Genomic DNA, 72,089 nt, shown 5'->3' on the forward strand with positions numbered 1-72,089 from the left:
TATTGGTGTTAACATTCTTATAACACAAGCTATTGCAGCTCATGGAGAGATTTGTGTTTGAAACATCCCTTGCTGGTGTAAAACCGATCTTACAATTGGTATCAGAGCCGGCTGTTCTAAGAAGAACATTTGAAAACTGATTTTTTTAAAATATTTTTAAAAATGATATTTAAAATGACATTCAAAATTAATTTAAAGATTTTGTCTAATATTTTTTTTGTCGAGGAAAGATAAAAGGCTTTTGGATCTACAACTAACATTATTGCCACTTCTCTCGAGTCCGTTTTTTGTTGTTTAAGTAGGCTTGCTGAGTTTTTTAGTCCAAACTGACACCAGACCAGAAAAATTGATCAGCAGATCAGATTTCAGTTTCCAGCCTACTAGTTCAACTTATCAACAGACGAAACCCAACTACCAACTGAACTGTTGGATGTTAAGAGCTTAATCATCAGCAGTACGTCGTCGCTTCATTGCCATATAAGATCAGATTAGATGATCAATGTAGTTTAGCATTAGTTGTGTTTAGTGTACATCAGCTTGACCAGTTTGCCAGCACAGAGGTCCGTTGTAGTAGCAATTTCTCTTACACTTGTTGGTGTGCTTAAATGTATGATACAAAGGATGATTATTTGATTAAATGAACATCATGTTTAACCAGTCTGTTTCTATGTAACTGAACTGCTATCTCCAGTTAATTTGATTCCTAAACTGCTTGAATGTTAAAGAATGTCTTTGTTCAGGTAATCGATTCAATTTTTAAGGGGGAGATTTGATTCAGTTTTTGATGGAGATTTTTAATTATTTAAATGTTTTAAAATTATTTGTTAATCTCATAAAGGGGGAGAGTTGTTATATGTCTTAAGTGTTCAAGTTTTGTGATCATCAAAAAGAGAGAGCTTGATGGAATATTTCATGTTCGCAATCTTGATTTTGATGTTAACAAAACTTGTTATTATGTTTCTAACAATTTACCTAAGTGCGAAGAAAGATGAAACTGATCAGTCTCCGAACTAATCAGTTCTCGAGCCAAAACAGAAGCTATCAAGACGCAAACTGGAAGTACCAACTGATTTCTCAAACTGAACTAGTGCAATTGATATCTCAAAGACTAGTTCTGAAACGTCTACTTATTCGTTTTGCTTAAAAAGTACTAGAATTTTTTTTTCTCTTACATATAAATACTTTGAAAATATCTTGCACCATTTTAAAATAAACAATCAACTAACATTTCAAAGTCAAAGGAAAATATTTTAAATCGTAAAATCGTCAACGTTTTTCCAAACCTAAAAAGCAATAAATATGAAAAGTATAGCCCATACTAAACCTCTCAAAAATCTCTCAAAACTATAAATAAATAGTCGTAAAATCTTTAATGTAATCCATAAACTTAAATGCGGAAAGTAGAAGCGCTGCTTCTCGGGTTGTGTGCACCTTCAGTCCAGTCAGGTCAACCATCAAGACCTCCCATATCATAATTATTAATATCACATGCATCAATCACACCTAGTGAGTCTAAAGACTCAACATATCATATTCTTGATAAAAAATAAAACGTAATACATACGACAGTGAAAAATACTTGTACTTAAAATAACATTTTCATAATAATTCACAAACTTTAAACATAATCATTTCCATAAATATTTTCATATCAACATATTCATATTCGTATTAACATATTCATATTCATATTCATGTTTGTTGAATTCAGATCGTGATTGTGACTCGTATTATTAATCGTATTGGGCGATGGATCCATCTAGAGAAAACCACAGTACTGGGCGGCGGGGACTCTAGCGACACTCTCACCGGTCAACTGGGCTTTGGCCAACGTATTAACATATTCATATTCGTATTCGTATCCGTATCCAAGGAAACACGATCGTCGGGCTCCCACTGGGACCATAACCTTCACGATATTTCCAACATATCATCGTATTTAGTCACAATCCCTTCACTTCCTTCAACATGTTGTATTTCCATCACTTAATAAAAACATGCATCATAACATCATTTTATTTTGAAATTAAGCATGCAACATGAATTTTAAATGTCTATAATTAAATCACAAAAATCACAAACATTTAAAAATCGTACTTTAACATATAAAAATTCATAAACATCCATAATCATTGAAAATAATCGTATTAGCATATAAAACAGGATTTAAGACACTGTCATGATGTTTACTAATTTCTAGGTGTAAAATGACCGTTTTACCCCTAGACGTAAAATTTCTCGATATTGAATTTTCTTAATTTCATTGACTCTAACATATCCCAAATAGTTATTTAAGCCTAAATTAAAATTCCCATAATTTTATTTAGCTTAAATACAAAATTTTTTAATTAATTCATGATTAGTCGTTTTGAAGGCGTTTTAATCCCGAAAAATTTCAAACTTTAACATAAAATTCCTAAATTCAAAACTTAGTATTTTTATATTATTTTAGCCCTTTTGAACAACGAATCGACCCCCGTGAGTCGTGTTTCGATTATTTTGCTCATTAAAACCCTAACTTGACCTAAATCTTTCACCCCCGAGCCATGGCTCGAATTTCTCGAGCCACCCTCGAGCCATGTTGAACCAAACCCTGACCAACCCCTTAAGGACACCCTCCTAGAACCCTAGGAACCCACAGACCAGACCCCAGCCACAGAACCGAAGCTAGCCACCCCAAGTACTGCAGCCGAGAAGTACTCCTACAATGCATGGACTCTTCGTTTTAGTAACTAGGACCCTACCAGCAAGCCCAACCCCTAAACCAACCACTCACGCACCTTCCTAGGACCCTTAAGACTCACCCCAGCCTAGCCCCTGAACTACAGACCGAGCCCCTTAACCCGTGGAAGCCTGCACACGTCTGCGCGTGGCTTGAAGATTCTCGGGTAGGAGTCCTTGTTGGCAATGACTCCTCGCAGCCCACTTAACTCGAGCCCTAGTGTGGCTAGAACCCCCTCTAAGACCCCTCACAAGACTCTAGTTCAGTCCTGGTCCAACCGAACCAAGCCAAGCCACCATGTCAAGGAAAACGAGCCCTACGATCAACCTACACCCAAGTTGGTTCCATCTTGTTAGTTCTGATTGTGTGCAGCGTTGATGATATTCTAAGGCTCTGAACTCATGTAAATCAATGCTTGATCATAACCTATATCATGGCAGCCTCCTTACCACAATTAAAACATGAATTTGGAATCAAAAATCCAAGTTTAGAACACATGCACATGTAGTTTCGAAAATAAATATCACGCCACTTTATTTTCATACAAAACATGCATAAAATCATAATATGTTGTGATGATGTGTGAAGGGAAGGATTATGCGTACCTTTGCGTATTAAATGCACGAATTCTTGTTGACGATTACGAAGAACGGGGCAAGAACCTCGGCTTGAACTCCTCCTGCCTTTCGAATTTTATTTCTTCAAATTTTTGTGTGTGTGAGCCATGTATTTTGAGGAGTTTGGGAGAGAATTCTGATGTGAGGCGTGTGTTGTGTAGGGGTTTGGGGTGATTTAACATATTTAAATACTAATTAATTCACTAATTAAGGCTTAGGCCTATTAAGCTAACAAATTAGGCCCTTAGTGCTTGATTAGAATTTAATTAAAATATTAAAATAGTTATGTCAAAATAAGATTGTGAATTTAATAGCCGGGTTGCCCAAAAAGCTCGTGTTTTTGTTGAAAAACCAACACCTATAAAATTACGTTCCGACGTATAAAATCACCTCAAAACTCATTATTTTCAAAAATATGAAAAAGCCTCTCATATTTGAAATAATTAAAATTAATTATTTAATAAAAACATTTTACGTTTTTCAGCCCACGGTCTCCGTTCCTCGATCGCAACTTGAATATCCCTTAAAAATACAGTTTTATGCATAATGACAAATAAATCCTATTTAACATATATTCATGCATGTCACATAATCAATTAAGCAATTAAATCAATTAATTACTCATTTTTCATATTCCCTAGATTTGCATGCAGTTGAATTACGTTGTCTTAATTTTTGAATATTTTAATTCCTCCCCTCCTCAAATAAAATTTCGTCCTCGAAATTAGAATTTACCAAATAGCTCTGGATAGCGACTCCTCAAGTCCCTCTCGGTTTCCCAAGTAGCTTCTTCTTCCGAGTGATTTAGCCACTTGACATTGACCATTGGAATGACTTTGTTTCGGAGTCTTCTTTCTTGCCTTCCCAAGATTTGGACAGGTCTTTCCTCATAAGTCATATTTGGAATTAATTGAAGTGGTTCATAATTTAGTACATGTGATGGATTCGACATGTACTTCCGCAGCATCGAAATATGGAACACATTGTGAACTCCAGAAAGCATTGGTGGCAACGCCACTCTATAAGCCAGTGTCCCAATCCTCTCCAATATCTCAAACGGACCAATAAATCTTGGACTAAGCTTGCCTTTCTTGCCAAAGCACATAACACCTTTCATAGGTGCTATTTTTACAAATATATGGTCGCCCACTGCAAACTCTAAGTCCCTTCGTCTCTTGTCGGCATAACTCTTTTGTCGGCTTTGTGCAGTCTTCATTCTTTCCCGAATTTTGACTACAAGCTCGGCAGTCTATTCAATCACATCCGGACCAATCTCTCTTCTTTCACCAACCTCGTCCCAATGAATAGGAGATCTACATTTTCTTCCATAAAGTGCCTCAAAAAGAGCCATCTCGATTGATGATTGATTGCTATTATTGTAGGTGAACTCCACAAGAGGTAATTTTGGTTCCCAACTGCCTTGGAAATCAATAACGCATGCTCGCAGTAGATCTTCCAAAATTTGAATAACTCTTTCGGACTGACCATCGGTTTGAGGATGGAATACTGTACTAAATAATAACTTGGTCCGCATTGCTGCATGAAGACTCTTCCAAAAAGATGACGTGAATCTCGGGTCTCTGTCAGATACAATAGATACAGGAATCCCATACAGCCGAACTATCTCTCGAATGTATAACTCTGCATATTGAATCATGGTGAAGGTCGTCTTGATAGGTAGAAAATGCGCTGATTTCATAAGACGATCAACTATAAACCATATAACATTGAATCACTTAATAGTCTTCCGCAATCCCACTACAAAATCCATCGTAATATTCTCTCACTTCCACTTGGGAATAGGGAGTGGCTTAAGCTTTCCTGCTGGTCTTTGATGCTCTGCTTTGACTTGCTGAAAAGTCAAACACTCGGATACAAACCTCAAAATGTCTCTCTTCATGCCTGGCCACCAATATAACAACTGCAGATTTTTATGCATCTTCGTGCTTCCTAGATGAATGGAATATGGTGAATCATGGGCTTCCTTCATAATAAGATCTCTTAATGAGTCGTCACTAGGAACCCATGATCTCGATAACGAACTAAACCATCCACCTCAGAATATAACTTTCGACCCTTGGCTTCATCTCTAGCTCTCCATTTTTGCAATTACTTATTGGTAGACTGTCCATCACGAATTCTATCTCTCAAGGTCGACTGTAATGATAATGTGGCAAGATTAGGGGCCTCGCCCCTAGCATACACTGGAAGCTCAAACCGTTGTATCTCGGATTGCAACGGTCTTTGGAGTGATAATTGAGTGATAACTGCTGCTTTTCGACTTAATGCATCTGCCACAACATTAGCTTTTCCCGGATGATAACTAATCTCACAGTCGTAGTCCTTTACTAACTCAAGCCATTTACGCTGTCTCATATTCAGTTCCTTTTGCGTGAAGAAGTATTTCAAACTTTTTTTATCGGTGAATATTTTGCACTTCTCCCCATATAGGTTGTGTCTTCAAATTTTCAATGCAAAATCTACTGCTACAAGTTCAAGATCATGAGTATGGTAGTTTTCTCGTGAATTTTCAGCTGTCTCGATGCCTAGGCTATAACTCGGTCATTTTACATTAGAACTGCGCCCAAACCAATATTAGAAGCGTCGGTATACAAAACATACTATCCTTGCCCAGACGGCATAGATAACACTGACGCTGAAATCAATGCTTGCTTTAACATATCAAAACTGTCTTGACACTCGGATCCCCAAATAAACTTTGTGTTCTTCTTTGTCAAGGATGTCAAAGGTATTGCAATAGATGAGAATCCCTTGATGAATTTGCGATAATAGCCAGCTAGTCCCAAGAAACTGCGAATCTCGATAACACTCTTCGGTACCGGTCACTCTTTCACTGCCTCAAATTTATTTGGATCAACTTCAACGCCATCACTAGAAATGATGTGGCCTAAGAATGCCACTCTATCAAGCCAAAACTCGCACTTGCTGAATTTTGCATATTACTTCCTATCTGCCACTCTATCAAGCCAAAACTCGCACTTGCTGAATTTTGCATATTACTTCCTATCTTGCAGAACTTGCAGTGCTGTCCTCAAATGACGACTATGCTCCTCCTTGCTCTTAGAATAGATCAAAATATCATCAATGAAGACTATGATGAATTGATCTAAATACGGCTGAAATACGCGATCATGAGATCCATGAAGATCGCTGGTGCATTGGTCAACCCAAATGGCATGACCATAAACTCATAATGCCCATATCTAGTACGAAACACTGTCTTGTAAACATCAGATTCTTTTACTTTCAATTGATGGTAACCAGAACGCAGATCAATCTTAGAAAATATCAATGCTCCTTGCAACTGATCAAATAAATCTTCAATTCTTGGCAATGGGTACTTATTCTTGATAGTGACCCTATTAAGCTCTCGATAATCAATGCAAAGTTGCATACTACCATCCTTCTTCTTCACAAATAATACCGGTGCGCCCCATGGTGAATAACTAGGGCGAATAAAACCCTTGTCTAGCAATTCTTCGATTTGATCTTTTAATTCCTTCATTTCAGCAGGTGCTAGACGATAAGGTGCTTTGGATATAGGAACAGTGCCCGGCATTAGATCAATAGATAATTCTACTTCACGATCGGGTGGAATACCAGAAACTTCCTCAGGAAATACGCTAGGAAAATCTCTGACAATATCATTATCTTCTATCTTCTGACTGATAGGAGCAGGTGCGACAGTGACACATGCTAGAAAACCTTGGCATCCACGTTTAATAATCTTCCTCGCACATAGAAAAGAGATAATGTGCGGCATTTGCTTGTTTCTTGCCGCCTCAAAGACAAAAGATTTGCCACTAGGCGGTCGAATATACACTGATCGCTGACGAAAATCAATCGAAGCTCCATTCGCTGATAACCAATCCATACCAAGTATAATATCAAATTCGGGCATAGGAAGCACAATAAGATCTGCCCGAACCAATAATCGAAGCTCCAGATTTTTGACAATTTTAGACGTGAGCATTTGATCACCGAAAGGAATAGAAACTTTGAAACCCAAACTCATATCTCGAGGAGTAATATTCAGTCTTTTGATGAAGGTTTCAGATATGAAAGAATGTATAGCTCCCGAATCTAGTGGTGCATAGGTCGCCACACCTTGAATGATAATCCTCTCTGCGGCGAAAACGTCTTTTAAATCTTTTCGTGTTGAAGCTTAATGATTTACTATCATTAATTTCCCAAAATTAAGTGTAGATTACGCGTTGAACTTAAGCATTTATTGAGAAATTGCATTTTAAGCCTTCAATTTTTCGAAATTTGCATTTAAGTCCCCAAATTTTCGAAAATATGATTTGTGGTCCTTAAGAATTCGGAAATTGCACTTAGGTCCCTTATCTTTTGGTTAATTACATTTTGGCCCCTTAATTATCGAAAATTATATTTTAGACCCTTATAATTTCGAAAATTGTATAATGACCCCTCATAAAATTCGAAACCCCTATCAACCCTTGATTATGATTTTCTTTAGATTTTTGGCCCTAAAACCTTTTATTTGGAATATTACATCCTTCACATAAACTAAGGCACAAAATTTCAATACCAATTTATATGATTTCTAGAATCATATCTTAATTTCCAACTAAGGTAGAGCATGCAACCTAATTTCCACTAGGTTAAATCTTGTTCTCAGTTCAATTATACTAATCAATTTAACATTTCATGCAATAATAAGCAATATAAAAAATGTTAAATAACTAGGTTACCCGTGATAAGTGTAGTTTCTGCCTCCTCTTCAGCTTTTTCAGCATTCGTAACATATGCTCGTCCCATAGTAGGTGCATTCTTCTTTGGGCAATCAATAGCTTTGTGCCCTTCCTCCTTGCATATGAAGCACTTAGTAGTACCCCACACACATGGTCCATACTGTAGTCGGTTGCACTTTTTGCATGGTTGTTCTTCTGCAGGTTTTGGTGTTGCAGGTGGTGGCTTTTGTGGTGCTTATTTCTTGACTTGACCTTGGGGCTTTTGAGGCCCTTGAGGTTTAGGACGACCCGCATATGGCTTCTTGTTTGGCTGATTATTATTTTGATGTTGTTGTCTTTTACGCTGTAACTCAAACTCGATGTCCTTCAAGGATTGCTTTATGCATAAGTAATGGCAGTAGCATAATCCAAAGGACGCATCATCATAACATTATTCCGTATGGTGGGTCGTAGACCATCCATGAAGTGTCTAAGCTTCTCTTAAGCATCTCTGGCAATAAGGGGTATAATGTGACAACCCCTATCAAATCTCTTAACAAATTCAGCAACAGTAGCGTCTCCCTGACGGAGAGTCATAAATTCCCTCTTTAATCGCCCTCTGACATCAGCAGTAAAATATTTCTCGTAGAATATCGTTTTGAATTGAGCCCAAGTAAGTGTAGCAAGGTTTGGCTCCTTCCCACCATAAAGAAGCGTCATCCCTAAACAAATAAGTGGTACACCTCACACGGTCAGCATCTCCCATATCCAGATAGTGAAAGTGTACCTCGAGTGAACGAATCCAACCCTCAGCAGCAAAAAGATCGGTATTGCCCGAAAATTCCTTCGGCCCTAGCTTCCGGAACTAATCATAAATATCATGTTGTGGTCTAGGTGCCTGCTGCATCTGCTGTAACTGCTGCTGTTGTAACTGTTGCTCGAAGAGACGAGCCATCCCCTCTAACGCACGAGTAGCAGCATCCCCCGGAGGAGGTGGTGGGGGTGCATTCCCTTGATGGTTCACACTGTTCTCGGCTTGGTTCTCATTAACAGGGGCAAGTGTAGGAGGTATTTTATCTGAAAATTTTCCAAATTCTAACGTAACCAACATGCACTTGCATGTTTTCTAATCATGTGACATATCTTGATCCATTAAGCAATTTTAAGCATACAAGGTATATATACTCAAAAAGCTAGTAAACATGTAACATAAAACATATTATTCATGTCATCAATCAGGTAACATCATAATAAATCATATAAAGCATGTAAAACTTACAAATTGAGGCTCGATGACTGATCTTCCCGGCACTGATGGTGGCACAACCCTTTACAGAACCATTGCTCTGATACCAACTGAAACGTCTACTTATTCGTTTTGCTAAAAAAGTACTAGAAATTTTTTTTCCTCTTATATATATATAAATACTTTGAAAATACCTTGTACCATTTTAAAATAAACAATCAACTAATATTTCAAAGTCAAAGGAAAATATTTTAAATCATAAAATCGTCAACATTTTTCCAAACCTAAAAAGCAATAAATATGAAAAATATAGCCCATACTAAATGTAAGGTCCAAAATTAAGACGACGTAATCCAACTGCACGCAAATCTAGCAATTTTGAAAATGAGTAATTAAACTATTTTAATTGCTTGATTAATTATGTGTCATGCATGACTTTATGTTAGTTATGATTTATTTGGCATTTTGCACAAAATTGTATTTTTAAGGAATATCCAAGTTGCGATCGAGGAACGGAGACCGATGGCTTAATAACATAAAATGTTTTTATTTAATAATTATTTTTAAGTGTTTAAAATAAGGTTGATGATTTTTCATTTTTTTGAAAATAAGGGGTTTTGAGGTGATTTTATACGTCGGGGCGTAAATTTAATCGATGTTGGTTTTTCAATAAAAATGCGAGCTTTTTGGCAACCCGGCTAATAAATTCACAAATTTATTTAAATAAAAACTTTGATAATATTTTATTTAATTCTAATTAAGACTAATGGGCTTAATTTAGAGGCTTAATAGGCCTAAAGCCTAGTTAGTAATTAATTAGTATTTAAAATGTTGAAAACCTATCCCTTGCATCACAACTCTCGGCCACCCACTTTTGAAATTCAGAAATTCTCTCCTCACAAGACACCACACACACGGCACCACATATCCAAGTTTTTTTGGAAGAGAAATTCGAAGGGTTCAAAGGAAAACAAGCCAAAGGTTTCGATCCGTTCTTCGTCGTCAACGTTATTTTGTGCGTATAAAACGCAAAGGCTTGCTATACATCTCCTTTTCTCATCCATCATATCATAATATTGTTTTAATTATTGTATGCCTGAAGAACACGATTTATTTTCCAGTATTTTCGGATTATTGCATGCACACTTGAGGAATCATGATATTTTGATGCAAATTCCTAAAGTTATTATGAAAAGGGGGCTGACATCAACTTAGGTTGGAACCAGTGGTGTCTCTACACGATTTAATGTCCTAACATACTCACCTTAAACACCAAAGTCGAAGCAAGAATAAGCAAACCAAGAGAACCGATTTCTGCTGTCAAGGTTAGGGTTGATCGGGTTCCATGAAAAAGGGGTTGACTTGGCCTTGGCTTGGGCCAAGGGCTGTCATGGGTCAGGGCGAGAGTCCTAGCCAAGCTAGGACTCGAGTTAAGGGCTGGGAAAGAGTCCTAGCATGCTAGGACTCTACCCGAGAATCATGGGCAGATTGCGTGCAGGGGCGCGCAGCTTGCTGGGAGGGAAGGGCTCGGTCCAAGGCTCCTGGGCAGGGTTAGGGCGAGTCCTAAGGCTCCTAGGGAAGTGCACAATGTGTTGGTTCAGGGTCTGGAGTGATGGCTTAATCCATAGGTTCACAATTTAGATTCCATGCATAACACAATTCTCGGCCAGCATAGGGGGAGGAGTAAGGGACTTGTTTTGGGTTTTGGGAAGGGTTCTATGTGATCTAAGGGTCTAGTAGAGTACTCTAGGATGTTGGTCAGGTTTTGGATCAACTTGGCTCGGGGGTGACTCGGGAAAATCGAAAGTTGGCTCGGGGTCGAAGTTTATGTGTCATATAGGGTTTCTAAAATGAAATTAATTGAAAAACGGCTCACGGGAGTCGAGTCATGGTTTACAAGGGCTAAAATAATATAAAAATACTAAATTTATAATTTAGAAATTTTATATTAAAGTTTGGGATTTTTCAGGATTAAAACATCGTCAAAACAATTAATTAAAGATAAAAGAAAAAGTCTAATATTTAAGCTAAATAAAATTATGGAAAAATTCATGTAAACTTAAATAATTATTTGGGACGTGTTAGAGTGAAGAAATCAAGAAAAAAGTCAAAAACGTAAAATGTCAAGTCCATGGGTAAAATGGTATTTTTACACCAAAAAATTAGTAAATGTCATGACAGTGCTCTAAATGCTGTTTTTATGATATTATGATTATTTTTAAATGTTTATGAAATATTCATGATTAAATTATGATTTTTAAATGTCCATGTGATTTTTATGATTTAAGGAAGACATTTAAAAGACATGTTGAATGCTTGGTTTCAAAAATAAAAAATATATGTTATGCACGATTTTATAAAGTGATGAGAATGTAAACGTTGAAGGAAGTGAAGTAATTATGACTAATTCGATAATGCTGGAGATATCGTGAGGGTGACGGTCCCAGTGAGAGCCCGACGATCGTATTTTTATCATTTCGAATATGAGGTAACGGTATGTGGTAATGGTAAGAATGGGAATATCGTGAGGGGAAAAGGCCCAAGAGGGAACCCCGACGATCGTATTTCTATTCGAAAGAGGATATGCCAGGGCCCAGCTGACCGGTGAGAGTGTTGTTGGTGTCCCCCGCCGCCCAGTACTGCGGTTTCATGTAGATGGATCCATCGACTTTTGAGGTTTAAGGAATGTCACAATTAACGATCTGAATTCAACAAAAGAAAAGGAAAATGAAAAGGAAAAATGTTTATGATCATGAAAAAGGTTTTATGTTATGTCATGTTGAGGAAAAAGAAAGGAAGATTTTAAGGTTTATGTGATGCATGTCATGAAAACGTTTATGCTTAAAGTTGATGCATCATTATGAAAATGTTTCTATTTAAAGTTCATGCATCATAAAAGGTTTACGAAAATGTTCATGTTTGAAATTTATGCATCTTCATGAAACGATATTTTAAGTACAAGTATTTTTCACTATTATATGTTGACTGTATTACGTATTACTTGATATAAAGATGATGGTGTGTTGAGTCTTTAGACTCACTAGGTGTGATGGATGCAGGTGAGGTTGAGGGAGGTCTTGACAAATGATCTGATTGGGCTAAAGGCGCACACAACCCGAGGACCAGCGCTTCTACTTTTTCCGCATTTACGATTTATGAATCATGATTTATGTTAAAGATTTTAAGACTATTTATTTATGATTTTGAGATATTTTTGAGAGATTTAGTATTGGCTATACTTGTCAAACTTATTGCTTTTTAGGTTGGGTAAAACAGTTGACGATTTCATTTTTATGACTATTTCACTTGATTTTTAAAATGCTAGTTGGATGATGTTTTATTTTAAAGGGGAAAATATTTTATATTTTCATTAGGTAAATGTACATGGCCGAAAATTGAGTGTTTAAAAAAAAAGAAAAAATTTCTAGTACTTTTAAAGCAATAAAAAGGGCAGACGTTTCAGTTGGTATCAGAGCAAAGGTCCTGCAAAGGGTTGTGCCACCATCAGCGCCGGAAAGATCAGTCGTCAAGCCTTAAAGTTGTAAGTTTTTACTTGCTTTATATGAATCAGTATGATGTTACCTGCATGACTTCATGGATATTATGCTTATTGTACATGTTTATGAACTTTTTAAGTATTTATGCTTTGCATGCTTAAATTGCTAAAATGAGTTAAGATATGCCACATGATTAGAGAACTTAGATTTAAATGCATGTTGGTTACGTTAGAATTTGGAAAACATTCAGATAAAAAACCTCCTACACGTGCCTCTGTTAATGAAAACCAAGCAGAAAACAGCGTGAATCACCAAGGAAACAATCAAGGAAATGCACCACCACCACGACCAGGGGATGCTGCTACTCGTGCTCTTGAGGGGATGGCTCGTCTCTTCGAGCAGCAGATACAACAGCAGCAGTTACAGCAGCAGCAGTTACAGCAGATGCAGCAACAGGCACCCAGGCAACAGCACGACATTTATGATCAGTTCCGGAGGCTAGGGCTGAAGGAATTTTCTGGCACCACCGACCCCTTTGCTGCTGAGAGTTGGATCCGTTCACTTGAGTTACACTTTCGTTATCTGGATATGGGGGATGCGGATCGAGTGAGGTGTACTACTTATCTATTCAGGGATGACGCTTCTTTATGGTGGGAGGGAGCCGAGCACGGTGTTAATCTTGCTACTATCACTTGGGCTCGTTTCAAGAAAATATTCTATGAAAAATACTTTACTGCCGATGTTAGAGGACGACTGATGAGGGAGTTTATGACCCTCCGCCAGGGGGACGCGATTGTTGCCGAGTTTGTAAAGAAGTTTGATAGGGTTTGCCATTTTGTACCCCTCATTTTCGGGGATCCTGCGATGAAGCTTAAGCATTTCATGGATGGCCTACAACCTACCCTTCGCAACAATGTTATGGTGATGCGACCTTTGGATTATGCTACTGTCGTCGCTTATGCTTTCCAGTCCTACCAGTCTTTGAGGAACATCGATTTTGAGAATCAGCGCAAGAGGCAGCAGCATCAGAATAATAATAATCAGCCTAACAAGAAGCCGTACACGGGTTCTCCTAGACCTCAAGGGCCTCAAAGGTCCCAAGGTAAAGTCAAGAAACAAGCACCTCAAAAGCCACAGAATCTTGGAGCACCAAAGCCTGCTGAAAGGAAACCATGCAAGGAGTGCAACCTTCTTCATTTTGGCAAATGTGAATGGGGATCATTTAAATGTTTCTACTGCAAGGAGGCTGGACACAAAGCTATTGATTGCCCAAAGAGGAAAACAGCTACTACGGCACGAGCTTATGTTATGAATGCCGAGGAAGCTGAGGAAGAGGCAGACACTACACTAATTAGGGGTAACCTAGTCATTTAACATTTTTATATTGCTTATTATTGCATTAAATGTTAAATTGGTTATTAAAGTTGATTTGGGAACAAGATTTAACCTAGTGGGAATTAGGTTGCACGTTCTAATTAGTTGGATTTAAGTTATGATTTTAGAAACCATAGAAAATGATGTTAATTTTGTGCCATATTTTATGGATGTATTGATTCCAAATAAAAATTCGAGGGACAAAATTTAAAGAAAATCATAACTAAGGGATTTTTAGGGGATTTCGAAATTATTGGGGTTAAATGTGCAATTTTCGAAAATATGAGGTCTAAAATGTAATTTTCGATAATTAAGGGACCAAAATGCAATTATCGAATTTTTAAAGGACCATGAATGTGATTTTCGAAATCTTCAAAGACTAAAATGAAAAATTTCGAAAACATAAAGGCCATAATGCAAATATCCAAAATTTTGGGGACTAGAATGCAATTTTTCAAGAATGCTTAAGTTCAACACGCAATCTACATATAACTTTGGGAATTAATGATAGTAAATCCTTAAGTTTCAACACGAAAAGATTTAAAAGACATCTTTCACTGCAGGGAGGATCATCATTCTAGGTGTAGCTACCTATGCATTGCTAGATTCAGGAGCTACACATTCTTTTATATCCGAAACCTTCATCAAAAGACTGAAAATTACTCCTCAAGATATGGGTTTGGGTTTCAAGGTTTCTATCCCTTCCGGTGATCAAATGCTCATATCTAAGATTGTCAAGAATCTGGAGCTTCGTTTATGCAAAGATATTGTGCGGGCAGATCTTATTGTGCTTCATATGCCCGAATTCGATATTATACTTGGGATGGATTGGCTATCAGTGAATGGAGCTTCGATTGATTTTCGTCAGCGATCAGTGTCTATTATGCCACCTAGTGGTAAATCTTTTGTCTTCGAGGCGACAAGAAATAAACAAATGCCGCACATTATCTCCTGTCTATGTGCGAGGAAGCTAATTAAGTGGGGATGCCAAGCTTTTCTAGCATGTGTCACCACCACACATGCATCTATCAGTCAGAAGTTAGAAAATGTTGATATTGTGAGAGATTTTCCTAGCGTCTTTTCCGAAGACATTTCTGGCATTCCGCCCGATCGTGAGGTGGAATTCTCTATTGATCTAATGCCGGCACAATTCCTATATCAAAAGCACCTTATCGTCTAGCATCTGCCGAAATGAAAGAGCTAAAAGATCAAATCCAAGAATTGCTAGACAAGGGTTTTATTCGCCCTAGTTATTCTCCATGGGGCGCACCAGTATTATTTGTGACGAAGAAGGATGGTAGTATGCGTCTTTGCATTGATTATCGAGAGCTCAATAGGGTCACCATCAATAATAAGTATCCATTGCCTAGAATTGAAGATTTATTTGATCAGTTGCAAGGAGCATCGATATTTTCTAAGATTGATCTGCGATCTGGTTACCATCAATTAAAAGTTAAAGAGTCTGATGTTCACAAGACAACATTTCTTACTAGATATGGGCACTACGAGTTTATGGTCATGCCGTTCGGGTTGACTAATGCGCCAGCGATCTTCATGGATATCATGAATCGCGTATTTCAGCCGTATCTGGATCAGTTTATTATTGTCTTCATTGATGACATATTGATCTATTCCAAGAGCAGAGAGGAGCATAGCCGTCACTTGAGGATCGCACTACAGGTACTGCAAGACAGGAAACTATATACAAAGCTCAGCAAGTGCGAATTTTGGCTTTATAGAGTGGCGTTCTTAGGCCACATCATATCTAGTGATGGCGTGGAAGTTGATCCGAGTAAAGTGGAAGCAATAAAAGATTGGCCAGTACCAAAGAGTGTTACCCAGATTCGCATTTTCTTGGGACTAGCTGGCTATTATCGTAAGTTTATTCAGGGGTTCTCATCTATAGCGGTACCTATGACCCCCTTGACAAAGAAGAATGCAAAGTTTGTTTGGGGACCCGAGTGTCAAGACAGTTTTGACAGTTGAAGCAAGCCTTGAAATCAGCACTAGTATTGTCTATGCCATCAGGGCAAGGGGAGTATGTACTTTATACCGACGCTTCTAAACTTGGTTTGGGCGCAGTTCTGATTCAAAACGACCGAGCTATCGCCTTTGCATCGAGGCAGCTGAAAATTCACGAAAAGAACTACCCTACTCATGATCTTGAGCTTGCGGCAATAGTCTTTGCACTAAAAATTTGAAGACACTACCTTTATGGGGAGAAGTGCAAGATATTCACTGATCATAAAGGTTTTAAATACTTCTTCACCCAAAAAGAGTTGAATATGAGGCAGCGCAGATGGCTGGAGTTAGTAAAGGACTATGACTGTGACATTAGCTACCATCCGGGAAAAGCTAATGTAGTGGCAGACGCGTTGAGCAGAAAAGCAGCAGTTATCACTCAATTATCACTCCAAAGACCATTGCAGTCCGAGATATAGCGGTTTGAGCTTACAGTGTATGCTAGGGGCGAGGCCCCTAATCTTGCCACATTATCAGTACAGTCGACATTGAGAGATAGAATCCGGGATAGACAGTCCAATGATGAGCAGTTGCAAAAGTGGAGAGCTAGAGATGAAGACAAGGGCCGGAATTTATATTCAGTGGTGGATGGTTATGTTCGCTATCGAGATCGTCTATGGGTTCCTAGTGACGATTCTTTGAGAGATCTTATTATGAAGGAAGCCCATGACACACCTTACTCCATCCATCCGGGAAGTACGAAGATGTACAGAGATTTGCAGTTGTTGTATTGGTGGCCAGGCATGAAGAGGGACATTCTGAGATTTGTATCCGAGTGCTTGACTTGTCAGCAAGTTAAAGCAGAGCATCAAAGACCAGCGGGAAAATTGAAGCCACTCCCTATTCCCGAGTGGAAATAGGAGAATATCACTATGGACTTTGTTGTGGGATTGCCAAAGACCGTTAAGGGATTGAATGCCATTTGGGTGATAGTGGATCGTCTTACGAAATCAGCACATTTTCTACCTATTAAGACGACATTCACCATGATTCAGTATGCAAAATTATATATTCGGGAGATAGTTTGTCTGCATGGGATTCCAGTGTCTATTGTTTCTGACAGGGATCCGAGATTCACGTCATCTTGTTAGAAAAGTCTGCATGCAGCGATGGGGACCAAGTTATTTTCACTACAGCGTTCCATCCTCAAACCGATGGTCAGTCAGAAAGAGTTATTCAGATTTTGGAAGATCTCCTGCGAGCATGTGTTATTGATTTCCAAGGCAGTTGGGAACCAAAGTTACCTCTAGTGGAGTTCACCTACAATAATAGCAATCAATCATCAATCGGGATGGCTCCTTTTGAGGCACTCTATGGAAGGAAATGTAGATCTCCTATTCATTGGGACAAGGTTGGGGAGAGAAGAGATATTGGTCCGGATGTGATTGAAGAGACTGCCGAGCTTGTAGTCAAAATTCGTGAGAGAATGAAGACTGCACAAAGCCGACAAAAGAGTTATGCGGACAAAAGACGTAGGGACTTAGAGTTTGCAGTGGGCGATCATGTATTTGTGAAAATAGCACCTTTGAAGGGTGTTATGCGCTTTGGCAAGAAAGGCAAGCTTAGTCCAAGATTTATAGGTCCGTTTGAGATTTTGGAGAAGATTGGGACACTGGCTTATAGAGTGGCATTTCCACCAGCGCTTGCAGGAGTTCACAATGTGTTCCACATTTCAAAGCTGCGGAAGTACATGTCTAATCCGTCACATGTGCTTAATTATGAACCTCTTCAATTAACTCCAAATTTGACATATGAAGAAAGATCTGTCCAGATTTTAGCAAGGCAAGAAAGAAGATTGCGAAACAAAGTCATTTCAATGGTCAATGTCAAGTGGCTGAATCAATCGGAAGAGGAAGCTACTTGGGAAACCGAGAGGAACTTGAAGGGTCGCTATCCAAATCTATTTGGTAAGTTCTAATTTCGAGGACGAAATTTTGTTTAAGGGGGGGAGGAATTGTAAGGTCCAAAATTAAGACGACGTAATCCAACTGCACGCAAATCTAGGAATTTTGAAAATGAGTAATTAAACTATTTTAATTGCTTGATTAATTATGTGTCATGCATGATTTTATGTTAGTTATAATTTAATTGGCATTTTGTATAAAATTATATTTTTTAGGAATATTCAAGTTGCGATCGAAGAACGGAGACCGACGGCTGAATAACGTAAAATGTTTTTATTAAATAATTATTTTTAAGTGTTTAAAATAAGGTTGATGATTTTTCATATTTTTGAAAATAAGGGGTTTTGAGGTGATTTTTTATACGCCGGGGCGTAAATTTTATCGGTGTTGGTTTTTCAATAAAAATGCGAGCTTTTCGGCAACTCGGCTAATAAATTCACAAATTTATTTAAACAAAAACTTTGCTAATATTTTATTTAATTCTAATTAAGACTAATGGGCTTAATTTAGAGGCTTAATAGGCCTAAAGCCTAGTTAGTAATTAATTAGTATTTAAAATGTTGAAAACCTACCCCTTGCATCACAACTCTCATCCACCCACTTTTTAAATTCAGAAATTCTCTCCTCACAAGACACCACACACACGGCACTACACATCCAATTTTTTTTGGAAGAGAAATTCGAAGGGTTCAAAGGAAAACAAGCCAAAGGTTTCGATCCGTTCTTCGTCGTCAACGTTATTTCGTGCGAATAAAATGCAAAGGCACGCCATACATCTGTTTTTCTCATCCATTATATCATAATATTGTTTTGATTATTTTATGCATGAAGAACATGATTTATTTTCCATTATTTTCGGATTATTGCATGCACACTTGAGGAATCATGATATTTTGATGCAAATTCCTAAAGTTATTATGAAAAGGGGGTTGCCATGAACTGGTAAAATACTCACCTTAAAAACCAAAGTCGAAGCAAGAATAAGCAAACCAAGAGAACCGATTTCTGCTGTCAAGATTAGGGTTGATCGGGTTCCATGAAAAAGGGGTTGACTTGGCCTTGGCTCGGGCCAGGGCTCGGCCAGGGGCTGTCATGGGTCAGAGCGAGAGTCCTAGCTTTAGGGGCTGGGAAAAGAGTCCTAGCCATGCTAGGACTCTACCCGAGAATCATGGGCAGATTGCGTGCAGGGGCACGCAGCTTGCTGGGAGGGAAGGGCTCGGTCCAAGGCTCCTGGGCAGGGTTAGGGCGAGTCCTAAGGCTCCTAGGGAAGTGCACAATGTGTTGGTTCAGGGTCTGGAGCGATGGCTTGGTCCATATGTTCACAATTTAGATTCCAAGCATAACACAATTCTCGGCCAGCATAGGGGGAGGAGTAAGGGACTTATTTTGGGTTTTGGGAAGGGTTCTATGTGATCTAATGGTCCAGTAGAGTACTCTAGGATCCTGGTCAGGCTTTGGATCAACTTGGCTCGGGGGTGACTCGGGAAAATCGAAAGTTGGCTTGTGGTCGAAGTTTATGTGTCATATAGGGTTTCTAAAATGAAATTAATTGAAAAACGGCTCACGGGGGTTGAGTTGTGGTTCACAAGAGCTAAAATAATATAAAAAGATTAAATTTAGAATTTTGGAATTTTATATTAAAGTTTGAGATTTTTCGGGATTAAAACACCGTCAAAACAATTAATTAAAGATAAAAGAAAAAGTCTAATATTTAGGCTAAAAAAATTATGGAAAAATTCATGTAAGCTTAAATAATTATTTGGGACGTGTTAGAGTCAAGAAGTCAAGAAAAAAAAGTCAAAAACGTAAAATGTCAAGTCCATGGGTAAAACGGTCTTTTTACACCAAAAAATTAGTAAACGTCATGGCAGTGCTCTAAATGCTGTTTTTATGATATTATGATTATTTTTAAATGTTTATGAAATGTTCATGATTAAATTATGATTTTTAAATGTCCATGGGATTTTTATGATTTAAGGAAGACATTTAAAAGACATGTTGAATGCTTGGTTTAAAAAATAAAAATATATGTTATGCACGATTTTATAAAGTGATGAGAATGTAAACGTTGAAGGAAGTGAAGTAATTGTGACTAATTTGATAATATTGGAGATATCGTGAGGGTGACGGTCCGAGTGGGAGCCCGACGATCGTATTTTCATCATTTCGAATATGAGGTAACGGTATGTGGTAACGGTAAGAATGGGAATATCGTGAGGGGAAAAGGCCCAGAGGGAACCCATTTATGGGAAAAAGCCCCAGAGGGAACCCCGACAAGCATATTTCTATTCGAAAGAGGATAGGCCAGGGACCAATTGACCGGTGAGAGTGTTGCTGGTGTCCCCCGCCGCCCAGTACTGCGGTTTCATGTAGATGGATCCATCGACTTTCGAGGTTTAGGGAATGTCACAATTAACGATCTGAATTCAACAAAAGAAAAGGAAAATGAAAAGGATAAATGTTTATGATCATGAAAAAGGTTTTATGTTATGTCATGTTGAGGAAAAAGAAAGGAAGATTTTAAGGTTTATGTGATGCATGTCATGAAAACGTTTATGCTTAAAGTTGATGCATCATTATGAAAATGTTTCTATTTAAAGTTCATGCATCATAAAAGGTTTACGAAAATGTTCATGTTTGAAGTTTATGCATCTTCATGAAACGATATTTTAAGTACAAGTATTTTTCACTGTTATATGTTGACTTTATTACGTATTACTTGCTACAAAAATGATGGTGTGTTGAGTCTTTAGACTCACTAGGTGTGATGGATGCAGGTGAGGTTGAGGGAGGTCTTGACGGATGATTTGACTGGGCTGAAGGCGCACACAACCCGAGGACCAGCGCTTCTACTTTTTTCGCATTTACGATTTATGAATCGTGATTTATGTTAAAGATTTTAAGACTATTTATTTAAGCTTTTGAGAGATTTTTGAAAGGTTTAGTATGGGCTATACTTTTCAAACTTATTGCTTTTTAGGTTGTGTAAAACAGTTGACGATTTCATTTTTATGACTATTTCACTTGATTTGTAAAATGCTAGTTGTATGATGTTTTATTTTAAAGGAGAAAATATTTTATTTTCATGAGGTAAATATACATGGCCGAAAATTGAGTGTTCAATTTCTAGTACTTTTAAAGCAATAAAAAAGGCTGACGTTTCACTAAACCTCTCGAAAATCTCTCAAAATCATAAATAAATAGTCGTAAAATCTTTAATGTAATTCATAAACTTAAATGCGGAAAGTAGAAGCGCTGGTCCTCGGGTTGTGTGCACCTTCGGTCCAGTCAGGTCAACCATTAAGACCTTCCATATCATAATTATTAATATCACATCCATCAATCACACCTAATGAGTCTAAAAACTTAACACATCATATTCTTGATAACAAATAATACATAATACATACAACAGTGAAAAATACTTGTAGTTAAAATAATATTTTCATAATAATGCATAAACTTTAAACATTATCATTTCCATAAACATTTTATATCAACATATTCATATTCGCCTTAACATATTCATATTCATATTCTTATTCGTGTTTGTTGAATTCAGATCGTGATTGTGACTCGTATTCTTAATCGTATTGGACGATGGATCCATCTAGAGAAAACCACAGTATTTGGCGGCGGAGACGCCAGCGACACTCTCACCGGTCAACTGGGCCTTGGACAACGTATCAACATATTTGTATTCGTATCCGTATCCAAGGAAACACGATCGTCGGGCTCCCACTGGGACCATAACCCTCACGATATTTTCAACATATCATCGTATTTAGTCACAATCCCTTCACATCCTTCAACATGTCGTATTTTCATCACTTAATAAAAGCATGCATCATAATATCGTTTTATTTTGAAAACAAGCATGCAACATGTCTTTTAAATTTCTATAATTAAATCACAAAAATCATAAACATTTAAAAATCATAATTTAACATATAAAAATTCATAAACATCCATAATAATTAAAAATAATCATATTAGCATATAAAACAGCATTTAGGACACTGCCATGACGTTTACTAATTTCTAGGTGTAAAATGACCGTTTTCCCCTAGACGTAAAATTTCCCGATTTTGACTTTTTCTTAATTTCATTGACTTTGACATATCCCAAATAATTATTTAAGCCTAAATTAAAATTTTCATAATTTTATTTAGCTTAAATACCAAATTTTTTAATTAATTCGTAATTAGCCGTTTTGAAGACGCTTTAATCACGAAAAATTTCAAACTTTAATATAAAATTCCTAAATTCAAAAGTTAGTATTTTATATTATTTTAGTCCTTGTGAACCACGACTCGACCCCGTGAGCCTTGTTTCGATTATTTTGCTCATTAAAACCCTAACTTGACCTAAATCTTTCACCCCGGAGCCATGGCTCGAATTTCTCGAGCCACCCTCGAGCCATATTGGACCAAACCCTGACCAACCCCTTAGGACACCCTCCTGGAACCCTAGGAACCCACGGACAAGACCCCAGCCACAGAACCGAAGCTAGCCACCCCAAGTGCTGTAGCCGAGAAGTACTCCTACAATGCATGGACTCTTTGTTTTAGTAACTAGGACCCTACCAGCGAGCCCAACCCCTGAAACAACCACTCACGCACCTTCCTAGGACCCTTAAGACTCACCCCAGCCCAGCCCCTGAGCCACAAACCAAGCCCCTTAACCCCTGGAAGCCTGCGCACTTCTGCGCGTGGCTTGAAGATTCTCGGGTAGGAGTCCTTGTTTGCAAGGACTCCTCCCAACCCACTTAACTCGAGCCCTAACGTGGCTAGGACCCCCTCTCAGACCCCTCACGAGACTCTAGCCTAGTTCTGGTGCAACCGAACCAAGCCAACACACCATGTCAAGGAAAACGAGCCCTACGATCAACCTACAACCAAGTTGGTTACAGCTTGTGAGTTCTGATTGTGTGCAGCGTTTTGGTGATATTCTAAGGCTCTGAACTCATGTAAAACAATGCTTGATCATAACCTATATCATGGCAGCCTCCTTACCACAATTAAAACATGAATTTGGAATCAAAAATCCAAGTTCAGAACACACGCACATGTGGTTTCGAAAATAAATATCACGCCACTTTATGTTTCATACAAAACATTTATAAAACCATAATATGGTGTGACGATGTTTGAAGGGAAGGATTATGCGTGTCTTTGCGTATTAAACGCACGAATTCTCGTTGACGATTAAGAAGAAAAGGGCAAGAACCTTGGCTTGAACTCCTCCTGCCTTTCGAATTTTATTTCTTCAAATTTTTGTATGTGTGAGCCGTGTACTTTAAGGAGTTTGGGAGAGAATTCTGATGTGAGGCGTGTGTTTTGTAGGGGTTTGGGGTGATTTAACATATTTAAATACTAATTAATTCACTAATTGAGGCTTAGGCCTATTAAGCTAACAAATTAGACCCATTAGTGCTTGATTAGAATTTAATTAAAATATTAAAATAGCTTTGTCAAAATAAGATTGTGAATTTAATAGTCGGGTGTCCCAAAAACCTCGTGTTTTGTTGAAAAACCAACACCGATAAAAATTACGTTTCGGCGTATAAAATCACCTCAAAACTCCTTATTTTCAAAAATATGAAAAAGCCTCACTCATATTTTAAATAATTAAAATTAATTATTTAATAAAAATATTTTACATTTTTCGCCCACGGTCTCCGTTCCTCGATCGCAACTTGAATATCCTTTAAAAATACAGTTTTATGCATAAAGATGATTAAATCCTATTTAACATATATTCATGCATGTCACATAATAAATTAAGAAATTAAATCAATTAATTACTCATTTTGGTACCAACACTTTAAAAATCTAGGTACTTATGCCTAGAGGTCCTGGGTTCAAGTGTTGGGGGAGGCGAAAGAAACCACTTTCCTGGAGTGGGATCTTCTATGAGTGGCGGTGCATGGGCATGGACCGAGGCCCATGCTGGACCATCCTTATGACCCATGACCAGTAGTGGTGCATGGGTATGGGCCGAGGCCCATGTTGGTTCAGCCTAATGGCTTATGATCGTTACAAAAAAAGACGAGTTTTTTTGTAACGACCATGGGCTATCTCGATCTTGGGCTCCCTCAGGGGCCTTTTCCCATCTTGGGTTCCCACTGGGGCCTTTTTCCTCACGGGTTTTCTGACCGCTAAATTCGGTTGGGATTAATTCTAGCAAGCGGACTAGGTCAAGTTATAGTAAATGGACGAACATTCCAAGTATCGATCCCACAGAGACTATTATTTAATTACTAAGATTCGATTATTTTATTTAATCTAGGCAAACAAGAACGAGCGATTGATTATTATTTCAACTAAGTGAATTTTTAAATGAATTTATTCTAATTTAATAACTAAATCAATTACCAGAGAAGCTTGGAACGTGGGGTTTTTTTTTCAAATTTAAATAGAATGACCGGGAGCACACAACGGTAACAAACTCTGATCAAATTCAAGCACGAGAATTATTCGACTAGCAATTATTCGTAGTCACGATGTAATCCTCTAATTTAATTATAAATCTATTTCTAGAATTTATAATCCTAATTTCATTTAACAGTCCAATTATTTTTAATTGAATTTAATTAAACAAAAACGCATGCATCAACGATAGAATTACAGCTGTCACCTAAAATCGCACACTGAAACCGAATACTATTTCTAGTCGGTTTAACTGTGTGTTGATTAATATTTTTGAAGCTAATTCCAATCTATTCCCTTTCGAGTCAAGATCGAACAACAAACATGCAATTAATTGGCCAAATCAAAAGCACGAAAATTACGCAAACATTAATCAATAACATGAAATAACTGATGAATTGAATGATCCAACGAATAAACCAAATCAGTCGTTTGTCCCTATCGTGGTCCCGATCACAAGAAAAACTACTCCATAAATTCAAAACTAAAATCAAATTTATTGTTTGAATTCATGTCTAAAAATAAGAAAATAAAAGAGAAGAGAAATCTCAATGATGGTGCGCGGATCTTGCGTGTAAATTGCACTGTCTTTTTCTCTCGTTTCTCCCAAGTCTTTGCCGTCTTCAAGAGTCCCAAAGTCGCCCTTTTTTTTTCTCCTCTAAAAGTCAGCTCTCTTCAATTCTCAAAAAAAACCCCCGTTTTGTCTCGTTTTTTTTTTCCTTTTATTCCTTTCCAGATCACGAGCAAATCTTCGCCAAAATCTCGATCTGATATTGCCCACACGGACCCCATGCCTGCATCCGGAGAGGGTTCCGTGCAGACACTGTAAGTTGGGTTCTTGGCAATTGAATGGCACGGACCTGTCTCCGGGGTCCGTGTATAGGCCTTTGTTTCCCAAAGCCTTTATTTTCTCCCCTATTTTTCCGGGTATTTCTGATGTGGCGTTGCGAGGTTTGACTTTTCTTTCATTTCTTTGGTTTTCACCCTCTTTTGGTCAAACCTGCAAACAGCCATAATGAGACGAAATAAGCGCAAAACTCGGAATAAAAATGCCAGATATGCACGAATACGACAAAATAAAATCCCTAAAATGCTATATAATTCGTGCTTATCAACTCCCCCACACTTAACCCTTGTTCGTCCTCGAACAAATTAGACAATAAATAAAGATGAAAATATTTCAGATTCAGAACTCAAGTACCACAATCAAAACTTCTCAATTTGTTAAACTCTTTCACCCCCGGTCAAAAGATCACACTTCGCATATCACAAGGTTCGTTTTCGTTGCAATTCAAGATTCAAACATTTACCCAGTCAGGATCAACAGAACAAGATGTGTGTAGTGTGTAAGTCTGACTCGTACTCATCTCAAGCTACTTGGTTTCATGATCACTTATTTTCATTTGTTATCGAAACGCCCCATATGCTTGACTTTCATACCCCTCTCTACTAAATGTTGAACGACAATGACCTGGTTAATAGGTCTTTTCAAGCTTATAACGTAAGGCCAAGGCTCACGGCTACAATAAAAGATAGGGGAATCAAAATTGAGATACAATAAAAATTATTCCTGTAGTACATTCATTCAACTTTCGACTCGTCAACAGTTACTATCTTTTCATCATTTTCAAAGCTCTAGCGTCTCATTTTCTTTCTCATTGTCCACCAACTTTCACCCACAGTTTTTTTTTTTTTTTTTTTTTAAGTTCACATGAAAAAAATTCATCGACTCCTTCACTCAATTCTTCAATCCATTGGCGTAATTCAAACATTCCAATGTGCACAAGAGTTTTATTTCTCTCACATGTAGGTAGGAAAAAGTGTATAGGCTAAGATTCAGGTAGTTGATGTGGGACACTGAATAACTGACGAATGGGGGCTGACTGTGTGTCATTGACACACACCATTCGATTTTTTTTTTTCAGGCTCAAAAGGGGTTACTTGGGCAATGAATGATGTATCGGTCAGGCTTGAAAGGCTCAAACGGTCCAAAGATCGCCTAAATCATCCCTAAGTCACCATCGTTCGTATTTTCGCTTCGAGGGCTAATCAGACAAGTTCTAGGGATCGTTGTTCGATTAATCTATTTTTTTTTTTTTGAAAAATATACGAACCAACCCAAATGTGATGCCATGCATGTACAATTCTATAGATCTAAACACGAAATTTGAGGCTCAATCAAGCACACAAGATGCAAGAATTGTACAGACACTTCCCTGGTCAATTCGTGGTTTTGAAGCCGATCGCCCTGATAGATTCTCCCACACTTGAGAAATTCCACCGCTAGTAGATAAATTACCTGCACCACCATTCACTGAGATTAACTCACGAGCAATGCTAGAAAAACAAAAAGAAAGTAAACTAGAACGAATAAGATAAACTAAAGCATGAAAGAAAAATAAAAATAAACACTGGGTTGCCTCCCAGTAAGCGCTAAATTTAGAGTCGATAGCCTGACTGTACTCCCTTGATTTAGTTTGGATCTTGTAGATCCACTGTGGTCGGCTCATCGGGTATGGCACCACCATGATAAACCTTCAGCCTATGCCCATTTACTTTGAAAGCTCCGGTTGTTGCACTCGTGATCTCCACTGTTCCGTAGGGAAAAACTTGTGTGATAGTGTATGGTCCTGACCACCGTGAACGCAACTTACCTGGCATCAGTTTCAGACAAGAATTATATAGTAGGACCAGTTGTCCTACCACAAATTCTCGATGGACGATGTTTTGATCATGCCAGCGTTTGGTTTTCTCTTTGTAAAGCTTGGCATTCTCGTAGGCCTCCAACCTGAACTCGTCCAATTCATTTAGCTGCAGCACTCTCTCGTCACCTGTGGCTTTAGCATCAAAATTCAGAAATTTAGTAGCCCAATAAGCCTTATGTTCAAGTTCTACAGGTAGGTGACACGATTTTCCATATAACAATTTGAAAGGGGACATGCCAATGGGGGTTTTAAAAGCGGTGCGGTATGCCCATAGTGCATCGTCGAGTTTCCTAGACCATTCTTTCCTCGAAGCACCGACAGTCTTTTCAAGAATGCGTTTTAGTTCTCGGTTCGAAACCTCGACTTGACCACTAGTTTGGGGGTGATAAGGTGTTGCCACCTTATGTCGGACCCCATACTTATCCAACAGACTGTCAAACTGACGATTACAAAAATGAGTACCCCCATCGCTGATAATGGCTCTAGGTGTGCCAAAACGTGAGAAAATGTTTTTCATAAGAAATTGAACGACAACCCTAGAATCATTAGTTTTGCATGCACTTGCTTCCACCCACTTAGACACGTAGTCTACAGCCACCAAAATATACTTGTTCCCAAAAGAAACCGGGAACGGACCCATAAAATCGATACCCCACACATCAAATAATTCACACACAAGAATGTTATTGAGAGGTAATTCATGTCTCCTAGAAATATTACCTGTTCGCTGACAATCTGGACATTTTGTGACATATTCATGCGCATCCTTAAACAAAGTAGGCCAATAAAAACAAGACTGGAGGACTTTGGACGCAGTTCTAGTTGCCCCAAAATGGCCTCCAACCGGACCAGCATGACAATGAAACAAAATTTCACTTACCTCTTCTTGGGGAATGCATCTACGAATTATACCGTCTGCACATATTCTAAACAAATAAGGGTCCTCCCACAAATAGTATTTTAAATCTGAGAAAAACTTTTTCTTTTTCTGATATGTAAAATGGGGGGGAATGAACTTACTTGATAGATAATTAACAAAGTCAGCATACCACGGTAGATTGGTGATCTCAAAGAGTTGTTCATCCGGGAAATCGTCGCGAATAAAATCATTACCTTGAACGTGATTCTCCAGACGTGAAAGATGGTCGGCAACTTGATTTTCTGTGCCCTTCCTATCGATTATCGTCAAGTCAAATTCCTGCAGAAGAAGAATCCAACGAATTAGCCTTGGTTTTGCATCTTTTTTAGACATTAAGTATTTCAAGGCTGAATGGTCTGTGTGCACTACAACTCTGCTCCCTATTAAATACGATCTAAACTTATCCAGAGCAAAAACAACAGCAAGAAACTCCTTCTCTGTGGTGGCATAGTTTAGTTGGGCGGCTGACAATGTCATACTAGCATAGTAGATGACATGAATGCACTTGTCTCTCTTTTGTCCCAACACTGCCCCTAACGCCATGTCGCTTGCATCACACATCACCTCAAATGCAGACCCCCAGTCAGGTGCTATCATCACAGGTGCTGTGATTAATTTCTCTTTCAGAACCTGAAATGCCTGCACACACTCAGCAGAGAAATCAAAAGGCACATCTTTTATCAGTAAATTAGTCATGGGCTTGGCAATGCTAGAAAAATATTTTTTAAATCGTCTGTAGAATCCCGCATGCCCAATGAAACTACGCACTCCTCTAATGTTGGTTGGGGCTGGAAGTTTCTCAATTACTTCAATCTTTGCCTTATCGACCTCAATTCCATTTTCAGAAATTTTATGCCCCAACACTATTCTCTCTCTCACCATAAAATGACATTTTTCCCAATTTAAGACCAAATTCGACTCTTCACATCTCTCCAAAACCTTAGACAGGTTAATTAAACAAGTATCAAATGAGGAGCCAAATACAGAAAAGTCATCCATGAATATCTCAATGAAATCCTCAATCATATCATGAAAAATTGCCATCATGCATCGTTGGAAGGTTGCTGGTGCATTACATAGACCGAATGGCATCCGTTTATATGCAAATGTCCCATAAGGACAAGTAAAAGTGGTTTTCTCCTGATCTTCAGGGTCGATGGGAATTTGCATGTAACCCGAATAACCATCCAGAAAACAATAAAAAGAATGGCCTGCTAACCTTTCCAACATTTGATCAATAAACGGGAGGGGGAAATGATCTTTACGGGTGGCATCGTTAAGTTTTCTATAATCGATGCAAACACGCCACCCTGTAACAGTTCTCGTGGGAATTAATTCATTATTATCATTTTTCACAACAGTGATCCCACCTTTCTTTGGAACGACTTGGACTGGACTAACCCATCTACTGTCAGAAATCGGATAAATAATACCTGCGTCCAGTAGCTTAATCACCTCTTTCTTTACCACCTCTTGCATGGCTGGGTTTAGACGCCTTTGGGGTTGAGTAGACGTCTTGTGATCGGCCTCCATCAAAATCTTTTGCATACACATAGAAGAGCTGATCCCCTTAATGTCTGCAATGCTCCAACCTATGGCTTTGATGTTATCCCTCAAGACTCGCAGCAGCTTCTCTTCCTACATACCTGTCAAAGTAGATGAAACAATTACTGGCAATTTATCATTATCAAGCAAAAACAGGTATTTTAAGTGCGAAGGAAGAGGTTTCATCTCTAGGATCGGGGATTCTTCGATGGATGACTTTAACGGTCTTGGGACATGCCCAAGCTCCCCAATCCTAGAATTTACCGTCTTTGAAATTGGTCTGCCTGCTTCCAAATAGGAGATACATTCACAAAGCTCTTGATTTCCCAATTCTTGCGGAGATGAATGAGTTAAGCAGACCTCCAAAGGATCGTCACCTATCAATTCCTGTAAAACACACTCAACAAACTCGTCCGTAGCATCAATTCTAAAATAAGCAGATGTATCATTAGGATATTTGATGGACTGAAAAACATTAAACACCACACTCTCATCATTCAGTCTCAGCACCAACTCACCCTTTTGTACATTTATCAGGGCTTTCCCAGTGGCTAAAAACGGTCTTCCTAAAATAAGGGGAATCTCACGATCTTCTTCCATATCCAACACAACAAAATCGACCGGAAAAATGAACTTGTCAACCTTAACTAACACGTCCTCTACAACTCCCCTAGGATATTTAATCGATCTATCAGCTAACTGTAGGGAAATTGTAGTTGGCTTCACTTCACCTATTTTCAGTTTCTCAAAGCATGAATATGGCATCAAGTTAATGCTTGCACCTAAGTCACACAAAGCTTTACTGAAATTTGAAGTTCCAATAGTGCAAGGGATAGAAAAACTACCTGGATCCTTAAGCTTCGGAGGGAGTTTATTTTGTAACACTCCTCCGAAAGCTTAACTGTCTCAAAGTCAACCAATTTCCTCTTGTTTGATAAAATCTCTTTAAGAAATTTGGCATATGAGGGCATTTCAAACTCCAGGGTCAAGTCGTTGTTCCTTCGAGCTCTGCGGATACTGCGGAGAGTGCTTTCAATCTCAAGATCAAGTGGTACTAGATTCCTGACGTCTTGAGCACGGCTCATATAACACGAGCTAACCCCTGAAATCAAAAATTAAAGTGCAAGATTTAAGCTCCAAAAGAGTATGAAAAGCTAAAGAAAGAATGAAATATTTAAAACTAAGAATAAAAGCCTAGTCTCAAATGAATAATTTATCATAATATCAAATAAACAGTCCCCGGCAACGGCGCCAAAAACTTGACCGCTAAATTCGGTTGGGATTAATTCTAGCAAGCGGACTAGGTCAAGTTATAGTAAATGGACGAACAGTCCAAGTATCGATCCCACAGAGACTATTATTTAATTACTAAGATTCGATTATTTTATTTAATCTAGGCAAACAAGAACGAGCGATTGATTATTATTTCAACTAAGTGAATTTTTAAATGAATTTATTCTAATTTAATAACTAAATCAATTACCAGAGAAGCTTGGAACGTGGGGTTTTTTTTTCAAATTTAAATAGAATGACCGGGAGCACACAACGGTAACAAACTTTGATCAAATTCAAGCACGAGAATTATTCGACTAGCAATTATTCGTAGTCACGATGTAATCCTCTAATTTAATTATAAATCTATTTCTAGAATTTATAATCCTATTTTCATTTAAGAGTCCAATTATTTCTAATTGAATTTAATTAAACAAAAACGCATGCATCAACGATAGAATTACAGCTGTCACCTAAAATCGCACACTGAAACCGAATACTATTTCTAGTCGGTTTAACTGTGTGTTGATTAATATTTTTGAAGCTAATTCCAATCTATTCCCTTTCGAGTCAAGATCGAACAACAAACATGCAATTAATTGGCCAAATCAAAAGCACGAAAATTACGCAAACATTAATCAATAACATGAAATAACTGATGAATTGAATGATCCAACGAATAAACAAAATCAGTCGTTTGTCCCTATCGTGGTCCCGATCACAAGAAAAACTACTCCATAAATTCAAAACTAAAGTCAAATTTATTGTTTGAATTCATGTCTAAAAATAAGAAAATAAAAGAGAAGAGAAATCTCAATGATGGTGCGCGGATCTTGCGTGTAAATTGCACTGTCTTTTTCTCTCGTTTCTCCCAAGTCTTTGCCGTCTTCAGGAGTCCCAAAGTCGCCCTTTTTTTTTCTCCTCTAAAAGTCGGCTCTCTTCAATTCTCAAAAAAAAACCCCGTTTTGTCTCGTTTTTTTTTTTCCTTTTATTCCTTTCCAGATCACGAGCAAATCTTCGCCAAAATCTCGATCTGATATTGCGCACACGGACCCCGTGCCTGCATCCGCAGAGGGGTCCGTGCAGACACTGTAAGTTGGGTTCTTGGCAATTGAATGGCACGGACCTGTCTCCGGGGTCCGTGTATAGGCCTTTGTTTCCCAAAGCCTTTATTTTCTCCCCTATTTTTCCGGGTATTTCTGATGTGGCGTTGCGAGGTTTGACTTTTCTTTCATTTTTTTGGTTTTCACCCTCTTTTGGTCAAACCTGCAAACAGCCATAATGAGACGAAATAAGCGCAAAACTCGGAATAAAAATGCCAGATATGCACGAATACGACAAAATAAAATCCCTAAAATGCTATATAATTCGTGCTTATCATTTTCCCATGCGTCATTACTCATAGAACTTCTCTGGCCCAGGCACTGGAGCTCTTACCTTCCTAGGATTAGAACTCAAGACCTCTTGGACTTATATAGGTCTTGGCAGCAATCCTGGTACCAGTTGAGCTACTAGCCCAACTATATAAGTCTAGGAGGTCTTGGGTTCTAATCCTGGAAAGGTAAAAGCTCCAGTGTCTGGGCTAGAGAATGTCTATGAGTAATGACGCATGGGAAAGCCCGTGAGGAAAAAGGCCCCAATGAGAACCCAGGATGAGACAAGGCCCCCGAGGGAGCCCAAGATCGGCATAGCCCATGGTCGTTACAAGTTCCACTGATTGTCCAGCTGATATGTGATTCAGATGACATTCAAAAGCCGTGCCAGCTGATGAAGAGTTCAATCAATGAAAAACCCAGCTGACCAGTTCAACCGAATAAGTGAAATCAGTTCAAAATGATGAGCCAAATGATTTCACCAGTCCAGTCGAAGACCAGTTGCTTACCAGTTCAGAGCAACAGTTTGGAGCAAACCAGTTCACATATCGCAAAAAAAAAAAATTCAAAAGGAATCTATCTTTAAAAAAAGGTACAAGCAATTGTCCGATCAAAGGGAAAAAAATGAACGTTGCAGTAGAGCTTAAAATAGAAAGTTTCCAGAATGGTTTTCAAAAAGTGAAGACAACAATTCAGGAAACAAATTCAAATTGCAACTAACATAATTGATGAGTCTTGACATACGATCAGCTTTGCCTCTATAGATACAAGATGAAGATCATCAAATAAATGTGTGTGTATCAGTAATAGAAGAACATATACAGAAGACGAAGAAATAGGACACACATAACTTTAAAGTGTTATCAGCTTAGTTTAGAAGCACAAATATCTCATAGAACACATTCGTGTTGTATTCATAGATCAGTTCTCATACACGCACACACAATCACTTACATGCAAGAGAGTTAAGCTTTGAGATAAGTTGAGTGAATTTTGCACAAAGACTGTAAACTTGTGTATGTAGTCTTCACACAAAGATGTTAAACAAGTGCTGGCTAAAAGGTTTTGCCTTCAGTCTAATTGAGTGTTAGGAGTTCAGTTAGGCAGTAGGGTAAGTCCTAAGCTGAACTGGCTTATACAAAGTGTTGTAGAAATCAAAATCTTCTAGTGGATCCTATCTACGAGGTAGAAGGGGTGACGTAGGAACATTTGAAGTATCTGAACATTCATAATCAAATTTTGTTTCTTTACTTATTTTTACTATTGGATTACAACTGTCTTAAAACTGTTTTGATCGGTTCAGCTGATATCAGTTAAAGTTTTAAAACAACTTAAAATAAGTAATGATCGGTTATATATATATATATATATATATATATATACTTACGCTAATATTTAAGCAAAAATAAAGTATATTTATAAAAAAATCTTAAATTTAGCGTATGAACTAACAAAATTTATAATCATGAAATTTTTTGATTAAAATAATCCATCGTTAATAGTATTTTATTTAAAAATTATTTATTTTATAAGTTTTTAACTAGTTTTAGTTAATTTTGATATGTTTATCTAAGTTTTTTTGTTCAAGAATTAAATCTTATTGGAATTGTCTATATCCGGTTCATCCTTCAGAACCCTATCACACCCCGGATCTGATGAAATAAGATGAATTGAGGGGCTAATAATTTATGTACAAAATTAATATAATTTTCTGTTCGTATATATAATTAATATATATTTAATTGTAGATGTTATATTATTTAGATTCTTTATCTTTAAAAAAATTTTATTTTCTATTTTTTTTTATAAATTTTAGGCCTTAAATATAATAAATATGATAATCTAGTCCTTATCATTATAATTAAACATAAAATTAAAAGTTATGAATAATTTTTTTAATATTATTTAGATTTTAAAAACTAAAAATATTGAATTGAAATATTTAGTAACCAAAAATATTTTAATAAAAATTATAAAGTTTTTTTCAAATTTAAAAATATTTATTATATTTTATTAATAATTTTATTAACTATTCAATAATTAATACTTATTTATTTTAATTATTAATTTCATAAAATAATATTTCGAACATCGTACACAAATAAAATTTTAATCAAAATTAAAAAATAAAATAAAACCACAATTAAAAAAAAACATATACACGTTAATTAATTAGGTGTGAGTAAAGCTCCAGGAGAAACATGATTCACCTCTCCTTTTAGCTGCGTAACGTTCGTCAATGGGACTCAGAGAAACATGTAGAGATAAAAACGAATAACACAGTGAACGCCTTAAATGCGGCGAAAGTTTGTAAAATAAACCTTCAAGAAATTTTTTAAAGGTCATTTTCATGTTAAAGTAAAAAAAATACCCCCAGTGGTCGGAAAACACCATTATATTTATTCCTCCATATTTTCTGGTGTATATGCCGATGACGCTCCCTAACAATGCGCAGTCCCGTGACAAAATTTTGCAGCAATATTCCATAACACGCTACAAACTCAGCTGCCATGATAGAAGAGCCTATAAGTGACTGTTTAGCACTCTTCTAGGAAATGACACCTTCAACAAGGAGATAGATTTAGCCCGATGTAGATTTCATACTATCTTGGCATCAAGAAAAATCGGAGTCAGTATACCCAATGATTTCAAGCTGATCCAACATCCGATATATGAGCATGTAATCTTTTGTTCCCTGTAAGTACTGTAAAACCCTTTTGACTGCTTTCCAATATTTCACTCCTGGATTACTTAAATATCGTCCCAATATTCCTGTCACGTACATAATATTTGGACGTGTACAAATCTGAACATACATCAGACTACCCACTGCAGATGCATAGGGAATCTTTTGCATTTCATTTTTCTCAAAATCATTCTTTGGTATTGTTTGAGACTAAATTTGTCTCCCTAAGCCACAGGGGTATCCGTTGGTTTACAATTTAGCATCCTATATCGCTTGCTTGAGAACTTTCTCGATATAGCCTTTCTGAGATAATACAAGAACACCTCGAGAACGAGCCCAATGTATCTGAATACCCAGTACAAAATATGCATCACCAAGATCTTTCATCTCAAAATTCTTAGCTAGTAATCTCTTGGTGTCATGCAACAACTATATATCGTTGCTAGCAAGTAGAATGTCATCAACATATAAACCAGAAAAATATGTTTACTCCCACATAACTTATGGTACACACAATTATCGACCAAATTCATCTCAAAACCAAACGAGATGATCACTTGATGAAATTTGAAATACCATTGTCGAGATGTTTGCTAAAGCCCATAGATGCATTTCTTTAATTTTCAAACCATATTATTTGTGTCTTCGGACACAAAATTTTTTGGCTGCACCATACAAATCGTTTAATCAATGTCACCATTTAGAAACACAGTTTTTACATCCATATAATGAAGCTCAAGATCGAAAAACGCCACCAAAGCCATTATAATCCTTAAAGAGTCTTTCGAAGAAACCGGAGAGAAAGTCTCTTTATGGTCAATGCCTTCTTGTTGTGTAAATCTTTTAGCTACAAGAAGAGCCTTATATCTTTTCAGATTACCTTTCGAATCCCTTTTGTTTTTAAATATTCATTTTCAACCAAGAAGATTCGTACATTTAGGCAATGTGACAAGATCCCATACAATATTTTCCTTCATGGATTTTATCTCCTCATTCATGGTATCATTCCACTTTTGAGAGTTAGAACCTTCCATGGCTTGACGGAAGTTAATAGGATCGTCCTACATCAGTTCAATGTCTGCCTCATGTTCTTGAAGATATACAATGTAATCATCTGGCACCGCATTTCTCCGCTCTCTAGTGGATCTCTTTAATGGCATAGGTTCTAGATGTGCTTGAGTTTGTTCATCTGGAATGGGAGGATCTCTATTATTTTCTTCTTGTATTGTGTCTTAGTCAAAGTGAGGATTGTGATCCTTATAAAATTCCAAGACACATGTGAGAATATTTACATATTCCTCTTCAAAGACAATATCTCTTACTTTATGTCCCCCGCAAACTCAACATCCCCCTGTTAAGGATATATGTTGTTGTCTTTAGTGCTTCTCCCTAGAGTGATTCTGATAAGGTAGAATGACCGATCATACTTCTCACCATGTCCTTTAGCGTTCTGTTTCGTCTTTCAGCAACACTATTCATATTGAGCGAACCCATCATAGTTTACTGTGGGACGATACCGCATTCCTCTAGGAATCTAGCAAAAGGTCCTGAACATTGTTCACCTGAGCCATCATAACTGTCATATTATTCACCACCACGGTCAGATCTAACACTTTTAATCTTTATGCCAAGTTGATTTTCAACTTCATCTTTATAGTTTTTAAACACACCAATGATTGTGCCTTTTCGTGAACGGGATAAGTAAAGTCATATCTTGAAAAATCGTCCATGAACGTTATAAAATATTTTTAAAAATTCCAAGAAGTAGAAGGGAATGGTCCAGAAATATCAATATGTATAAGTTCTACAACACCTGAATACCTGTTGGCTTCAAATCTCCTTTTGTTGGTTTATTTTTCCTTTATAAAATTAACATAATTATTAAAATATGTGTAATCTAAATGTTCGAGAATATTGTTTGATACAAGCCTTCTTATTTTCTTTTCAGATATATGACCCAATCTTTTGTGTCATAAACCATCTGAATTCTCACTGGTTAATTTTCTTTTAGTTCCTCTACTTGTTTCCAGGGATTCATTAAACGAAGCAATAACATCCAAAGAATAAATATTATCATATCCTGATAAAGAACCAGAACCAACCAATTTTGAATCGAGAAACAACCTGAATATTCCATTTCCAAAAGAACAAGAATAACCAAATTTGTCCAATGCAGAAATGAATATCAAATTCCGTCTAAAAGATGGTACAACAAATATTTGATAAAGATCCAAATATATTTCGGTCTTTAACAATAATCTAAATTTTCCTATTGCATTAAATTCAACTTTTTGCCGTCATCAATGTAGATAAATCTTTCAGCATCACTTGGTTCTCGAAAATCCAATCAACCCTACATAGACACAGTGATGTGATTTGTTGCACCAGAATCTATCCACCACATGTTTCTAGGCACTGAACTTAAATTAATCTCAGAACAAACCATATTCAGAAGCATACCTTTCTTAGCACGCCAAGCGTGGTAATTACTGCATTGCTTCTTCTTATGACCATCATTGCCACAGAAAAAACAACCGGAACTTTGAGAATCACTAGGATTCTTCTGTTGTTTCTTCGGACTCTATGTATTTACAGCTTTTTATCCTTCATTTTCTTTCCTTTATCTTTCGAGGTATAGGCATAATGAACACTTTCTGTCTTGTCTTGCGTCAACCTTTCCTCTTCCTGAACACAGTGCGAGATGAGCTCATTCAGAGACCAAGTCTCTTTTTGATAGTTATAGCTCACCTTGAGCTGGTTAAACTGGATAGGAAGAGATATTAAAACCAGATGCACCAGCAAGTCCTCAGAGAGGTCGAGCTTCAGTGGTTTCGACCTTGAAGCAAGATGAGACATTTCCATAATGTTCTCCGTGATGTTGCCTTACCCATGTACCTCATTGAAACGAGGCTTGCCCAAAGTGTACCAATTTCAGACTTTTCACTTTTAGCAAACCTCTTTTCGAGGTCTTAAAGGAAAGCCTTAGCAGTAGCAATGTCGCTAGACATTGTGCCCCTAAATATTTCTGGAATGGCCATTTTCATAATCATCATACACATGCGATTCAACCTCTCACACCTTTCAAACTCCTTTTTTTCATCAGAGGTACTCTTATTCATAATGGCGAAAAGAGAGTCAACCATTATGGCAAGATCCAAATCCATGACTCCGAGAACTATCAACAAATTCTCTTGCCACGATTTAAAATTCGAGTAATTTAACATAGGAATAGAATTAATGTTGGAATTATTTGCAGGAATCAAATCTGAACAAAGATCAAAAATCAAATATTCATGCTCAACCAAATATCCAAATAAAATAATCAATAAATTCAAATAATGTAAACCCCATATACAAAATATCGAGCACTCCATTAATGTTTCATCTTTGGACAAATATTAACTTGTAAGTGATATCCTGGTACAACAGTAAAACACGGATAGTAAGTGACAGTATCGATTAGGGGGATCATCGTTGAGCTACAATGGCTCGGTTCTTGAAATATTGAACACCGATGAATTAAATCGAGTTTGATTTTCAAACCAAGTGGAAGACACTAGAAATAATCCTTCATAGAAACCGATTAAAAATTTTGTAAAGCATTTAAAATATATGCAAGTTGAATGAGCAAAAAATATTTTGGTTGAAGCATTTTATCAAACACTTGTTATGAAATAATTTATATTTTAAGAACACATAAAATGCTTCAGCAATGCATCTTTAAAACAATGGAAATGATAAGTAAATGCAATAAAAAAAATAGACATGAATTTGTTTAAGGATGTTCAGAGACTTCAAATGCTCCTACGTCGCCCCTTCTTCCACCTTGGGAAGAATTTACTAGAAGAATTTAATTTATACAACTTTTTATATAAACCCACTCCGGAAGGGAAGCACCCAGCTAGAACTCATAGCACTCAAGATTACAGGAAGTACCTCACAATCAGCATATTGTTTAATGTCTCATATGCAAAGACTACAAACACATTATTTTATGCCTTTGTGTGAAAACTCACTCAACTAATATTTAAAGTTCAACTCTCTTGTATATGTGTGAATGATTGTGTGTGAGAAATTTATCCTTTACAGTGTACATCTCAAATGTATCTTCACACAAGGGCTTGTGCTCTCAACTAGCTGATTGATTCATGCCAACTGCCCATGCTTTGAATCCTCTTCAAAAGATTTTGTTTCATCTTCAAGATGTTGTATTTATAAGCCCCAAATTTGATATATACGTTAGACACAAGAATATGACCGTCTGGATAGTTTTTGTACTGTTTCTGAAATTGCAACGGTCAAATTCACCTTGCTGAACATTTTCCCGAGTGTTCTCAGGTCAACTGGTTCAGTTCAACTGGTCTAATTCAGTTCAACTAGTTCAGTTTCAGCTGGTTCAGTTTCAGTTGGTCAGCAGCTGGTTCCGTTCAGTTGGTCAGCTGCTGGTTCAGTTCAGTTGGTCAGCTGCTGGTTCAGTTCAATTCAGTTGGTCAGCTGCTGGTTCAGTTCAGTTTCAGCTGGTGTGCTGAAATCAGCCTAGCTGATTTCAGTTTGTGCAGAACCAGTAGCTTTATCGTGATTTATCAGCATCTTAAGCTTCGATTCAAACTTTGACTTCTGGAGATGATTTGTAGAGCATTGTCTTATCTTTCCGACGCATACTGAATCGCTTCATTTTAATAAACGATCTGAGAGATTTGACTAAAATACCGCAACTGCTCATACCGAAATTATTGCTGTTTTTCGTGCAATCAGTTTGGTAATTCAGTGATCTGTTAGAACTTGATAACATCCAAATTTGCCCAACTGACGTGAAATACGACTTGTTCAAAATTGAGTTTTCAAATATTGAAGTCGACGGATTGTCATTTTAATCATCCAGTTGAGAGATATCATCAAAATACCGAAGCTTACCAGAAATTAAATTTGTGCAGAATTCAGTTTCAGTTTGCTTCTTGTTTTAATAACTTCACACTTGAGTAAATATATTAGAAACACAATAACAAGTTTTTTTAACATCAAAATCAAGATTGCGAACATGAAATGTTCCAACAGTAACTATCATGTCAAATAACAACCTTCCTTTGGACCGAATTATTATTCTCATGAAAAACCGAACAACTATCACATGTTTACCATCATAAGTGTATATGTAATTTTATTAAATATTAACATTTCTTTGTGCCGATCAATATTCATATAGATCACATACCAAAATCATTTTGTATTTCAAAATAAAATTAATTTCCATAAAAAGGTCACTTTGGCGACATTTTATTTCAATTGATCTTTCTTAAAAAATACATATAACCTTATCATTATTTGAATAATTGAATATTTAAACTTAAACCAAATAAATCTGAACCGAGAAAAAATTGAAATTCCATACGGGTCGACTTGAATCCGTACGGCCCGACCCGGATCCGTACCTTTTTAAAAAAAATCCAAATTTTCGATTTTCCTCCAATTGTTTTTGAACAAAACTAGAAAGAAAATCAAAATATTATATCAAATCCTTAAAATATTCAACCAAATTTTTTTACAAAAACTGAAACTTTAAAAAATTTGGATTTTAACCAAAATATTCTCCAGATCTGAAACCATATCAAAATATTCTCTAGATCTGAAGCCATATCAAAATATTTTCCAGATCTGAAACTATATCAAAAAAGTTTTTTAAACAAAAGTTTTTTTCCAGACCTGGATCCAAATAATATACAAAACTTTAAACAAATCTCAATTATTCAAGCATGAGTGGCTCTGATACCACTTGTTGGAGAAAATCCATAAACCGCAAAATCCATCATGCTAAATCATTAAGAATTTGACTGAAAACTTAATCGAAAGCGTACCTGAAGCCATAATCCTGAATTCTTTAGAACGTGTCTTGATCTTCCAGATCTACGCACTCTTTTCTTGAGAGAATCTTTTAATTTTCTCTTCTAAACTATTTTCTTAATGTGGAAGAGAATAGGAAAAATGATAAATCGTGATCTGGGGACCATGACCCATATATAAAGATAGTGTTTATCATTATCTTATGATATTTCTGTTTTAGCTCATCATAAAAATAGAAATTACACTTATGTCTCTACATATTAAAGGTCCACAACCTATTAGATACATTAAAGCCTAATAACCCAAAACCTTAGTTGATCACTTTATTTTGAGCTTGACTTAATAGATAATCTTCAACGCATATTTATTCACGTATAAGCCCATATAAATAATATTGATCAAACAGAAATGCCTACGATTTCAAGTGATTTCTTTATCCAATGTGGGAATTTGAGATCTATATGAAAAATTCCCAAGAGTTTGGGCTCGTACTCGATGTTTGTTCTTTGAACTTTTTGGGCAATTAGTTTTCGGGTGTTACCTTTGGGAGTTGGGTCATTGTCTGCTATTAGGAAACATGATTTGTCTGAAAATATGTTGGAGGGTGAAATACCAAGGGATTTTGAAGGTCTGAAAAATTTTAGGATGATTATTTTGAGGAATAACCAGTTTAATGGTGAAGTTCCAGATGGAATTGTGAACTATTTTTTATTGAAGTCGATTGATTTAAGCCAAAATTTACTCTCTGGTGCAGTTCCAAGCACAATGCAGAAGCTTAGATCGTGCAATGATCTTGTTTTAAGCAAAAATGGATTCGTAAGAGTGTTTCCTGAATGGATTGGTGTAATGAGAAACCTAAAAATACTTGATTTTTCCAAAACTAACTTCAACGGCCAAATCCTGGAATCTCACTAAAGATTCCGAATGTATCCAATAATGCTGTAACGGGAATCTTACCAGAGGCCTTCGAAAACCTTGTTAACCTTCAGTTTTTTGATATTAGTCATAATTTGATAACAGGTAGTCTTCTTTTTGGGAATTCTAGCTTGGTTTATTGAAATTTCAGATTATGAATAACAAGTTAAGCGGGAGCATTAGTAATTTCTTTTATGGGTAGTTACCCAATTTAATTATTCAACTCATTATTGAAGCTCAAAATAATTACAAAGGCTCAAGCCCGCTATACACTCCAAAAAATCTATAAATACGAGATGATTCTCATTTTTCAAGACTCTCATGAATTTATGCTCAGATAACATCTTTAAATTATTTTCTGACTTGATCATCGGAGTGTCTATGCCGAGCAAACCTCGGTATCTCTGACATTTGTTTGTGACGCAGGTGATAGATAACCCACAAAGTTTTCTTTCCACCAGCTACTGGGACCCATTTACGAGCTAGTTGGAATACCCGTGTACAATTACTCGGATCCATTTACGAACCTGCAGAGTAGTCCGATTAATCACAATTTTTGACTACATCGACATGGTGCCGTCTGTGGGAACCATACATCGTCATTGAGAATAAATATGCAATCACACAACTCCAACGATGCTGATAGTGGTGGAAAAATGCCTCTCGTAACCCCGCCTCCTCCAGAGATACAGATCACCCAAGAAGCACTGAGAACCATTTTAGAAGAAACCGCCACCAATGCAGCGGTTGAAGCAATGGAATAATTCCTAGCATCCCAGCAGCAGGGTGAAGCAGACGAAGCAGACTTCAACGAAAGCTCATCTACTCATAGTCAAAAAGATAATGGAGAAAAAAAAAAGCAGCAAGTGAAGCCAACACTCCTCTAGTTAATTCCAAGAGGAAGACAACGCATTAGGAAAAAGAGGCCCATAGCCGCACACATCGTGCCTCTTCGCAAACCATGAAGTACATACCCTATGTTCCTCTCCATGGGTCTCGTGCAATGAATGATGAAGAGAGGCCTTTAGCCATCCTACCCACCAGGCGCAATCCATTTATCGTGGCCATCTTAGCTGAGCCACTGCCTGCTGGAATAAAAATCATCAACATCCCAGAATATGAAGGAACAGGTGATCCACAAGATCATGTGGATCACCTAGATAGATTTTATGCGAATGCAGACTTATACGACATAAGCGACGTCGCTTATTGCAAAAATTTTCGAACCACTCTATCAGGACGTGCACTTGCATGGTTCAACAAACTGCTTCTTGGAACCATTGGAAGCTTGGAGCAGTTAACACAGTGTTTTCTCCAACAGTTTTCAATCAAAAAATACCCAAAAACAACAGTCTACTTATTTACAATAGTGCAGAAAGAAAGGGAGGGTCTCAGAGACTTTGTACAATGGTTTACACAAGTTGTCCATGATGTTCCCCATGTAAACCATGACTTGCTAGCAGGGATAATGCAGCAAAAATTTTGTCATAGGAAATTCAAAGACTCGATAGCCAGGAAACCGCCAAGCACCTTGGAAGAATTACTGGAAAGGGCAGAAAAATACATACGCGTAGAGGAATCTATCGAGCCACGATACTTTGGAAGAGAATAAAGGACCAAGAGAAACCGAAAAGCAAAAAGAAAGACGAGAAACATATAGCTCAGAGCCCCAAGTCCAGTTCACTCCTCTGAATGCACGTTTAACCGAAATATTGGTAGTGGCTGAGAAACAAGTGTTACTGCAACCCCCGCGTCCCATGAAGAAAAACCCTAAGCGACAACGATCAAAGAAATAATGTCGCTTCCATAAAGATAAAGGACACACCACTGAGGATTGTTTTAGCCTCAGAGCCAAGGTTGAGGAGTTAATCAAACGAGGATAGTTAGTTGACTATGTGGACAAGTCATGTGGTCAACAATGAGATGACAAACACCACGATGATTGTCGTCAACGCGAGCATCAAAGAGAGCGAGGCGAGACAAGGAAGAATCTCACTTGTCCTGCCACAAGAGATCACCATTCCTCACACATAGCCGCACCCAGACGGTTAACGAGATATCGAAGATAGATGAAGATATATCTTTTGGAAAAAAGACAGACTTGGAAGCCTCTAAAGGTTAACATAACGACGTCTTAATAATTTTGGCTGTAATTTCTAACTTTTGGGTAAAAAGATACTTGTGGATTTCGGAAGTACGACAGACATAATTTTTCATGGAGCGTTCCAAAAAATGGGGATGAGCAATGAACAACTAACACCAGTGAACACTCCTCTCATTGTTTTTGCAGGAGAATTAGTTGAATCAGTAGGAGAAATTAGTATGCCCCTTTTTCTTGGATCCTACCCTAGGCAAGCTACAAAGATGGTAAAATTTCTGGTAGTGAAAGCCCCTTCAGTCTACAACATGATACTAGGCCGCTCGAGCTTGAATTTATTTCAAGCCATTGCGTCCATATACCACATGAAACTTAAATTCCCAACTCCTGCGATTGGAGATAGTCGAATTGCGAGAGAATGTCACGCGGCTACTCTGCGGAACTCGATGGAAAATCGTAGGAGAAAGGTTACTTGCGAATATTTCTTGAAGGGAAAGAAACAAAAACTTAAATAAAATACTGATGAAAATAAGATACACCTTATTGAAAGAGAATCAGAGGAGAGAGATAGCTTGATTTCGGTGGGAGCACTCAAGAACATAGAATTAATGCTCGGTAATCCGAGGAAAACACTCAAGATTGGGTCAGATTTGCTAACAAAAGTGGAGAAGGCTCTGATGACCTATTTGCGGCACAATGTTGATGCATTCACGTGAGGCGACGAGTTCTTACCGGGAATACCCTCAAAACATGCACTCCATCTTAATCCCACGAGCGAAACCGATAAAGCAAAAGAAGAGGTCCTTTGGTCCAGACAAGAATAAGCACATAGCTTAAGATGTGGAAAAACTTTTAACATCAAAATACATCAGGCAGGTCATACGGGAACTGGAATGCAATGTCGATTTGGTCCCAAAGCCAGGAGGAAAATGGCATATGTGTGTAGATTTTACCGATTTAAATAAATCGTGTCATTACGATCTGTTTCAATTACCTAGAATGGATATATTGGTCGACTCGACTGCATGTTGTGAGCTGCTTAGCTCCCTTGATGCTTACCAAGGTTACAATCAGATAGGTTTATCTACCGAAGATCAAGAAAAAGCGAGTTTCATCACTAATCAGTGAATCTATTGCTATGAAGTAATGTCGTTTGGGCTGAAGAACGCCGGAGCTTTATCTCAACGATTGGTGAACAAATCGTTCAAAAACATGATAGGACGAAACATGGAAGTATATATAGATGATATGCTCGTTAAGAGCTTCAAAGCAAGCAAACACGTGGAGGACCTTGAAGAGTGCTTTAAAATATTGAAAAATTATGGAATGAAATTTTATCCAGAAAAATGACCTTTTGGTGTGCGACGAGGAAAATTTCTAGGATATATGATTTCGCAAAGAGGCATAGAATCAAATCCGGAAAAGATTAAGGCAGTTTTGAGCATGATCCCTCCACGGAGCGTGAAAGGAGTACAAGAATTATCAGGAAGAATAACTGCTTTGAACCGCTTCATTTCTATATCTTCGTACAAAGATTTACCATTCTTCAAAATACTGAGACAAGGAAAGGGATTTCGTTGGACAGAAGACTGTCAGCAGGCATTCAAAGATTTGAAGAGGTACTTAACCACACCGCTTCTCCTAGCCAAACCTCAAGAAAAAGTTACTTTGCTTCTTTACTTGGCAATCTCATCTAAAGAAGTTAGCGTTGTATTGGTGGTTGAAGATGGACGTGAACTTAAACCGTTATATAACATAAGCCGAACTTTGCAAGGGGCTTAGATCTGATATACCAACATCGAGAAGTTGGCATTAGCTTTAGTGACTGCAGCATGGAGGTTACATCCATATTTTCAATCACATCAAGTGATGGTATTGACTAATCATCCATTATTACAAGTGTTCTTTAGTCCAGGGTCGAATAGTGAATTGGGCCATTGAGTTGAGCGAGGAATTTTATTTCAACTTTGCCAAACTATTAAAGCACAAGTTCTTGCAGATTTCTTAGTTGAGATGACGACTAACGAAGAATCCTCAGCCTCAACTTGGGTACTTTACGTGGATGGTTCCTCCATGTCACATGGAAACGGGGCCGGAAAGCCCTCAGGGCGACAAATTTATGTATGCCATCAAATTTCAATTCGCCGCATCAAAGAACGAAGCGCTCATCACAGGTACTAAGTTGGCTCTATCAACAGGAGCTAGAAAGTTGGTGATGCACAGTGATTCCCAACTAATAATAAATCAAATTCATGGGATTTACGAAACCAAAGGATATAAGATGCGCAAATATTTGGCTCGGGTTAACAAACTACCAGCTTTGTTGGATAGCAATGAGATAAAACAATTGCCCAGGGCCGAAAACGAAGAGGCTGACCGCTGGCTAAGCTACCCAGTTCTTTGAACAATATTGAATATAGAATGATAACATTTCTGACATTCAATAAGAAAGAAGCGTAAAATGTTGGTTTTAATATTTTATGTATAGGAGAACATGAACCAAGCTGGAAAGACGAAATTAATAACTACTTGAAAGGCTCCAACCTCCCACTAGATCCCAGCACAGCACACAAGATAAAAGTGAGAGTTGCGCAATTCACAATAATGGATGGTGAATTATACAAGAGAGGTTACTCCCAGCCACTTATGAAATGTCTCGTTCTGAGCAAGGCAGATTATGTTCTTCGAGAGATCCACGAAGGAATATGTGGAAACCACTTAGGAGGAAAAGCTTTCGTAGGCAAAGTATTACGTCAAGGTTAATTTTGGTCGACAATGAAAAAAGATGTTTTGGAATTAGTTAAACGGTTTAGGGCATGCCAAGAGCACGCCAATCTCCATCACCAGCCCGCAACAATATTGCAAGCATTGGAAAGCCCACTACCTTTCGCTCAGTGGGGTATAGACCTTGTCAGGCCTTTTCCCCTTGCTACATGACAAAGAAAATTTCTCATTGTTGCAGTGGATTATTTAATAAAATGGGTTGAGGCAGAACCATTGGCAAAGATTGCCAAAAAAATATCATTGGTTTCCTATGGAGGAACATAGTGTGCAGGTTCAGGATTCCCCGAGCCCTGGTCTCAGATAATGGCTAAGAATTGTGTGAAGGTTCATCTATAAAAAAAATTTTCACATCAGTCGGCAACCCACATGCTAATGGGCAAACATAAGTTACTAATCAAAAAATCTTACAAAATCTTAAGACACGACTTGGTAATGCTAAAGGAAAATGGGTGGATGAATTGCCAAGCATTTTATGGGCTTACCGAACCACACTACGTACTTCTACTGGAGAATCGTCTTTCACTCTAGTGTATGAAACTGAAGCAGTCGCACCTACAGAATTAGGTGAGACCTCTTGGAGGGTGAAACAATACGTACAAACAAAGAACGACCAAGCCATTTGTGTATCTTGGTTTTGATTGACGAATTAAGAGAAGAAGAATCCGTCTGCGTGGATAATATTAAAGCACGCATGGATAAGGCTTAAAATGATAGAGTGAGACTAAGATCTTTCCAATAAGGAGAACTTGTTATGAGAAGAGTTGATTTTTACACCCCGCCAGGAAGCTTGATGCAAAATGGGAAGGACCTTACAAAGTGGAAGAGATAGTAAAAATTGAAACTTATCACATACAACACCCCGATGGGAAAACACTTCCTCGACCATGGAACGTGGAAAATTTAAAGAAATTTTATGCATAAAAAATCATGTTTTCCCAAGAGAATAGCAGTTTTTGTTTTCAATTAAACAGTTTTTTCTGTGTAATTCTATTGTTCCAAAATTCAATAAAATTATCAGTCCTTTGTCCGTGATTAGAATTGATTTATTATATGAAATAAATATTCTCCAATTAAAAATGCTTAACAAAATAGTTATCGGCCCGTGAAATCGTTTGAAGTTGTCAACCCAAGGGAATTGACATAACGACAACTCTATAAGAGATCAACAACGAAAATAAATCCCAAGATACCTCACCACCCATAGGGTGGGCTTAGGACCTCCCCTTGAGACAAAATCTTGGGAGACTGATCCCTTCCCAAGTACACAAGAGTTAAGCATTACGTCATCATTTTCTAAGCGCATAAGCATAAATCACAAAATACAAAATAAATCATTATCAGGCCAAATTACTTCAACAAGTATAAAATATATAAATAAATAAAAAAAAGGACATCGATTCTCATATAAAAATTGTAACGCCCCGAAAATTTTAAGGTCCACGCAAACCACATGCAAGCAATTATTAAATTATTTTGTATTTAAATTAATTGTTTTAATTGCATGAATTAATTATGTGTGTGTATTTACATGTTTAAAATATATCTTCTACAATGTTGCATAAAAACTGTATTTTAAAGGATATTCAAGTTGCGATCGAGGAACGGAGACCGAGGGCTGAAAAATAGAAAATGTTTTTATTAAATAATTATTTTTAATTATTTTAAGTAAGGGTGTTGCTTTTTCTTATTTTTGAAATAAGAAGTTTTGAGATGATTTTATACGACGGGACGTAATTTTTATCGGTGTTAGATTTTCAACAAAAATGCGAATGTTTTAGCAACCCGGCTAATAAATTCACAAACTTTATTGAACAAAATTATTTTAAATATTTTAATTAAACACTAATGGACTAATTGGGCCTAAAGTTTAATTAGTGATTTATTTACTATAAAATACACAAAACCCACCCCATAACCTATTAATCACACGCCCCACCTCCCCAATTCTATCAAAACTCTCCCCTCAAACTCAAGTCACGGCACACACAATTTTGAAAAGAAATTTTGAAGGTTCTTCAAGGAAAATCAAGTCATCGTCTTCGTGTCGCCGTTCTTCGCAATCGTCAACGGTTTTTCGTGCGTTAAATACGCAAAGGCACGCCATATTCTTTCTTTCAAACATCTATCACATCATAGTATTTTATTTAATTGAGTTTTTGCATGAGAAATAAGTGCATCATGAAACAATTTCGTTTTTGTGGCATGGGTCAATTTTAACGCTTGTATTTGCATCCAAAATCATGTTAAATATGATCTTAAGGGGCTGCCATGAATTAGGATATGATTAAGCAAGTTTTTACACAAGATTAAGGGGCAAGAAACACGTCAAGAACACTGCACACTTGAAACACAAGGCCTGAATCGTAGGTTGATGGGTGTGCCAAATTCAAGAGGGTTCGGTTTTATGCATGGGGGAAGGGGGCTCGACCAGGCTTGGTGGTTGGGTCCTAGGGGTCATGGTTAGATCCTAGGAAGAGTCCTAGGAGGGCTAAGGGTCGAGCCATGGGCTGGGGAAAAGCCCACGTGAAGTGGGACTCTCGCCCAAGTCACGCGCAGATTTTGGTCGGGAAAGTTAGGGGCTTGCGGCTGGCCTGGGGGCGAGCCAAGTGGGTCCGATAGGGTCTAAGGGAGATGGTCAAGGGTTGGGGTAGGGGCTAGAGAGGCATGGGTCGCTGCTGGTTTGAGGAGAAGATGGAACCGTGAGGGAGCCGTGAGAGAGCAGCTAGCGCGCAGGTTGTGTTACAGATTCAGAAGCTTCGGGCTTGGGGTCCAGGGCTTGGGCTGGTCTGGGTAGGGGCTGTTCGTGGTCCAGGGGTGGTTAGGGTCAGTATGGGTCGAGGGCTAACCAGCTGGAGGTGTCCTAGTTGGCTAGGAGTATTGGCAAGTGTAGGACTCTTCACACGCACACACACATGCAATCTGATGTAGTTTGCAGCATGCTTTTTGAGGGTTTAAGGGGCTAGTCTAGGGCTTGGGCTTGCACAGTAGGGTCCCTAGATGGGTTGTCTAAGTTTTGGCTCAAGGTGGCTCGGGCGTGGCTCGAGTAAATTGGGAGATGGCTCGGTGGGTTCGTCGAAGGGTCAAAAACGAGAATTTAAGAAGGAAAAATTGATCCATGGGTCCACGAGTGTGGCTAATGACTTGAAAGGGTAGAATAAATACTAAAAATGTTATGTTTAAAATTTGGGATCAAAATAACGAGTTTTGGATTTATTCGGGATTTAATCGCCGCACGAAACGCTAATTAACGAGTTAATTGAAAAGCCTAGTTTTAAACTTTATAAAATTATGAAAAATTAGGGTTGAGCTTAAATAATTATTAGAAGCCTAAGTTTTTAATTTGGGAAGTTTATATTAAGGTTTGGTTTAATTCGAGATTAAAATGCATTAATACGTCACATTTAAAGATTTATTTAAAAGTCCTCATTTTAGGCTAAATAAAAATATGAGAAAATTCATGTAGGCTTAAATAATTATTTGGGACATGTTATAATCAATGGAATTAAGAAATGTCAAAAACGAGAAATTTTACGTCTAGGGATAAAACGGTCATTATACACCTAGAAATTAGTAAACGTCATGGCAGTGCCCTGAATGCTGTTTTATGTGCTAATATGATTATTTTCTATAGTTATGGATGTTTATGGAATTTTTATGTTAAAATAATATTTTAAACGTTTATGGGATTTTATATGTCAAAATGTCATTTTAAATGTTTATGAAATGTTCATGATTAAATTATGATTTTTAAATATCCATTGGGATTTTTATGAATTAAGGAAGACATTTAAAAGACATGTTGCATACTTGGTTTCAAAACAAAATGTTATGTTATACATTATTTTTATAAAGTGATGAGAATGTAAATGTTGAAGGAAGTGAAGTGATTGTGACTAATTCGTTAATGTTGGCGACGTCGTGAGGGTTAGGGTCCCAGTGGGAGCCCGACGATCGTGTTTCCATCATTGCGAATATGTGGTAACGGATATGTGGTAACGGTTTTGTGGTAACGGAAGAATGGGAATATCGTGAGGGGAAAAGGCCCCAGAGGGAGCCCATTTATGGGAAAAGGCCCCAGAGGGAGCCCCGACGATCGTATTTCTATTCGAATCATGATAGGCCAGGACCCAGTTGATCGGTGAGAGTGTTGCTGGTGTCCCCCGCCGCCCAGTACTGTGGTTTTATGTAGATGGATCCATCGACCCTCATGAGCATGATCAGGAAAGTCACAATTAACGATCTGAATTCAACAAAGGAAAAAAAAAAGGGAAATGTTCATGATCATGTTAAAGGTTTTATGTCATGTCATGTTGATGAAAAAGGAAAAAGTTAAGGTTTATGATTGCATGTCATGAAAAAATATTTTATGAAAATGTTTATGTTTAAAGTTTTATGCATCATGAAAATGTTTACGAAAATGTTTATGTTTATGCATCTTCATGAAAACGATATTTTAAATACAAGTATTTTTCACCGTTATATGTTGACTGTATTCGTAGTACTTGTTATAAAATTATGGTGTGTTAAGTCTTTAGACTCACTAGGTGTGATGGATGCATGTTATCATGATAATGCTAATGGAGGTCTTGATGGTTGATCCGACTGGACTGAAGGTGCACATGACCCGAGGACCGACGCTAGTTTCCGAATATATGTTGTGATTTATGTTAAAAGATTTTATAACTTTTATCATGATTATGAGTGGTTTTTGAGAGGTTATAGTATGGGCTATACTTTTCAAATGTTATTTTAGATTTAGAAAAATGTTAGTCGGTTGTTTATTTTAAAATGATATCAAGAATTTTTTATGAGATTTTATGGTTCGGCTGAATGCTATGTGAGTTTTAAAAAAAAAAAAAAAATTCTAGTTCTTTTAAAGCAATAAAAATGACAGGACGTTTCAAAAATATTTTTTGATCCATGTAGCGACTCAATACCAAAATACCAAAAAAATAATAGAAGACAATAAAGGGCTCCATGGAGCAATGAATGGTCATGCAAGCCTAACACTATGCATCGTCATCAATGGAGCGTGAGATCAGGGCTTCGATCATCTCAGCATCACCCAAAGGGATATCATTTGTGGAGACTTTGTCTACCTCTAAGACACTGGGCTCGATTAGCATAACAATCTCCTCAGACACTCCACTCTTCCTTAGCTATTGTTGACATTCCAGCACAACATCGTCATGGATTGTCATAGCCTGATCAAGAACGTCCTCGCGAAAGGCAACAGATGTTTTAAAAGTCTGAACACTTTTAACCTCAATTATTTTCAGAAATGTCTTGCTTGCTTCAGACTCGAGAAATTGGCCACCATTCTTTAACTCAATAGAACGTTTCTCTTCAAGGAGTGTAAATTTTTTTCTTTATCTGCAAATTTTCTTGCACTTGCTGAAGCTCCACATTGGTTTTCTTTTTCGCCTCGGTAACGCAACAAGTTTCTTCTTTCAATCGAACAATTTCGTCCCACAACTTATCTTGGTCATGGTGCAACTTTTCTTCCCAAACTCAGCATAACACTAGCTAACGAATCAGTTGACTGCGACATCAGATGGAGCATATCAAAGTCTCTCGCAATACTCCGACCTTTCTTCCTTCCAATCTTCGGATCACTCAAGTCCCAAAAAGAATCAGCTTTCTCTTTATGGTTCACCCCTTCAAAAAAAATATGTTTGTTATGTGAATTCTTGGAAATCGCTCCAAGATCCTCTACATGGATTTTATTAGGGTGTCTTAATTCTTCACCGCCAGCTTTTTTCTGCACTTCTTTGGGAATTCTCTTCCCTGCCTCTCCCCCCTCAACATTCGCCACTCGAGAGTCCGAAACTTTGTTTGAAAAAGAAGAAGTCGTCTTCTTTGAAACTTGAAGATCTGAACCACGGGAGCATCCGGTCGTATTGTGGCGCACCCCTACGTACATTATCACGTGAAACATGAGCTCTACAGTCGACATGCACTCTGTTGTTCCTTGAAAAAGACGAATGTCTCTCCGTTGTGGTCTTCCTAGCCCGAATGGCAGCCAAATCAAGCCTATCACCTGCAAAAATAAATAAAATCATAATACATATCAAGCACAAGAAGATCAACAAAAATACATAGAAAATAATATATATGAACATGAAAACGTAGCCAACAAATAATACATGGAAAATACCATTGACAATTAAACTCCTAGAGTCAAACAATTCATCAAAAAGACCTAAGGCATTACACTGCAGTTGGAGCGCACGATGAGCCTCTTTCATAATGATCACACGCAGCCCCGAGCTCCAAACTACGGGCACTCCCCACGACCCCACCCACAATCCTTAATGTAGAAAAAAAGGGATCTCCAAAAACTCTTTGAAAAAGGAATTCTGGACAAAAATTTGCAATTAGCCTGAGGCTGAAAGTGGATCCGTGCGTCCGACCGGCTTTGAAACATTGAGAAAATGGAGTGGAACAACTCTACACTCAAGGGCATTCCAATTACAGTCATCTTATGGCACAAGTCCGTAAACACAATAACAGCATTTGACGTTAACTGGCTAAAGCTCATACCAAGACTTTGTACTAATTCCACTAAAAATGGTTGTGGAGGAAATAACACGGTAAAATACGCGATGGTGGATGATGACAATCATCTCCTTATCTCGGAAACCTAAGGTCGCACTTGGGCAGCACTCTTAACACATTACGTAGACTCTCGACATCCTGAAAAATCAAATCAACATTATCGCTACCATCTGAACATTCACCCAACTCCAGGTCCTCCGTGCAACGAATCCATCTTAAAGGAATTGTAACTATCAGAATCATCATCGCCACTAGAGCTACCCGATAAATTTTGGCTAAGCTCTCGATTGGCCATTAACAAAGAATATTATTTTCCTTGAGGAACGCACCCTGCAAATTTTTTTGTATTTTCTTAAAATAATATATCTAAATTCCTACAAACAATTTCCAATCATAAAAATCCAAAATTTGATAGTAAAATTTTATTACTTTACATATATATACTTTAAATATAATGGTAACCAAAAGAAGCCTAAGGAAATAAACTCTTAGACACCACCACCAAGATCCTGCCGCACCACCACCAGTGCCACCGGCGAGCCCACAACCACAACAGAGATGAGCTGACCTCCACGAACATTTTAATGCAGCCCAACTCCCGCCTCATTGATCGCTAACCGCCTGCTCAATTTTCGTTGAAGTAGAAAATCACCACACCATGGCCTGGATCGAACAACAGCCACCTGGAATCATCACTAGCACATCCATCCACTCGTAGTGGATGCACACCGACAGCCTCGTCATCGCCTAAAATGAACAATGTCCATCTTTCTGTCGCCTCGAACAGTAATGGAATCTTCCTTTCTTCCGGGACGAAAATAGGCAGACTCATCATCTATTGGATCCAACAACGACATTCTCCCCTTAACCCGGAGCGAACATCGACCCCTCATCATCGCCTACATTGAACAACAGACATCCTTCCTTCACCTGCAGAGGATACGAGCAACTTTTTCGATGCATGGACATCCTTTTTCCTCCTGGAACGAGAATGGGTAGCGTCATCATCGTCGGGAATGAACTTCGATAACTTAAACAGCGACTGAAACAAGCAACGATGATGGCCTCTTCGCTTGGAACGAACATGACACCTTTCTGTCCACCGACTCGCCAAGATACCCATCTTTGAATCATACAGAATCTCATATCTCTTACTCGTCCGACTAATTAATCACTCACCTCCCAACAAAAAACCACTGATTGACAAAATTTACGAGGAATAAAAAATGAAAATAAAATAAATTAAAGAGAGAACTTGAAAACTCATGTTTCAACCATACAACAATAATGAGAACATGATTAAAAAAATATTAAACAAAGATGAAAATGACATCTAATTTACCCATTTCTCGATCAAATCCTCAAATGATTGATTGGTTGTTTATTTCAATCCCTTTTCCTTTTCTTTTTCCACCAAACAACATGACAAGACGTATATACGTCTATATATTTATATATATGTCTTGAGATTTCCATCTACCTATATATATAGAAAGATTATAAATTATAATTCCAGGAAATCCGTTTGACGCATGCATAGAAAGAGGAAATATGTAATTTCCTAAATAATTAAAATAATATAATTAAAAATAAAATATATGACACGAAAATTAAACTTTTTATCATATTTTGCCTAAATTAGTTCTTATATGAAATTTATAGTCTCAATCACACCTCTAATTAGCTAGAAATGCTCAAGAGCGGGGGCTTATGATGGGTAGTGACTAATTATTAAGTTCATTATTGAGCCCCAAATTAATTACAAAAGCCCAGACCCGCTATACATTTCAAAAAATCTATAAATATGATATGATTCTCATTGTTCTCATTAATTTATGCTTCAAATCTTTAGCTTTTATATAACATCTTTAAATTATTTTCTGACTTGATAATCTGAATGTCTACGTCGGACAAATCCCGACACCTCTGATATTTGTTTGTGGCAGCAGCTGATAGATTACCCACAACGTTTTCTCTCCACCAGCTACCGAGACCCGTTTACGAGCTAGTTCGAATACTCGTCTACGATTACTTTGATCCGTTTATGAACTCATAGAGTAATCTGGATATTCACAATTTTAGGCTACATCACTTTGGATTTAGCATCGGAGAACTCGCTGAAATATCTTTTTATTTTTGATGTATTAAAAAATAAGCTATCAGGTGAAATTTCGTCTGCTATCGGGGGCTTAGGGGTAATTCAGTTCTTAAAAATGGCGAGCAATGAGTTCCCCGGTAGCATTCCTGCAAGCATCAGAAAACTAAAGGCTTTGAGTGTTATGGAGTTGCGTGAGGATAGGTTGAATGGTAGCATTCCCACAACGATAAGGGATTGCTCTTCACTAATTTTTTTAGAGTTATTTTCTTGATCTTGTGATCTATTATATAAAATCCTTTTATGGTTTCTCTGTGACTTAGTTTCAAGTGTTTTTGTCTATTATCTTTTTGACGGAAGATTGTAATTCTAATCTACTATGTATAACTAGTTCCTAAGTTGCCATCTTGTTAGATCATTTTCAACCCATAAATCTATTTTGGTGCAGTTTCTACACCAAAATAGTGCAGTTTCTGCACCAAATATAACATTCATCTCCAACTCATTTACTTCAAATCTTACACTAAAAAATATATTCCTAGAATATTTTTTTCCTTTACTATTTATTTATAAATTTAAAAATATAATTATAATTAATGTTAATATTAGTATTAATTATTAAAATAATATATGATTACTAAAGTTATCTAATTATTAAAATAATATAATTATTTTATTAAAAGAATGTTAATTATAATTATTTTAAATATATTATTGAATATATTATTATTTAAAGATATCTAATTATTAAAATAATATATTATTATTATATTGATAATATTTATAATTTTTAATATTAATATTTATAATTTAAAAAAAATAGAGCTCTATATAAAATTTATCCGTTGCAAGGGTTGGTTCACGCCATTTTGGTGCAAGGGTTGGAGATGCCCTTAGAGAGTTAGAGTTGTGGGATGGTGATTTAAGTACTTGTCACAATGGTTAATTTTGTACCTAGTTAAATTTGTTTTTCTTGTCATGGATAAATTTTATATATTTTTAAAAAGATTTGATTTGGTTAATTTGGATAATATCTTTAGCTGCAGACTTATCAATTAAAGTAGCGATGCACTTGTGATTTTGTTATGAAACATTTCTTGATTCATAGAGTTAAGCTGACCCCTTCGGTTATAAGTTTTGGAATTAGCGGATCTAACTAAGTTTCTTTTTGCCATTGAATTTCACTGGTCTTTAGCTCACAACAAAATAGCTGGTTCCATCCCTGTATCCCTGGCCGAGCTTACGTTCTTGCAAATTGTCGACTTTTCTTTCAACAAGTTGTCAGGTAACCTGCTGAAGCAACTGGTTCCATCCATTTATACCCTCAGTTTCTTGTTCTTAATTTCATTCATCACATCGTCAAATTTTCGAATCTGATGTTGTGATTCTACTTGCTAACAAAGGTTTTTCAAATGAACGTTTTTGAATTGTGGGTCGAAATTAGAGCAAACTTGTCTAAGGAAAAAACGGTGTGCTTACTATTGATGGCCCGAGGTGTACTAGAGATAAAGCAAACTCTTGGTAGCCCTTGAATGATACGCACACACAAAAGATCCAGAATCCATTTCCACGAATTATAACTCTCCTCATCCACAAGTGAAAACACCAAGGGTAGTACCTGATTGTTGGCATCTAAACCTACGACAATAAACATCTTGTATTTATAATTCATATGTAAATGAGTGTCATCAATGCTAATAACTTTACTACAATATTGGAACTCATCTATACATGGTTGGAACACCCAAAAAATATAGTTTAAATTTTTTACTGATGGGTTGCATGTTGGAAAATGCCTCCACTCAACAATTGTACCAGGATTGTACTTCATAACAACAACCATGTATGTTGGGAAACTGAATCGTAGGCCCATCCATGGGGTATCACCCCCCATCTGGGCTAGGCCCATCCATGGGGCATCACCAGTCTCCCCCTCCCGAGTCGAACTGAATCATAGGTTCAAAGTTCGATTAGTGAGGTCGTGCATTCTTCCTGTCGTTCTCCAGTCTCCCAAGATTTGGAAACAAATCAAATCACAATCTTAATCTGGAGAGAAAGATATCAAATCAAATCACAATCTCCTCCTAAATGGTAAGGTATGGGCTGAGCTCCCCTATAAATAGAGGCCACATTCTCATTTCATTCTTACTTCTCCCACAAAAATTTCCGTTGAAATTCATTCACCAGCTCCTCCTTGCCCATGCTTTACCTGCACGTTAACCCTAGCGCCGCCTCACAACCACTCCACTGTCACTTTAGTTCGCCGCCCCGGCCACCACTGCGCGCCGTCCCACTCTCGCTCGAGCCATCGCACGCCTCGTCTTAGCCAGCGCACGCCTCGCCCGAGTCCTGCAGCGCGCCTCGCCCGAGCCCAAGCCACGAGCTCGCCCATCGCCGAGCCCGCCGAGCGCCCCTGCACGAGCGCCACGCTCGCCCCTACTGTAATGCCCTAGATTGTATGTGGATAAAATGAAAAGAGGAAGTGTTTCTTGAAGAAGGGACCGCACCCGCGCCTAGAAAAGCACCGCACCCGCGGTGCATGGACAGAAAGTTAACTATTTTTACAGTAGGGTCACCGCACCCGCGGTCCAAGAAGGAGTGCACCCGCGGTTGATGGACAGAGAGTTGGAAAGTATTTACAGAAATGACACCGCACCCGCGGTGCAAACGTAACCGCACCCGCGATAATGTCACCGCACCCGCGGTCGTCGAATTTCAGAAAATGAAAGGCATGCCGTGGGCATAGCGCACCCGCGGTGAAGAGTGACCGCACCCGCGGTGCTGCTTGCGAGAAAGCCACCCTTAATTCTTAGGAAGACACATGGAATATATATATATACACTTGGGCTGAGTCATTCTTTCTTCAGACTTGCTGGAGAAAATCGAGAGCCATTCCATAAGAAGTGAAAGGGTTCTTTCATTTAGACTTGAAGTTGTGCAAAAGATACTCATCCAAACTTCAATACAAGCATAAATTTGTATTCCTTGTATCAAGAGCTATCTAAGGATGTAAGTTTGGTTAAATTTCAGCATGATTCAGATTTCATATGTTGAAAGAATTATAATATGTTAGTTATATCGTGTTCTTGACATATTGAACATAGTATATACACAACCGGATCGAAGAACGGACGTTGTATGCTATTGTAACTATTTTCCAGCATGTTTAGTGTTAACTTGTGCAGATTTTGAGTATTATCATATACCTATGATGATGATTATGAGTTGAGACCTATGAATTACTGATATATGTTGAGAGTTGGACGACCGGTATCGCAAGATTACGTCGTTGTGCCGTTAAATTGTACCGAGATTGAATATTGATCCGTATGTGTACTGAATTGAGTTAGAGATTGATAGAATGCGTCTTGAATATGTCGTTTCAGATTGATATTGATAGATTCGACAACGAGACTTCGACTGCTACGAACGACAAGAAGGTATAATACATGTTTTGTTTGGGGAAGACACAACTCAAATAAGATTCAATTTGAGTTTCCCAACAAAACCAAATACTAGATTAGTTGCGTGTCTTTTGACATGATTATGATTTGTTTATGAATTGTATTCAAATATTTTGATATGATTATGCATTTATAGATTTATATTCATGCATTTGAGATAGGAGAGTCATTGGCAGATTTTCCAAACTTCTAGACGTTCGGTGTATCGACGCATAGGAGCAGACATCCTCCGATTGTAGACATTCGATACAGACATGACCGAAGTCTAGGAATAAGACGTACAGTTACCCCGATTGGGAGGGTAGGTGACAGACAGTGACGTCTTATTCACACCGAGATCCCTAGAGTAGAGTCGATTCGAGTCAAGACATGATTTGATTTGAGTTGCATGTTTAGATAGATCGGTTTCATAGACTATGGAGCCATTGTTATTGCTTTCATGCATGATTTATGATTTCATATCAGCATGTATACATGTTTTATACTGGGATTTGTTCTCACCGGAGTTTCCGGCTGTTGTTATGTCTGTATGTGTGCATAACAACAGGTGGGGTAGGATCAAGGTCACGACAGAGATGAGAGATCGAGATAGCGTGGTGACTTCGGGCGCAGCAGATTACTAGTGGTTTGTTTTACTAGACATGTACCATATTTTGATTTTGGTTGGGATTGAACACTAGTTTGTATGAATGTATTAAAATAAGACATGTAATGATGTTTATTGAAATAAAATAAAGAACTATCTTGTGCTTGAGTTATAAACGTTTGATTTACTGTTAAAAGCAAAATTTTGACCCGTATTTTTGAACGAGGATCCGATTAATCCTGAAAAGAATTGAGTTAGAGCCCGGGTCCCCACACCTACTGCGCGCACACTCGCCCCTGCCGCGCGCACGCCCTCTCCCCTACACGCTCCACGCTCGCCGCTCGCCCCTGCCAGCTCCAAGCTCGCCCTAGCCCGAGCATCCAGCTCGCCCTCGCCCGAACGCATAGGTGCACACTCGCCCACATCGTAAGCTCGCCGCCGAGACGCTCGCCCAGGGCGCACACTCGCTCGCCGAGCCGCTCGCCTCTGCGCGCATACTCGCCCAGCAACACGCTCGCCCGGTGCGCCCCTCGCCCCGCATGAGTGCACGCTCGCCCAGCGCGCACACTCGCCCACCGAGCCGCTCGCCCCCGCACGCATACTCGTCCAGCAGCACGCTCGACCGGTGCGCTCCCCGCCCCGCACGAGTGCACGCTCGCCCCTCGCCGCTGCCTCGCCCCATCCGAGCTCACCACCCCGCCAGGTGCTCGCCCGGCATCTGCTCGCTCCTGTCACGCTCGCCCGAGCGCCTCGCCCCTTCCGCGCACATACCCTGCCACGAGCTCGTCCAGCCGCACGCTCGCCCCTGCCACGAGCTCGTCCTGCCGTGCCACACTCGCCCCTGTCACGAGCTCGCCCGGCCGCACGCTCGCCCCTGCCACGAGCTCGCCAAACCACACGCTCGCCCCGCCGTGCCACGCTCGCCCCTGCCACGAGCTCAACACTTGTTCATTCTTGCGGTCCTATCTTTCGAGTATTTTTCCGAGCCTTACCCGGGTCAGTTCTCTCCTTTACCTGTTTGATTATCCTTAATACTCATGTCTTCTTCCGATTCCGAGTTTAGTTACTCGAGTTGCTCTGAGAGATCTAGCGGGTCTAACGAGTCTAGCTAGTCTAGCGAGTCTAGCCAGAGTAGGACTTTCCTAGCCGATCCTGATTTTACCATTGATCCTCCTGAGGAGGAAGTCACCACTCATAGTCGTCCGGGTGAGGAAGTTCGTCACGTGATCCAACAAATGAATATATCTGAAGCAGATAACCTATGGTACGGTCACTTGTCATCCCACATCCCTCCTGGGAGCGAGTCACAACTTAGGACTCTGTGGCACATTCCTTCCTCTCACCAGATCATCATTCCTGGCCCAAAGGACTGGCCCTATTTAGCCCCTAAAGGCTACTATACCTTCTTTCAGCATCATTTTGATGCTGGTCTCCGTTTCCCTTTGTGCGATTTCTTTCAAGAATTAAGCAAGTACTACCAGGTGCATTTAGGTTTACTCACGCCCAATGCTTTCCGTTTAATAAGTTGTTTCGCTGTGTTACTCAGGGCCTTAGACCTCCCTTTAAATTGCACCACCTTTTCCTACTTCTTAGTTTTGTCCAGGTCAAAAGATGGACCTTTCTATGTAACCTCCCGGTCTAGCCACAAACTGTTCGATGGGGCCCCCAGTCATGTGAAGGACTGGAAAAAATACTTCTTCTTTGTACAGCCACCCAAAGAATTGACTTGCTTTACCGACTGGTACCCTGTCCTCACTAAACCCAAACTTTCCAAGAGTTATAAGAAAGATGAGGAGTACCTGCAGATAATGAGTGTACTAGGAGATCGATGCTTTAACATTCCCAAACTTCTATCTGAGGATCTCCTATGTCATGCCGGGTTAAGTCCCGCTAAAATTAAGCTGAAGGAGAATGCTGGTAGATATTCTCATCTTTCCATACTTCTTGTTTTTCTTTTGTTTATTATGTTACTTGATAACATTCTTATTTGGTTCCTTGTCTCTGCTTGCAGGTACTAGAGTCATGAATGCCCTATTTCTCCTTGAACTTTCCAAGACGAAGGCCGGGGGTTCCTAATCAGCACCCCAGAAGTCCGTTACCCCGGCAGTCACGATGGGCCCAAAGGGAGATTGTTCTGCTGCTGAGAAAAAAAAAACAGGTTCATGTTCTACTACCGCGAAGAAGCCTGCTAGCTCCCCTAGCTCCCCTACTGCTGCGAAGAAGAAGAAGGCAGGCTCCTCCTCCTTCGCCTCAAAGCGAGCCTCCTCGCCACCTCCTCGCGCCAAGTCCCCTCCTCCGTCCGGTAAGCAAAAGGCATCCACTGATCTTAGCCCGTCAGCCCCTCAGCATGGCAAGCGCAAGATTTCTGAGATTTCTGACGTATCGGTCTCTTCTCCAGAGGGGTCCAAGCCCGATGAGGGGCCTCCCCTTGAATCGGCGATGCATCCTCTATACACTTCGGATTCGGCCATCGTGGGGCGGGGTCCTACTCATCTGGCTCAGAAGATAATGTATCAGCTTCCTTCCAACGCCGATGCAGCGTTCATGAGTTCACTGGGGTGGTCAGACCTCCTCCGCCGGACATGCAACAGTGTCACCGAGGTATACTTCTCCTTATAACCTTTAGATTGATGTTTAATATACATTTGATCTTCTTGTCGTCTTTTCACCCTTGTCTACTTATGCAGGGCATGATGTACGTCGGGGAGTTGGCTGAGCGCGCTCACGTCGCTCGATCCGACTCTTGTCAAGAATTACGCGAGGGTCAGGCTCTCCGCGAACAGCTCCAGGCTACTATTGATGAGATGAAAGTGTCGCATGCTGAGGAGCTTTCGGAGTCCCAAGCTCAATTGTCGAAGTCCCAGATCCAGTGCGGCGAGCTCTCAAAACAGAAGCAGAAGTCTCAGCGGCTGATAGAGGATCAAGCTAAAGAGATCCAGAAGCTGAAGAAAGAATTAAAGAATTCACAGGCTGAGCGTAAAGACGACAAGGCACGACATGTTGCAGAAGCCTCCTCCTTCAAAGAGGAATTTCTCAAATCCGAAGAATTTGTCGAGATCTGTGGCCCGAAAGCTTTTCACTACCTGAGGGTGGGTTTCGAGGGTGCAGTCGGCCTCTTCAAGGCTCAGGGCTATCCTCCGCCAGGCGCCCCTACTGACTTCATGGACCTTGAGGGCTTCATATCGTGTCTCCCCCCTGATTCTTAGATTGAGCTCCTTTATTTATGTTATTTTCTGCATTGCTTTACTTTCCATAGGATTATGCGACTTTTGCACTATTTACATTTGGTTATTTCCTCTTGCGCACTTTTGACATGTACGAACTCATTTTATTTATGCAACCTTGAGTATTTTGCATTTGAATTTACTGTTTCTCACGAGTTTGTCTCTGATATTATTAACCTGCTAGGGCAAATAAAATCATCACCCTCTAACTCTTCTGCTAGGTGATACCTTGGAAGGAAAATAGAAATTCACCACCTCCTCCCTCTAACTCCTCTGCTAGGTGATACCTTAGCAGGAAAATAGAAATTCACCACCTCCCCCCTCTAACTCCTCTGCTAGGTGACACCTTAGCAGGAAAATCAACATCATCACCCTCTAACTCCTCTGCTAGGCCATACCTTAGCAGGAAAATAGAAATTCACCACCTCCCCCCTCTAACTTCTCTGCTAGGTGACACCTTAGCAGGAAAATCAGCATCATCACCCTCTAACTCCTCTGCTAGGCCATACCTTAGCAGGAAAATATAAATTCACCACCTCCCCCATCTAACTCCTCTGCTAGGTGATACCTTAGCAGGAAAATAGAAATTCACCAACTCCCTCCTCTAACTCCTCTGCTAGGTGACACCTTAGTAGGAAAATCAACATCATCACCCTTTAACTCATTTGCTAGGCCATACCTTAGCAGGAAAATAAAAATCAACCCCTCCACCCTCTGCTCCTCTACTAGGCGATGCCTTAGTAGGAAAATAAAATTTTCTCCGGCCCTCTGCTCCTCTACTAGGCGATGCCTTAGTAGGAAAATAAAATTTTCCCCTGCCCTCTGCTCCTCTACTAGGCGATGCCTTAGTAGGAAAATAAAAATCTTCTCCGGCCCTTTGTTCCTCTACTAGGCGATGCCTTAGTAGGAAAATAAAAATCAATACCATCACCCTCTAACTCCTCTGCTAGGTCATACCTTAGCAGGAAAATAGAAATTCACCACCTCCTCCCTCTAACTCCTCTGCTAGGTGACACCTTAGCAGGAAAATCAGCATCATCACCCTCTAACTCCTCTGCTAGGCCATACCTTGGCAGGAAAATAAAAATCAACCCCCTCCACCCTCTGCTCCTCTACTAGGTGATGCCTTAGTGGGAAAATAAAAATCTTCTCCGACCATCTGCTCCTCTACTAGGCGATGCCTTAGTAGGAAAATAAAATTTTCCCCTGCCCTCTGCTCCTCTACTAGGCGATGCCTTAGTAGGAAAATAAAAATCAACACCATCATAATATAACAACATTCATAAATTCGAAAGAAGAACTTGATTTTATTGAATTCCAATGGATTACATAAGAAAGTTCAGAAAGTAAAATACATCGACGACAGAATCAAGAATAATACTTCCTAAGGTGATAAGCATTCCAAGGCCTCTTCAAAGCTTTGCCTTGCGCATTCTCTAAGTAATAGGCTCCAAAGCTCAGCCTCTCGATCACTTTGAAGGGACTCTCCCACTTTGGGTCCAGGTTTTTTCTTTGCTCTTCTTGCACCTTCCTCAGAACCAAGTCACCCACCTGAAAGTTCCTCTGCACGACTCTTCGATTATAAGACTGTGCAATGCGGTTCTTATAAGCTTCCAATTGAATGCTGGCAGCCTCCCTCTTTCCTTCCAAAAGATCAAGGTCAGTAGCGCGTCTCGCACCATTGTCCTCGTCATAAAACATCACCCTTGCCGATTCCAACCCGATCTCAGCCGGGAGCACTGCTTCATTACCATAGACCAAACTGAAAGGAGTTTCTTTGGTTCCCTCTCTCGGAGTGGTTCGGTATGCCCATAAGACACTTGGTAGCTCATCCACCCAATTGCCTTTGGCTTTGCCCAGTCGAACTTTCAGACCCTGTACCAGCGTCCGATTAGTCACCTCCGCCTGGCCATTACTCTGCGGGTAAGCTACAGAGGTAAAGAATTGTTGGATCTTCATCTCTTTACACCAAGCTTTGATTTTGGCCCCTTGGAACTGTCTCCCATTATCGGATATCAGCCTCCTAGGTACCCCGTACCTGCATACTATACTCTTCCACAAGAATTTCAGGACGTCGTTCTCAGTGATTCTGGCCAAAGGCTCTGCTTCCACCCACTTTGAAAAATAATCAACTGCTACCAGTAGGAATTTCTTTTGAGCTGGAGCTATAAGAAACGGTCCCACAATATCCATTCCCCACTGGTCAAAAGAACATGCGGCCGTGACAGCTTTTATCATCGCGGCCGGCCGATGATTCAAACGCGCATGACGTTGACAACTATCACTAGACAACACTAACTCTTGAGCATCATGCAGCACTGAGGGCCAAGAATAACCGGCGAGCAGCACCTTCCTCGCCAATGCATATGCCCCCAAGTGATTTCCACAACATCCCTCATGAACTTCTCGGAGCACATAATCAGCCTCTTGGTAACTCAAACACCGAAGAAGCGGCTCTGCAAAAGATGTTCTAAACAACACTTCCCCAATCATTACATAACGTGAGCATTTCATTTTCAACTTACGAGCTTCGCGAGGGTTATCAGGAAGCTTTCCCTCTTTCAAATAATCGGTTATAGTGGTTCTCCAATCTCCTTCTTCTTGCTCAACTACAGGCGAGCTCATGTGAGGTGTGAATTCGACCTGAAAGACCACATCTCTAGTCTTCCAACTCCCCATTGTCCCAGCCATTTTGGCTAGAGTGTCTGCCTTCTCATTTTCTTTCCTGGGAATATGTTCAAATGTAATCTCCGTGAATTTCTCTCTGACTCTGTCTACTTCTTGAGCATATTCAATAAGTTTCTCATCTTTCACATCATACATTCCCTTCATCTGCTGCGCTACCAACTGTGAGTCAGAAAAAACAAGTACCCGGGTAGCTCCCACGTTTCTGGCTGCTCGCAGTCCTGCCAACACAGCCTCATATTCTGCTTCATTGTTAGATGCTCGAAAATCCAATCTAAATGCCAACTTCACCTCCTCCCCAGCCGGCGAAATCAATACTACCCCCACCCCACTTCCATCCTTAGAAGATGAACCATCAACATATACTTTCCAAGGATCTTCATTTTCAAGATGCACGGTCTCAGCCAGAAAATCGGCTAAGGCTTGTGCTTTAATAGATGTTCTCGACTCATACTAGATGTCATACTCCCCTAGCTCGGTAGTCCACTTGATCAAACGGCCAGACATATCTGAATGAGTTAGGATTCTGCCCAATGGACTGTTGGTGAGCACCACAATCGGATGAGATAGGAAGTAGGGCCTCAAGCGTCTTGATGTCATCACCAGAGCCAAAGCCAATTTTTCCAACCCGGAATATCGGATCTCTGCCCCTTTGAGTGCGTGCGAAACATAGTACACCGGCTGTTGAACTAATCCATCTAGCTTGACAAGGACCGAACTCACGGCCCCTTCAGTGGCAGATAAATATACCCACAAAGGCTCACCCATTGCCGGTTTGACCAGGACAGGAAGCTCGGCAAGGTACTCCTTCAATTCTGCGAAAGCCTTTTCGCAATCCAGACACCACTCAAATTTTTTCGCCTTTCATAAGGTCCGGAAGAAGGGTAAGCTCCTGTGGGCGGACCTCGAGATAAAACGTGCCAGCGCGACAATCCTCCCTGTTAACTGCTGAACATCTTTGGGCCCCTGGGGAGAGACCATATCTCGGATAGCTTGAACTTTCTCAGGGTTAGCCTCAATCCCCCTCTCTGTTACCATATAACCCAGAAACTTCTCACTCCTCACCCCGAATATACACTTTTGAGGATTCAACTTCAGACAGTAGGATCTGAGGGTAGCAAAGGTTTCCAACAAATCCGGTATGAGCTGGGCTGAATCCTTAGACTTCACCATGATGTCATCCACATACACCTCGACATTCCTCCCCACCTGTTTAGAAAAGACTTTATCCATCAATCGCTGATACGTGGCTCCGGCGTTTTTGAGTCCGAAGGGCATGACCACGTAACAGAAAGTTCCTTCAGAGGTGATGAAACTCACTTTATCTTTGTCCTCCACAGCCAAGGGGATTTGATGGTACCCCTGATAAGCGTCCAGCATGCACAAATATTGGTGTCCGGCCGTGGAGTCCACCAACTGATCTATCCGAGGCAGAGGATAACAATCTTTAGGACATGCCTTGTTGAGATCTCTGAAGTCCACACACATCCTCCATTTCCCCGAACTCTTCGGAACAAGAACGACGTTCGAGAGCCAAGTAGGAAACTGTACCTCCCGAATGTGCCCAGCACTGAGCAACTCTCCCACCTCCTTCTTTATAACCATATCTTTCTCGGGCCCGAAGTGTCTTTTCTTCTGCTTCACGGGACGAGAATTTGGTAAGATGTTTAATCGGTGTTCTGCTACATCTGGACTCGTCCCTGTGAGCTCTTGGGCTGACCAAGCGAACCCGCTGAGATTAGCCTGTAAACAAGTAATGAGTTTTTCCCTGACCTCTGGGTCCAGATCAGAAGCTATTCTGAGCATTTTCTTATCGGACCCCAATGTCACGATCTCCGGTTTTTCATCCAATACCTCCTGAACCTCTCTCCTTACCATGGGAAACCCGCTTCGCCCTCTTCTAATCATATTGACCTCCACACGCGCCCTCTTCCCCTCTCCTTTCAATATTCCTTCATAACATCGTCGCGCAACTTTCTGGTCTCCACACAAGACTCCAACCTGCTTCCCCACAGGAAACTTCAACTTCTGATGATAGGTGGACGCTACAGCTCTGAAATCCTTTAGGGCTGGTCACCCCAGAATTCCATTGTAAGCGGATGGGGTGTCCACCACAGTAAAGTTTGTCATCTTTGTTACCCGTCGAGGCTCATGTCCCAATGATAGAGAAAGGACAATCTGACTAAGCGGAGGGATGGCATGTCCTGCGAATCCATACAGAGGAGTGGAGATTGGCTCAAACTCAAATCCTTCCACCTTCATCTGATCCAAAGTGCTCTTGAACAGGATATTAACAGAGCTCCCATTATCAATAAAGATTCGTGCCACATCGTAATTGGCAACGGTGGCCGTCACCACCAAGGCATCGTTATGAGGAGCCACAATGCCTCGGAGGTCATCTGGTCCAAAACTGATGATAGGATCCTGGGGTAAGCTTGCACTCCTGGATATTTCAAAATTCTCCAACCTCCTCCCATGCGCCTTCCGCGCCCGCCCGGAATCCCCATCAATAGCACCCCCCGAGATCATATGAATCATTCTCCTCGTCGGGTGGTTATCTTCATTCGCTCCTCTCCTGGGTTCCACGGGCTCCCGAGGGGCATCCTAACCTCGACCTTCTCTCCTTGGCTCCTCGATCCTTTGATTTATCCACGGAGGGCCTCGACCCCGCCTAGAGGATGGGCGAGATCTCAGTTCAATCCCGGACGAGGACCCTTCTTGTCTACCCATCGACGGAGGCCGAGCATTGCTTTCAACCCTCTGTGACTTCTCCCCCCTCTCCCCTGACTCCCTCACCTCCATCACCTTATCCCGACTCCTATTCAGAGGAACATGTGATGAGAATTATCCTCTACTTTTAGTTCTGTCCTCCTCTCTCTCCCCCGCACCCCTCTTCCTTCCCCCTCTCTCTGCTCCCTCCGCTCTACTTGCTCCCGGCCGATTCTCCATCCTTCTGTACCGTTGGGCATCTTCCAAGTTTACATATTTCTCAGCTCGAGCCAACAGATCATCATAGCTCGACGGAGGCTTTTTGACCAGCTACTTGAAAAACTCCCCTCCCCTCAGTCCTTGTGTAAAGGCACTTATCATGATGTCGGGGGTAGCCGCCGGTATCTCCAGCGCTGCACTGTTGAAGCGCTGGACAAATTCTCGCAAAGTTTCAGCCTCCTGCTGCTTCATCACAAACAGGCTCAGATAATTTTTCTGGTGCCTCTTGCTGCTGGCAAATCGGCGCAAGAAAGCTGTAGCAAAATCCTCGAAAGACTGTATGGAGTTGGGCTGCAGGGTATTAAACCATTGCTGGGCTGACCTCACCAACATGCCCAGAAACACCCTGCACCTGACTCCATCTGAGTATTGATGCAACAATGCCGCATTTTCAAATCTCCCCAAGTGTTCCTCGGGGTCCGTATGTTCGTCGTACTCTCCAACGTTTGACTGTCAGAAATTCGGAGGAAGCCCTTCCTCCAATATGGCTAGTGAAAAAGGGCTTCCTCTCTTGGGTACCGGCGCCCTACTCCCTACCTGCTCCCTCAACCTCCGTATCTCCTTCCACATCTCCCCTATCTCACTAATCTCTCCACTTTGTATGGGTTGCGTCTCCTCCACCCTACTCTGGTGGACTTCAACATTTTCCTCATGCTCCTGACGAGGGGCCTGTTCCCCAGCACCCATGGACTCTTGGTTCCTCCTCATGGCCTCATCCACTGTACGGGTGATGAATTGGCCCAACTGTTCCAGGGTCAAGTTTCTCACGTTCTCATTAGGACGGGTTTGCTCAACCCTCGTCTCGTGACGGGGTTGCTCAGCTCTTGTCTCTTGACGAGGTTGTTCCTGTCTCGTCTCCAGACGCGGTTGTTCCTGTCTTGTCTCAACATGAGACTGTTCGGGTCCCCTCTGAGGACGCGATGATGCTGAGGTAGCTCTTCTACTTCCTCTCCTGCCTACCATCTCTACGTCTCAACTCAAGTGTTTCCCACAGACGGCGCCAAGTGATACTCACGGGAAATTTAGGGTCTGATCCACGCAAGCGTCACTAATCCAGACACGGGCTTCAAAATTACCCTGGGCCTGAAATCACAAATAAGACCATTAGGAGGGGGCCAGGATGGTGTCCTGGCGTAGCCCCTCCGACGCTCAAGTCAGAGACTGAGGATATATGGGGGGAGCAGCTAAGGGCGCTGCTGAAAACAATATAGTGAATAGTTTAACTGAACAATCAAACCTGATATTTATAGGAGGATACCTGGACCCTTGATGGGCTTTTCTACCATTTGGGCTAGGGATGAGCCAAGAGTAGTGGGCTCATCCATGTCTTCCATCTGGGCTAGGCCCATCCATGGGGTATCAATCTCTATCCGCACATCCAATAATATATTGATCCCAATCACCAACCATTATCCATGGATGTATAGGGTTGGTCCACATATTCATGAAAAGTAGTTGTCCAAGTACCGAAGTACCAGCTTGTAGATCAAATCCTATCAGGCTTAGACCTTGTGTAATACATGGCATGTACGACTCGAGAACATTGGTTACTGCATTATCTTCGATGGTTTCATATTCAATATACAACTCTATGCACTGCACATCGGAATTAGGACCCAACATAAATTGTAAAGTATTATCATCAAGGAAAATATGTGCTTCTACCAAATGCGATTTGTTCATATACGAATATTTGGTTGAAATGTTCAACCTAGATTTCGTGTCATCGATATATAACTTCCGATGATGTTGTAGATCTAGATATACGAATTAACTTCACCCCTTTAATACTATAATTGACTGTTCTATGTCTTACGATAACATTACCACCAATATATAAAATGATCGAAACAGTGTCCATGCTTGCATTTAAATATATCAAGTAATAAAATAACAATTTAAATAAAACATGTTGAGTATTACGATTAAAATTAAAATCCACGTATTTTTTTAAAAAATTATATGATATTATCAACATATATTTTATATATGTTATATGTATACTAGTGGTAGGCACCTTAAATGTTTGAGGTGTGTGCCCAAGTTTGCATGCGGTAATTGCTAAATTTTATTCGTATTTTAAAACCAGCAAATAAACGTTTATATTTGTATATATTTAAATGTATGAGTTTTTATTTTAATGCATTACAATATGTTATATATGTGAATTATATATATAGGTGTAAAACGACATATTAGATGTAGGAAAATATGTGTGTGTGTATATGTTTGTTTTTGTTTTTGAAATTTTTAAAATTGTATTCTGATAACAGCTGTGAATACATGTTATTAAGTATGAAGGTTTTTCTTTTAAAAAAAAAAAAAAGTATGAAGGTTTTGTTTAAGTTTTTTACAAAAATAACGAAAATAATCAGTTTGAGCGTATCTAAATAATAGGGATGAACACAGATTTAGCAGCTAAGTATGTGGGTTAATATTTTAAAAAAAAAATTTAAGGGAGAAGGATAACAGCGATGAACTTTTTAAGTTTTTTGGATATTTTATAATCGTGAAAGCGTAAGTAAAGCATATGTGATTTTTTTTGCTTAAGTATTAGGTAAAGGGGAAAAATATACATGTCATATATGTTAGAAGTTGTTAGTAGTGTATTTAATTTTTTTAGTGGCGTGGTTTATACATATACGCAACTTAAATTTGTATTGGAATGTTTTTTTTTTCAGAGACATTAATAAATTATACTGTTTGCCTATTGATGTTTTGTAGAAAATAAGGTAAAAAAAATGTTTAAAAAAATAAATATCAGATATCATATCTATTGCTAAACCTAAGTTTAGTTAAGTTATAGGCAGTTAAATATGACATATATAATTCAGCATATTAACATATAATAAGGAATGACTATTTTATATATATCCGTGTGCCTACAATTTTTAAAATTTTACAGAAAAAATTACGCGGTTAGCAATAAATATATTGTACATATATATATATATATATTTTTTAATAAGTCAAGATGACGTATATATTTTCGAAAGGAAAAGTTTTTAAGTTGGTTAAATATTTATTTGTGAGGGAAAAAATGTAGAAATCTAAAGGTTTTTAAATTTATGTATATTTCAAAATTCGAACATCCTCGGCTTTCTGAATATTGGAATTTTTGATAAAGTTAAGAAATAAGCTAAAGGTTGGCTAAACTATGGTATGAAAATACTAATAAAGTTTAACTGGAGTAACAGATTGATAAATTACATATTTTATGTCTGATGTTATCGAACACTGCATACTTAAGTAGCACAAAACTTTTATTTATGTTCACACGATCACAAGATTATCTCATTCCTTGCTTCAACCTGCGGAGCCGAACCTGAAAAAATAATCGCCCATAATAAGGTTTGTTAGATTTTATTGAAATATGTAAATCTAACGTATTGTAAATGAAAATAGGTATAAAATCTAACCAAATCATTTTATCTTATTAAAACAAAACAATCAGCTAAAATATGTATATCTTATTAAAGTTGTTTTTTTAAAAAAAGGAAGCCAGATATAAGGCGTAGGTGAATGTAAGCAATAAAACGATTGAATAAGCTAGCTTATATATTGGTTTTTCCTAAACCTCTCTGTAATGCAAATGTCATATAGCTGAATTATCGATTAAGCTTAGAAATCCTCTACATATATCAGTTATTAGTTAGATCATTAATACTTTGGTAAGTTAGAGCCTAAAATTATTAAGAACAGATAAATTAAGTACAAGAAAATGTTATGCAAATAACATTGCATAAATTAATTTATAAATTACAAGAGGAAAAAGATTACTAAGTGGGAAAAATAAAGTTAATGCAAATTTTGTAGATACATAAAA

General features: G+C 38.9%; 3 protein-coding genes across 9 annotated transcripts in view; 1 reads left to right on the forward strand and 2 right to left on the reverse strand.

The window, feature by feature from the left end:
* Positions 1-27,000: 27,000 nt before the first annotated feature.
* On the reverse strand, positions 27,001-42,772 carry LOC142550167 (uncharacterized). The gene is made up of 14 exons (XM_075659406.1): positions 42,742-42,772; positions 42,377-42,603; positions 42,277-42,308; positions 41,779-41,849; positions 41,609-41,695; positions 38,107-38,293; positions 37,777-37,864; positions 37,622-37,713; positions 35,726-35,919; positions 30,581-30,799; positions 29,962-30,479; positions 29,015-29,790; positions 28,198-28,912; positions 27,001-27,900 (listed from the first exon to the last, which is right to left on the reverse strand). Exons 1-14 carry the CDS (start codon positions 42,770-42,772, stop codon positions 27,001-27,003), a joined length of 4,137 nt encoding a protein of 1,378 aa, XP_075515521.1.
* Positions 42,773-60,695: 17,923 nt separating this feature from the next.
* LOC142550169 (uncharacterized) lies at positions 60,696-62,572 on the forward strand. The gene is made up of 2 exons (XM_075659407.1): positions 60,696-61,967; positions 62,054-62,572. The coding sequence occupies exons 1-2, from the start codon at positions 61,479-61,481 to the stop codon at positions 62,570-62,572; spliced, it is 1,008 nt and encodes a 335-aa protein (XP_075515522.1). The 5' UTR covers positions 60,696-61,478.
* Positions 62,573-71,433: 8,861 nt separating this feature from the next.
* LOC142549242 (replication protein A 70 kDa DNA-binding subunit B-like) overlaps positions 71,434-72,089 on the reverse strand; it is an 11,248-nt gene continuing 10,592 nt past the window's right edge. For 4 of the 7 annotated variants that reach the window (XM_075658087.1, XM_075658084.1, XM_075658086.1 and 1 more), the window contains one exon: positions 71,436-71,588. In XM_075658087.1, coding sequence (XP_075514202.1) covers positions 71,553-71,588 — 36 coding nt within the window. In that variant the 3' untranslated portion in view covers positions 71,436-71,552. Of the gene's footprint in view, positions 71,589-72,089 lie in introns of all 7 variants that reach the window. The other 3 variants (XM_075658090.1, XM_075658089.1, XR_012821145.1) reach the window with 3 other exon arrangements.

This window comes from Primulina tabacum, chromosome 6, assembly GCF_025594145.1.
Source record: "Primulina tabacum isolate GXHZ01 chromosome 6, ASM2559414v2, whole genome shotgun sequence".
Lineage (NCBI taxonomy): Eukaryota > Viridiplantae > Streptophyta > Magnoliopsida > Lamiales > Gesneriaceae > Primulina > Primulina tabacum.

Excerpts from the sequence above, each read along its gene's own strand:
- LOC142550167 (XM_075659406.1), bottom strand. The coding sequence starts at position 42,772 with ATGGAGAGGAACATAGGGTATGTACTTCATG. Across the intron at positions 37,865-38,106 it reads GAAAAAAAGGAGTTTGAAAG|GTCGAAACCACTGAAGCTCG; the intron begins GTGTGAGAGGTT and ends TCTTGCTTCAAG. Across the intron at positions 29,791-29,961 it reads GCAGACCAATTTCAAAGACG|GAAGAGAAGCTGCTGCGAGT; the intron begins GTAAATTCTAGG and ends ACAGGTATGTAG.
- LOC142550169 (XM_075659407.1), top strand. The coding sequence starts at position 61,479 with ATGGGCCCAAAGGGAGATTGTTCTGCTGCTGAGAAAAAAAAAACAGGT. Across the intron at positions 61,968-62,053 it reads CATGCAACAGTGTCACCGAG|GGCATGATGTACGTCGGGGA; the intron begins GTATACTTCTCC and ends CTACTTATGCAG.